The following is a 72,089-nucleotide window of genomic DNA, read 5'->3' as shown; positions in this document are numbered from 1 at the left end:
TCTTTTCACTATCAGAAGCTGAATGGTCTTTTGAAGTGGAGCTATTTGTCCTTTTTTCCTTTGACTTTGGCGGCCGTCCTCTAGGGCGGAGAACACTGGGTTCTTGAATAAAAGGAGTCACGGTCTCCACAAGCTGAGAAAGCTGATTTTGAGGACGCTCTTGCTGAACAAGATGTTCCTGTTGTTGATGTCTCTCTTCTTGATTGTTTAGCCCAGCTTCAATATTGTTGAATGATCTATGGTCGATTCGCCATTGTAAATGGATATCACTGAGATGCATAACTTGGTTTTCATCCATTCGAGATTTCATCCTATGCGCGCAAGGAAGTCCCATGGTTGTTGTGAACTGATTCATACATACCGACCATGATGGATTGGATCGAGCCAGTTGATATTGCTTGAAGAGCTCCCTCAATGCAAATATCGACACATGGGTAACAAGCTCATTAAAGAACGGTATACGCAAATCGTGTGGGATTCGAATTCTTTCCATTGAAAGCCGGGTTTTGATTTCTTGAAATTGCATCTCAGTGGCAAGACAAATCTTGTTTTTCACCACTTGAAGATCCCCGACTGAAAATTGCAGATGGCTTTTTAGCATTGAATGTGCGCCTTTTGCCCTAGAAGTGACTCGATTTCCAAAGTGAAGATGCTTCTCTGTCCATGCCTTTATAAAATACTCTTTAAAAGGAAGCCAAGTACTTGCAATGTAATTGAGAGCAACCATCTTCTCATTAAACTGGGTTTGGAATGCTCTCCATGCTTCATGATACGCTATTTCAGTTGGAGAGTTTATCAAATTAGTCCAAGAAGATAAGAATCCAGACCAATTGTCTCCATCTTTAAAGTGAGGCTTACAGTTTGATACAATATCTTTTTCAATTCGCCACACGCACAAAAGATTTGCAGTGGCTGGAAAGACAACACGCATGGCTCTCATTAAGGCCACTTCCCTATCAGATACAATCACAGCAGGTTGGGAATGGCCAGCTCCACCACCCAGCATGGCCTCAAACATTTTCAACGCCCATACATAATCTTCCTCCTCCTCCTTGCTTAAAAAAATAAAACATGAAAAGAAAGAAGTATTAAAACTTGTTACCCCAACAATATCAAGTAATGGCATCTTGTACTTGTTTGTCTTGTAACTGCAATCCATTATAAACACATTTGAGTAGCTCTTGCTCAACACAACTGAAATGGGGTGAGCAAAGAAGAGATGTGTCAACTGGCCTTCTTCATCGCATTGGAAATAGTAGAGAAAACCACAATGAGCAAGCTCATCTAACAAAGCCTGAATTGGGCTACGCCCCGATCGATTCTCACGACGAATCTTACCTTTGATATTGTAAACATCCATTGATATCGCTTTAAGATTTGGATTACTTTGCCTAAGTGTTGTAAGTATTTGGCGTGGCCTTATACCAGCTGCATTCATTTCTTTGATTCGCACAACCTCTTCCTCTGAAAACCGACGACAAAAAGGATGGGCAGAAACATCTTCTGAAGGCGGATGATTGTGATCTGCCTTCTTAACTTTGAGCACCCATATGCCCTCACTCATTCTTATACCTTGAAGTTCAAAGGGGCAACTTATAAGGCGAGTAGATGTTTTCCTTTGACGATTACTCTGTGCAGCACTAAGCCTACTTCTGTAGGTGCCTCCTCTATCACATCCAAGGATTACTCTCTTCTCTTTATCTGACCTCTTAATCGATATCATATAACCTTGTGTCATGGCAAAATCGCGGACGTGTTTGAGAAGTTCTTCTCGACTTTGAAAGAAGTTCTCTGTTGGTGGTGGGAGCATTTTAGTGCTCTTAACCTCTAATTTTGGACTGTGAGCGTCACTCTCCTCCATGGCATAGATAATCTAAACAAGAGATTAAACATAACAGAACCTTTAACTTGTTGTGGGGTGTAAAAAAATAGTCTAACGAAATAAAGGTGGAACCGAATTTATCAGAGAGGGTTGCTATTCACACCCGCTTTTTCGCATCGGACTCAATTTTCTAATATTTCCACCTAAAACATGGGCAGGATTACCAGGAACACAATACTTACCCTCGTACAAGGGTGGTGCAGATAGCACAAACACGGGTGCAAATAGCAGTCGTCCCCAATAATCTAAGCAAGTGAATAATCACAAGAGAACCGTAACTTTATGGTTATAAAAACAAGTCAATCAAAATCAAGTTCATATATAACTCGTGACATTGACTATGATCATGCCATGAAACCCCTGCTACTTAGGTGGTCACAGTAGGCCATATAAGTAGTTCAAATCCGATTTTCATGGGTTTCTTATGGTTCTAAATTTTTTTTTTATCATCACTATATTATCTTTTGTTGGATAAGAAATTAGGGCAAGCTAAACGCTCTCATGGAGAGAATTATAGCACGAAAAATGGGGAATAGAAAATTATTTAACATGGCGAGAATTCCCAAATCAAAACTGTTATTTTCTAATGAAGAGCAATTCCTTTTGGTCTTCAAGAGAGAAACAAAGAAACAAAAGACCCCCCCTTTAAGTGAGATTACAGGGGCCTGAAACACCATTCTTGCAACGGTGAAACCCCAGGCTTCAGAGCTGTAAGAATGGGGTTTAAGGACTTGATTTCAGATCCGTTAACCCAGTAGAGAGAGAGAGAGAGATAGAGAGAAGCACACCTTTTTTGTAGCTGTAAGAGGAAACAGATTTCTTTGAAGTGCTTGAAGAGGTCTGAAACCTCAAGCAAATCAATGAAAGAATGAAGCTTTGGGGTGGATCTGATTAATCTCCTCTGCTTCTGAGTGAGCGAGAGAGAGAGCGAGAGAGAGAGAGAGAGAGAGAGGGTCACCGTGCCCTAGAAACTTGAACGACCATTAATGGCTTGAGCGGAGGGGATTAGAAAACAGGAGCCCCTAAATTTATTGCCACCCACTGTTTTTTACCTGGGATTTCACGATCTTGGGAACGGTAGGGCGTTCGCCAATAATTTACGCGGCTCACCTACTATTGCCACCCACCTGAATACCCACTGTTTTTTCTATAAATTATATTGCCACCCCTTGGTTTTTTTCGATACTTGGGCAACTAATTTTTTTTTGAATTGTATAGGGCCGAGGCTCTAAACAATCAAAGAGTTCACCATCAAATAGTATCGAGAAATGTGGTTTCCATATTGGAAATTTTTGTGATAGCATTAAAATATATTTTCATCACTAATTATAAAAGTTAAGGTTTAAAAAATAGTGTAGATAGAGCATATCTATGAACACTTGAAAATTTTGAAAATTGACGATCTAAAAATACATTCCAAAGTGCATTATTTTCAAAACTTGAAAGCTATTTTTTTTTCACGTCTATGCATCTTGAGTCAAGATGATCAATTTAGGGATATTTGAGCATCAAAAACCTCTTCTAGTGAAATTTTGAGATACGTTCTAATTTGATTGTTTAGAGCCTCACACTTATATAAACTTTTTTAAAAAAATTAATGGAAATTACTCATAGGAGTTTGTCTATATGGTTTGGTTTTATTTCAAAATATCTATAAAAATATCTGTCTCTGTAAAAATATCTATAAGGCATAAGAGTTGGAAAAGTTTCAAATGGGTAAATTATTAAATAATTCTATATATAATGGGTATCTTCTATGTATATAATTCAAGCAAGAAATTTATCTCAGGCTCGGACTTTGGTTAGGAATGACCAATAAGGAGTAGCATAGTAGATTCGGAAGCACCATATCTCTATACACGTCGCAGTTGGCATATGGACGCCTCTCTAGGTGTAGAGGTAAGGTGCTATTCAAATTTTATTGTGGTATATAAATTTGATGTAAAATGTTATTAGGATTATCTCAAAATCTATTTTTATATCTAATTATCAAATTTTAAATTTAAAAAATGATTACAATCAAGTAGATCTATAAACATATGAAAATCTTGAAAATGGACATTGTAGATAATATGTTGTAAAATGCACCATTTCTTAGATTCAAAATCTTTTTATTTTTCATAGTCATACATCTTGATGTTGAGATGATCAATCAAAGGGTTTTTCAACATTAAAACTACTTTTTCCAATGGATTTTTGAGAGGCATCCGTAGTTCTACATTATAAAGTTCCATCCTTATATAAACTTTTTCCCTCTATATATACTAAGTGACTTTCAAGAAAAGGTTTGGATAGAGGTTGGTGAAACTTAAAAAGTAACTATGGTAAAACTAAAAAAAGTAGTACAAGGTAGTCTAAAAAAAAACTCCAAGCTAAATCCACCCCATGAAAAAATTAAGAGATTTTATGATCTATCAGGTATATGTTTCCTCAAATAAATGTCATATTTCATATATTTCAAATTTAAAAGTTAACTTCTATTTCTTGAATATATTCTTAGAGAAAATGGTTAGACTTTCTATAAAAATATTAAGGATTAGTAGGTCCTTGTCTTGAGGGAATAACGCTACAATTTGCTCCCACATGAGCACGTATACAACCTTTTTTGTCATTCTCATCGCAAAGATATTACATGCATTTATTTTCCCACGTCTCCTACAATCTAACAATTTATTTTTTTTCAAAAGTACTACTATTTAAAGACTAAATGACAACATAGGCTTTTATCAATTTCTTAAAAGACAACTATGAAAGAAATTTGAATTGTATAGTAAAAAAAAAAAGTCCAATTAATTTAACAATATTTTATTTTAGAGGCTACAAATTTATATAAAGAAAAAGTTTATATAAGGATGCTACATTATAATGTAGAACTACGGATGCTCTTCAAAAATCCATCGGAAAAGGTAGTTTTAATGTTGAAAAACCCTTTGATTGATCATCTCGACATCGAGATATATGACTATGAAAAATAGAAAGATTTTAAGTCTCAGAAATAGTGCATTTTACAACATATTATCTACACCGTCCATTTTCAAGATTTTTATATGTTTATAGATCTACTTGATTTGATTTGAACCATTTTTTAAATTTAAAATTTTATAATTAAATATAAATATCGATTTTGAGATAAACCTAAGAACATTTTATATCAAAATTATACACCATGATAAAATTTGAAGGTGCACTACACCTACGGATGCATCCATATGCCCACTGCACCCTTTATAGAAAAGGTTAATTCTTGAAAAATTAAGTCATAATTAGAACAATTTTATTCTATAGGCATAATTTTAAAAACTTACTTTTCAAAAAAAATTATTAATAAATCTAGACTTAAATATTATAAAAAAAATACATATATATTATTCATTAATATTAATATACAAAAAAAAAAAAAACTCAAATCTATAAGTAGCTTTAATAACAAATTGCCGCTTAGAGTTGACACCTAAATTCATGACACAAATATGAGAAGTAGTAACACTACGAACATAACACACTGCATTAGTCTAAGAAGTAGTTTACTTAAGATTAATATTTAGAAACCATTTTTAAAAATCATACTAAGTCGATTAGCTATACAATGTTAGGAGATCCCAAAAGTTTAGGCCACTACTTCATAGTGTATGGTGGTCAAAATTTACTTTAAAAGATATGCGAGTACGTGCATATATTTTTCATGCATAAAAATGGATGTCCACTCCAGAAAATTCTATTGATTTACTATGAAGAAAAACATTCATAAAAAAAATAGTGAGAGAGATTAGCAATAAATTTAAATTTATGATTATAATTAAAAGTCTATCATTGAGTAATACTATCGATTAACATAAAAATTAATCTCAAAATTTTAAGTACTTTTAATGACAAGACTCAATAAGGTAAACTTCAAGCTCTCAACCATATTATATTAGAAAATTGAAGCTTATAAGGTTTGGATATTGGTGCGGATAAAGTTTTATATATACTATGTAAATAAATATGACGGTAATATGTTAATGTATCATATGACCATATATAGATTAAATAATAGGTGCACATGATGTATGTCCCTAGACTTGTGGAGACTATGTCCTAATTACAAATAATCAATCATTTGAACACCATAAATTCTATTCCTTAAAATTAAAATGGGATTCTACTTTTGAAATTAAAATAAATATTAAGATTTTGTATTATTAAAAATAATAATTTCACCTTGAATAAAAATACTAATTAAATTTATGAATTTAATTAGTCCATGAAATTTATATTTTACTTCTTTTATAAATTATTGTTCATAGAAACCTCTTTTATTTAAATAATATTATTACTTATGAATAAAGAATTTTTCCCATTTTTTGTAATGAAAACTTGGATATATTAAACCATAGTTAAGGGTATCACTCACATCATTCTTTTGATGAAATATCTAATAAAACTGAGATATGATAAGTAGCCTACTAAGTTTAGGTGATACAATAGAAATTTACGGTAATTACTTTCTCATTAGAGATATTATCTATTATCTATATGAGATTTTCAAAAAAATAATTAAAATAGGCACATATAATGTATATGATTTTTTATTCTATTTGCATGGTCATAAAACTACTCTTAAATTAATTTTATTTATTTGGAATTACTGAATAATTTAAATTATACTGATTTTGATTGATTAAAATGGTCATAATCAATTAAAATTATTATTTTTACATATTTATTTCTACTGCATATTTTGAAAACAAGTTTTTACTCAAAAACACAAGATATAATTATTTTCTTTTGATAAAAATCTAAATTATACCTGGGTTAATAAATAGTTCTCAGATTTATAAATATAATTAAAATGTAATTTATTTAATTTAATTGAACATCCACATTGGTGTTGCAAAGGGCGGTCCCGCAATTGCAAATGGTTGTCTAGCAGTAGATGTTACTGGATTCCAGGGCTCCGACACCATGTAAAGGGCATTCCGGCAATACTCAGTTTCGGCCCGATAGCTGCCTTAGGGCAGTCTGTCACTTAAGTTTTTGTAAAAAGCAGTCAGGCAATTTGATGGTGCACTCCGGCAGTGTGCTACCGGGTCCAAAAGTCAACATCAAATCTGGCCAAAATGATTTTTGCATATGAGAAGGCATTTCTGTTTTAAAAAGTTAACTTTTTTCCTTGTGGATATTAGCATAGAAAGTTTGTTTTGAGGAAAACAGTGAAGAAAAAGTTAGGTTAGGGGTAAGTTGCATAGAAAGTATCGTCTTGGGTTTTTTTTTTTTTTTTTTTGTAATTTTTCCTAAAAGATATAATAGATAAAATCTCTATACGCCAAGAGAGGTTTTGAAATCTTGGGTCTAGAGAGAAATAAATCTAAAAATAAGGCATACAAAGATATTTTTCCAAGATGTAAATTTGGTAAGGAAATCTATACAATGAAACAATTTACTTTTGATTATTATTGACTATTGGATGTGAAATGAGTTGGATGCGGATGTGTCATTGATTGGGCACAAAGTTCAAAATAAAATTTTTTGAATGATGTGACACACTTTAGTTGATTAGATTTCATATCCAATAGCTAAAAATTATTGTGACTTTGTATAAAAAATAAATGGTCTCTTAAGGGTCGTTCGGGTACCTGAAAATATATTACAAGGAAATAGATTACTAAGAAATATGACATTTACAATGTTTGGGTACAGTTTAATAATAAGGAAATGACAATACATTACACAAGTTTTCTTTAAAAATCATGAAAATCTATTACGCATGGGGGTGGAAAATCTGTTATGCGTGTGACGAGTAATCCATTGCACGCCATCCCCTTATTTGCTGCGGAAAAAAAGATCCATCCCAAAAACAATTTTCCCTCTCTACTTCGTACATCCTCTTCTTCCTCTCAAGCTCATCTCAAAACCTAGCAGAGCATCATCACCATCTCTCTTAACAATTTATATGGGGATAAATGATAACATGGTTGTTAAATTTGGTAGCCATTAGCATGGTTGTTACATTAATTCCAATGTATTCAAGTATTTATAAAAAGAAAATTTGTTTCATGCGGGTGGAACCACATTTCTATAATATGAGGTTCCAAGGTATAAAGCATCCATTTGATGGATGTAAATAGGTGGTCCATCTAAAAACAATTGAAACTAATGGCCCAAATGTTTTCTTCATAAAATTATTATTTTTATTTCTTAAAATTTATTTATTTTTTTATATTCATGATCTCCATGTTAGAGATTACATGTCCTTAAAAATTGGGTCCAAAATCCATTTCAAAAATATATTTTTAGGAGTTGCCTCATTTCTACATGGACTCATATAATAACCGGACCATCTCTTGTGGCCCTCATCCATAACTGCTTCCTTGAAAAGGTGTTTACACTCCAATCTGCGCCGACCTATGGGATGAGATATGCTGAAACTGAGTTATTTTATAAAAAAGTAGAGAAAGTGGGGTCGCTTGAATTATGTGCCCAAAAAAATCTCAGATCTATACAGATCAAGTTTTTTTTTGAGTTTATTAGTAGCGCTAGCTTTAAATTCGTATTTTGTCCTAAAAATTGCTTTTGAATTTAATTAAATCTAATAATAAATTAATTTCTAGACAAAATAAAACAAAGTAGAGATTTAAATGAAGAAAAAAAAATTTAATTATGCAAAGAAAGAAATACTTACATCTATGGACAAGAAACCCAGAGTTTCAGGCTTAGATCGGCCACTTTTCTTAATTGCGCCACCATCTCATTTTTTAGATACCTTATGCTTACTGAAATTGGTAGATCTAAGGTTCTTTAACCTAGATCTAAGGTTTCTAAGGTAGAGGGAAAACCCGAGAATTTGAGATAGGGTCTACCTAAGCTTTTCTTGTGATTGGAGGAAAATTTCTTTAGTTTTCTAAGGGTTTTGAGATTTCCTAAGATTGATTATGAATTTTGGTATTTTCTGTTATTTTTTGAGATTTTTTAATTTTTTTAAAAATTTTCTAGGGTTTTTCCTATTTTTGGGTATTTTTTGGCTATTTTTGGGCTATTTTTCTAATTTCAAGAATTTATAAGGGATTTCTTGATCTTTTTTCTCTTCTCGTTTTGGGTTATGGTGGGGGGGGTATTTATAGGATTCAATTGGTGATTTTTCTTGATTTTTTTTGTAATTGTTCGGAATTCTTGAAGTTTTGGCCTTTTTTAATTAAGGAAAATGTGTTTACTACTTTATCAAGCCACACCCGGGCCTGCCGGGCCGTGTCACGGCTCAGTCCACTGCTCGACACTTGGGTCTCACAGGACTAAATTATTATTTGTTGGATTTTTTTTATCCGTAGGTCTGATTCAAGTGATTCTTGGACCGTTGGAAAGCTCTCGGGGTCTACTTCAAATTAGGATAGGTTTGGGTATTTTTGGGGCAATTATATTTGATCTAGGTTGCTTATGGTCTATTAGGATTTTGTAGTCATTTAGGCTCAAGATTGAGGTTTTTTAGGAGTCCCCTTAGCCAGAATTTCAAGGGGGTGTCTACAGTTGCCCCTCTTTGACATTCACCTGGGGTGCCAGGTGAATGACGAATAAGTAGACACCTATGGTACGGTGGGAAGGAAAAAATTTTCAACAGATCATTCTTTTGAATGACCAGTACCCTTTGGATAGGAGGTATGCCGATAGATGCTTTTGATCCGTAAGACATTGAACTAGCACTGCTATCTTTGAGTCAGTACGGTTGAGAGGTCTCTGACAATAGGGATCCGAAGTGACAGTCAACATCAGCCGTGGTATTTTTTAGTCGGTAACACCTCTTGTTGTAGTCACTCTAATACTACTTGGGAAGCTGCTAATGTAGTCATCTTTGACTTTAGACATTTTTTCGTGAGGTCTAGTTCTCCAATCGAATGGGATTTTGGTTTAGAAGAAATGATATGATCAACAAATTCTAGCTAATTAAACTTCTTGTTCATTTTCGATTCTGATTCTTGGGGTCCACATGTTGAGGTTTTTTGGTTTGGGAATCTATGGGTTAGTCTCTACTTTCTTAAGGGTTTGCAAGCATGATGATCCAGGATTTGGTGGCGGCGGACGCATCATATCCATGCCTCCATGAAACTCTTTCGTTTTTTTGAAAATATTTTAGAAGGTTTTGATAGATTGAATTTTGAAACAAAACAAAGTTTCGGGCTATGTTTTAACCAAAGAAATTAATGGCTTTGAAAACTCACAAAACACATAGGGGAATTTTAAAGATGGATCAGAAATTTAGAAAAACAAGCTTAGTAAACAGTTTAGGCTCATGCTACCATGGAGCTCTCTCTTCTTTTTTCTTTTTTTCCTTTTTTTTTTATTCTTCTTTTCCTTTTTTTTTTTCCGTTTTGTTTTTCTCTCTCCCCTTTTTTTCAACATAAGCTTGCCAAGTCTCTACTTGGGACTTTCAAGATGAGGAATCACCAAGTACTTCATCATCTTCCATTCTTAGCTCTTATATTACAATTGAAGGGATAATTTTTCTTGTTTTCCGAGCAAACTGGTGTCTTGAAAAATATGAGATGCTGCCCCAGAATGCTTAAAATATCTTTGGACTTTCAATTTTGTTCCTCCACTACAACTCCTTTGAAGTTTAGATAGTCGAGGCTCTTGAAGTTTACACTGACTAATGGCTTCAATTTAATTTGTTTTCTCATACGATTCTAACTTGAGAATAGAAGAATATCTAAAGATTTAAGAGAAGAGACGAAAATATAGAGATGTTCTTTTTTCTATCGCTGTGGGGTCCCTTTCAGGTGTTTAGCTCGGTAGCCCTTTTTCCAATGCTCAGAATTCCTTTTGGATTTTCGTCCCAACACATTTCTTTTTTTTTTTTCCTTTTGCCCCGGAGTTCCTTTCGGTTGTTTAGCCCAATGGCCTTTTTTCCAATACTCGAGATTCTTTTTTGTTTTATTTTATATTTTTCATCTCGACGAAATTTTTTTTTGACTTTTTTCTTTTTGAATAATATAAAGAAAGAGGAGGAGATGAAGAAGAGTTAGTGGTGTTTTTTTTTTTTTTTTGGCACTTCATCTTATAAAATAGATAAAAGCTCAATCATCATTCCTTCTTCCAACTGGCAGGGAGGTTCTAATATTGTTTATCTTTAGATTTTTCTTGCCCCTAGTTGGTATCTAATATTTCTTTAACAACAGTTGTCGAATTCTTTTAGAGTTTTTCCTCCTTGTATTGCTTCACTCGAGTCTTGATCTTCAAATTCAAAGCTTCTTGGTCCCTTGATCTCTTGTTTGGTTGGCTAAGCTCTTCTATTTGTTTGCTTGTTTTTTTTCTTGACTCCATTGATGCCATGGAGTAAGGTACCTAAGCAGAGCATGGATGGCCCGCTTAGCTTATTTGAAAGGAAGGAGTAATGTTTCGGTAATATTTTTCAGTTGCAACTTTATGTTGCACTTGGGGAGTATATCGCCTCGAGGCATGTTGCCATCGTTAGATAAGGCGTGGGCTTCACCGATTGCCTTTGCTTTATTTTCGTCATCAAGTGAGGGTACCCTTATTAAATGGTTTGATGAGGCTACCCTTGTAAGGTCTTCTTCTTGAGATCCCTTCCCTTAAGGGAATAACATGATTTGATCTTCAATGTCCGGTTCTTTATCCCATATAGAGGGGTTACTCAGAAAATCCTGTGAAAGTGACCCTGGTGGTCCCCTTAGAACTTCTAAGGGTCTGATTTGTCTTAACTCTTGCAAAGGTGTTGGATCTTCAACAATGATCAAATTTAGATCCCTCGCTTCTTTGGTGTTGATTGCTAGATCAAGCTTAGAGACAAGTGTAATTGAATGCTCTAGGCTATCCCAAATAGGTGAGTCTGGCAAAAAGTCAAGTAAAGGTAGCCAAGGTGGGCCTCTTAGGATCTTCAGAGGTTCAAGTTCTTTCATCCATTCTTGAGAGGATTGATCTTCTTTTGGGTTCACATTAGGGGATAGTTCAACTGAATCCTCTAGCCTTGACTCGTTTGTTTCTTCTTGAATTGTATTTTTGAGATTAAGGCAATTGTCACTAATGCAGTCTTGGGAATCCTCAACTTTGGGATCTCGGTTGAGCTCATTGATAACTTGAGCTTCCTGTGGGTCACTTACTGCACTTATTTGAAAGATAAAACTGATTAAGTCCTTTTCTTTTATGGTGACATGTATCATAAGGATGTCTTAAATTTTATTTAGCTCATATCTTGAACCGAGATCGAGATTTTAATTGCATAACTCTCTTTTTCTTGAGTTTCAAAATTTTGGCTACAGTTACTCTCTTCAATTTGAATTTGAGAATCTATAGCCTCAAGATTTGAGTCATCCACCCCTGCCCTGCTATCTAGGATAGGGGTGTCTTGAGCCTTCTGCAAGTTTGTTCCTTCTACTTCAATTGAAGCTTCTTGTAGGGACGTTTGCTCTTTCATTCTCTCTTGGATCATGGTCTTTGTCCTAAGGCAATCATTGGCATTTTCTTTATGAAATTCCCTAGTCACAGGGTTTTGAGTCAGCTCATACTCATCTGGTAATTTTTCTATAGGGTGGATAATTTGGTCTCTTTGTGTTTTCATATTCGAAATTTTATTGGGACTGCTGGAATTGTTTCCTTCTTTTGTGGGTTGGACTTCTCTAATTTTATAGGAGCTCCCCATGGAATAGATCCAGAACTAAGGCAATTCATAGGAAGAAATTAGGAATCTTAGATATTTGAAATCCTAAGGAAATCTATGGATTTTCAATATCAAGGAATTTTGTATGGATTCTTCAAAGTTCTTGTTTGGATAAACTATACGAAATTCATGGATTCCTTGTAATTATTACCATGTCCATTGTTTGGTAACAAATCTTGAAACAATTTCTCTCTCTAAAAATTTTATATGCTTTCTCTCTCTAAAACTCAAAATTTAGGATAGTGTATCTATAAAAATTTTGAGATACTTTCTCTCTTTGAAATTTGATATTGTTTCTCTCTCTAAAATTTAATATGCTTTGTATCCCAATTTTAAAATTTGAAATTGTCTATCAAAAAATTTTCAGATAATTTCTCTCTCTAAAATTTGTAGGTGCTTTACTCTCTCTAAAATTTAATATAGTTTATCTTTCTAAAATATAAGATACTTTCTATCTAAAACTTAAAACTTGAGATAGTTCCTCTCTTCAGTAATTTTGATATAGTTTCTCACTCTAAACATTTTTAAGTAGTTTCACTCTCTAAAATATGATATAGTTGTTCTATCAAATTTTAAGATACTTTCTCTTTCTAAAAGCTAAAATTTGAGATAATTTCTCTATAAAAATTTTGCGATAGTTTCTTTTTCTAAAAAAATTTATGCACTTTCTCTCTCTCTAAAATTTGATATAGTTATTCTCTTAAATTTTAAGCTTTCTCTCGCTAAAACTTCAAGTTTGAGATAATTTCTCTCTCTAAAATTTTGAAATAGTTTCTCTCTTTAAAATTTGAGATACTTTCTCTCCCTAAAACTTTCATGTACTTTCTCTATCTAAAATTTGGTATAGTTTATCTTTCCAAAATTTTAAAATACTCTCTCTAAAACATAAATTTTACGATAATTTCTCTCTCCAAAAAAATTTAGATAGTTTCTATCTCTAAAAGTTTTTAGGTAGTTTCTCTCTCTAAAATATGATATAATTTTTATCTTTAAAATTTTAATATATTTTCTCTCTCTAAATTCCAAATTCGAGTAGATTCTCTCTAAAACTCAAAATTCAATATAGTTTCTCTCTCTAAAAAACGAGATCTCTCTCTTTCTCTCTAAATGTTTTTTTGCCAGTTTCTCTTTCTAGAATTTATAAGAATTTATCTCTAAAAGTTTAAGAATACTTTCTCTCTCCACAATTTTAAGAATACTTCCTCTCTCTAAAATTTAATATTTGATATAATTTCTTTATCTAAAAATTAAAATAGAAGATTGTTTCTCTCTCTAAAAGTTTTGAAATAGTTTCTCTTTAAAGAATTGAGGTAGTTTCTCTCTCTCTAAAAATTTACATGTACTTTCTCTCTCTAAAATATGATAGTTTATCTATAAAACTTAAAATTTGAGATAGTTTCTCTCTCTAAAATTTTGAGATAGTTTATGTCTCTAAAATTTTAACATAGTTTCTCTCTCTAAAAGTTAAAATTTGAGATAGTTTCTCTCTCTAAAAGTTTGAGATAGTTCATCTCTCTAAAAAATGATACTCTCTCTCTCAAATTTGAACATACTTTCTCTCTCTAAAAGTTAAAATTTGAGATAGTTTCTCTCTCTGAAATTTTGAAATAGTTCATCTCTCTAAAAAAATTGGTACTTCCTCTCTCTAAAATTTTAACTTACTTTTTCTATCTAAAATTTTAACGTACTTTCTCTCTCTAAAATTTTGAGATAGTTTCTCTCTCTAAAATTTTGAGATTGTTTCTCTCTTTAAAAAAACTAGGTACTTTTTCTCTCTAAAATTTTCATACATATCAAATTCTCCCTATATTTCGGGTCAAGGGAGCCATCGAGTGAAATCCATGGGCCTTGGAAATACAAAAAAACAGATTTTGGTGTGGAAATGAAATCATAAAAAAGTAAGTCTTATTTTCATGATTTGATTTTCATAATTTTAAGTATCCTAGTCGTTAAGCAATCCAAACGGTGGATTTTTGCAAAATCCAAGATATTAGAAATCCATGCTTTAAAATCCATGTACACAAATTGGCCCTAATAACATAGTTCACTCTACTATTTCAATCTTTATTTACAAGACTGTTTCTTCCTTTGTCCTAAGGCCATATTGGATGATTTTCTGGCAGTGATTTTGACTCATCAGTCCTTATCAGGTTGATATCGGCTAGAACTTCTTCAGCCTCCCTCGTATCATCTGATATCTCCAGGTCTTTCCATAAGTTAGCCCCACCTATGTCCTTAAGCAATTATGAGGCAGGTTTTGACTCGAGATTAGCTTCACATTCTTCACTTGTCATCTCATCATGATCAAACTCTTGTTTAGTTATGATTTCATCTAGCTCTTGCCCTAAGATGGTTTTATTGGGCTCTTGCCCCAATGTGATTGGTGACCGATCTCGAACCACCCTTTCCTTTGCTCTCCCTTAACGTGAAACCATGTCAAGCATTGAATCAAAAGAGAAAGGCTGAATGCCTTCACTAAAGTAAAGTTTATACTTAAGGGAAGCATTCTCTATGGCCATACTTATCTTAGAGGCCTCAAAAAAGCGTGCAATCAATGACTTTTGATGCAAGCTTCTCTGAATCTTTGGACAAGTCTGTGAACAATTCATCATGATTTTGTTTGGTGGAGACCAAAGCTCCAAGGGTCATTGGTTTTTCTCTGGTTCTGCAATATTGCTCAACAAAACGTTGAAATAACTCATTGGTAGTTTGATTCGGATATTTTGACATCACCTCTCGAAACCACGTCAAGGGTTGTCCGAATGGGATGTATTGAAACATAGCCTTCAGACAATAGGGTTTCTCTTCAAGTGTAGAAACAGTCAATAGGTAAGCGGTGATGTGATTTTCATGATCACCTTTTCCGTTGAACTCTTTTTTGAATTGAGGGAATTCAAAACCTAAATGAAGGGATTCGACATCCCCAAGAATATCCTTGACATAAGATCATTGAAGGAGCATATTTAGAACTCCGATCTTAGCTAGGGTCTATTTAAATGTGGATAATTTGCCTTTCAGTTGGGTGAGTTCAACTGATTCAGGGGTTTTGACCTCAGAAGTCTCTTGGTTTCCCAAGACTAATGGTGCAGGAAGTGCAGTTGATATGGACTGTACTGGACTAGCTGTAGGCTGGACTTATGAAATGACTGGATCCAGATAGAGGTGGTGCAAACATAGGGGTCTGGTTGACAGGATATCCCGGGTAAGGATAGCTGGAGGCCGGTGGTGCGGTCGAAGGGTATGGAGCCTACATGTATGGCTGACTCGGTGAATAATGAGTTGGAACACAAGCTAAATAGACCACCTGCGACTGATGATAGGCTACCTGTGACTGATGGTATGGGATCGGGGCCGTCGGAAGAAGTTGTATCAGTGGGTAAACTATAAATGACTGGAGGAGGGCTAGGTCTGAACTGACTATGGGATAGACGATCTCGTGGTCGCGCTGGTTCAATGAAAGGTGAGGACGAGAAGATTGGCGGTGTTGGCTCACCGATAGGGTGAAACTCACATGACTTTGTTGTTCAGGGGCTAGAGAAGTCCTTGACTCTGACTTGACTAACTACTCGACACCCTAGCGTGGGGCCTTTGACTCAACAAGGGCAGCACGCCTCAAGAAAGCCTTAACCTCAAGTAAGCTCTTAAGATACTCGATTGGAAGGTACTCGTAGTCCATAGAATTGGATAAGGGTAAACTTTAAGTATTAGATGCATGACTTGAAGAACTCTTGGGTGGTATTCCCCTAGTTGGGTAGCATCACCCTTAGACTTGGATATTTGTGGGAGGTGCGCCCCAGATCAGGCAGCATATTCCCTATACCTAAACGTAGAAGGTGAATGTGGGTTCAACCATGGTTTTTTAATCTTGAGTTGAATGCCCTGACTGTTTTGAGTGGCTCGAGCTATGCATACTTGTTGGACTACACGACTTGGCTGGACTAGAGATGGATTAGTTAGGCTTAGCCCTAAGAGTGGGATTATGGACCATTGAAACTTGACATCAATTGACCTGAGACAGGGTAGACCAAGGGAACTGAGTAAGGTCCATCTAGTCATCCTAAGGGGTCTAGACTATGCAGTAGATATAATAACTAAGTCACCATGAACTATGAATATAATTACAAGACTATGCACAAAAATCTTTTTTTTTTTAATCCTATATTGCTATATAAGAAACAAGATAAAGATGCTTCTAAAAAGAAAAAGATTTTTTTTTCTAAAAAAGAAGAAGATAAAGTCAAGAAAATTCTAAATTACGCAAATAAGACTTAAAAGCAAAAGATAAGATAACAAAAGATGTGATCTATTTCTAATCTAAACATATAAATGCAGAGACAACCTAAACCTATATCTTTTTTTTAAAAAAAAATAAATAAATTTATTTTGTCAAAAGAGATAGTAATTTTTTTTAAAAGATGTATTCTAAAAAGATAAATATGCACTTAAAGAAGATAAATATGATCTAAAAAAGATAAAAGATAATCTAAAGATGATAAGCATGAAGAAAGAAGATCTAAAAAAAGATAATAAGGATGATATAAATGATATCAAAATAAATTTAAAGATGTTTTAAAAAACAAAGATAATAAAGATGATTTAAAAGATTAATATAAAAGAAGATCTAAAGATAAAGATGATCAAGATGGATCTAAAAGAAAGATGATCTAAAAAAAACGATGATAAATACTGATTTAAAAGATGATTAAGATTGATCTAAAAGATCCGAAATCATAAATATTGAGAGAAAAAAGATCTTAAATTTTTTATCGAGAGATAAGAGACAAGATCTAGAAGATATAATCTAATAAAATAAATCTTTTCAAATCTATCTTTTTTGTTTTTTTACTATTCTTTTTATTTTTATATTTGCTGGAAAATAAATATGAGAAAAAATAAGAAGCTTTTTTAAGTCTAAAATACGGATCTGAAGCTCAAGTTGCCCCACAGTGGACGCCAAACTATTTACGCTCCGATCAGTGTCGACCTCTGGGATGAGATCTGCTCAAATATTAACAAAAAACTAAGTCTTTTTTGGAAAAAGTAGAGATAGTGGGGTCACTTAAATTATGGGCTCAGAAAAATCCCAGATCTATATAGACCTGGTCTTTTCTGAGTCTACTGGCTGTGCCAGCTCTAAATCCATATTTTGACCTAAAAATGCTTTAAATTTAATTAAATCTAATAATAAATTAATTTCCAGAAAAAATAAAACAAAGTAGAGAATTAAATGAAAAAAAGCAAACTAAATTAAGTAAAGAAAGAAATACGTAGGACCCGAAACCCGAAGTTTCGGGCTTGGATCAAGCCGCTCTTCCGATTTACATCTCCATTTCCTTTTTTGGATGCCTTATGCTTGTTGGAATTGGAAGATCTAAGGTTCTTTGACCTAGATTTAAGATTCCTAAAGCAAAGGGAAAAACTGAGAATTTTAAGTAGGGTCTACCAAGACCTTTTTTGGGATTGGATGATAAATTCCTTAGTTTTCTTACCTTATACTTGTTGAAATTGGTAGATCTAAGGTTCTTTGACCTAGATCTAGGATTCTTAAGGCAGATAGGGTCTACCTAGGCTTTTATTGGGATTGAAGGAGAATTTATTTAGTTTTCTTAACTTATGCTTGTTGGAATGGGTAGATCTAAGGTTCTTTGACCTAGATCTAAGATTCCTAAGGCAGAGGGAAAAACAAATAATTGTAGGTAGGGTCTACCTTGGCATTTCTTGGGATTGGAGGAAAATTTTCTTAGTTTTTCAAGGGTTTTTATATCTCCTCAGGTTGAATATGAATTTTGGGATTTTCTGTTATTTTTTTAGATTTTTTTGCTAATTTCCCTATTTTTTAGGAATATAATAGGTTTTTTTCCTATTTTTTTGGCTATTTTTCTAATTTCAGGAATTTTGAAGTGATTTATTGATCTCTTTTCTCTTTTATTTTTGGGTTATAGAGGTAAGTATTTATAAGATTCAATTTGTGATTTTTTTTGATTTTTTTGGATTTTTTCCATAATATTTTGGATTTATCTTGAAGTTTTGGCCTTATTTAATTAAAGAAAACGCTTTTAATATGTCATCAGGCTGCGCTTGGCCCTGCCGGGCCGTGTCACGTCCCGGCCCGCAAACCAACACTTGGGTCCCATAAGGACTAAATTGTCATTTGTGGGATCTTTTATCTGTAGGTCCGATTTAGGTGATTTTTAAACCGTTGTAAAACTCTTGGGGTGTACTTCAAGCTGGGATAGGTTTGGGCAGTTTTAGGGTAATTTTATTAGGTCAAGGTTGCCTATAATTTACTAGGGTTTTTGTGGTCTTTTAGGTTAAGAATTGGGGTTTTTTAGGAGTCCCTTTAACCAGAATTTCGAGGGGATGTCTACAAAAGTGATTAGTTTGTATATATGTGTCTATTTTGTGATTGCTGTTAGGATTTTCTTTAGGTCTTATACAGTAATCAATCTTTTACCATGGTGAACAACAATCAAAATGTCATGAAGAATAGATGTAATAACCACATCACTTGCCGCAACTGGTAGTTCTCTAGCTGTTTCAGGTACTGTTCTAGCAACCTATGTGTATAAATCATCTACAACAAAGCGTATCTCAATTGGTATAAAGTACCATAAAACTATAATTAACTCCACTGAGTTGGACTATTGAAACCATATTAGAATGAGTAAAGGAGCTTACTCTATCTTGAGGAATATTGACATATCACTGATATAATGGAGGTTTCATTTGGTGAATGCACATTCTCAATAATAGGATTGTGTTGGAGCCATTGATGATACTCATATCCTGACAACTGTTCAGACTAGTCTCCAGAAAAAAATTTCTTAATAGGAAGCATTTTACATCACAAAATGCAATGGGCGTTTGCTTATTTAACCTTCAATTCCAATATATTCTTGCTGGAGGTGAGGGTTTTGCTGCTGGTTCTCATATTTTGCAATTATTACTCTCCTGTGATGATCCTGTTGTAGTTCCTAATGGCATTTCGACTATCTCTTTGTTACTATATTTGTTCACATAAAACTATATACAAAGTTACCAATTGATTGTAATCGCAATCAAATATTCATTTCGTAGTAAAATACTATCTTGTAGAAGATGGGTACCCTAATATCCCAGGATTTCTTGCTCTTTATCATAAGACTCGTTACCATTTGAATGATTATGGTCGTGGTAGAGAAAAACCATAGAACTAGAAGGAGTTGTTTAATAAACAACATTCCTCGCTCATAAATGCCATTGAATGTGCATTTGGAGTTATAAAGGCACATTTCCCTACCTTAAAAATGACTACTACCTATCAAATCACAACACAAGTCAAGATAGTTGTTGCAAGCTGTATTTTATACAATTTCATCATAAGTGAAGACGGTGACCTTCCTGATTATGAAGATGTAATAACTTATAGAAACCATCCACCATTAGTGGAAGTTCCAGAGTTGGAAGTATTTGAGAGGAGTCAAAGGGAGAGACATGAGTGGTCTGAGTTTAGAGATGAACCTGCGATGCAGATGTGGGCAGATTATAGGAGTCGTCATAATTGAAGCTCATAATTTTCATTTTTGTAATTGAGATGAATTCATGAGAAAAAACTTAATAGGATGTAAACTTGATTTTGTTTTATGTTTTTCTGTTAAACATTATGATACGAATATATGTTTCTTTTATACCCTATTAAATCTATACAAATTTTTATTTCGCTCATGTATAATTTAGTTTTGTAACTATATTTTTTTATTAATATATTAGATAAATGTATTCCATGTGAATTTTTTTTAATAGTTGATGTGATAGTGATATTTGATAATTCATGCTAGACATGGATGATGAAATTTATGTGACTCAACCAAATCCCGAGACAGGGGGGAAATTAAATGGACTTAAAAAATGGGGACAGTTTTGTTGGAGCTACTTGTTGAGCAATACTTGCTCATTAAGGAGCCCGAACCAACTTTTAAAAATGAGTAATGGAGTGCAATTGAGAAAAAGTTTAATGCAAATCTTCGAATGAATCTTAGAAGGGATGGTTTTAAGAATAAATTTACAACATGGTCAAAGAACTACAAGACTGTCAAGCAAATGAAAAATCAAAGTGGGTTTGGATGGAATGAAGAATCACATATGGTCATTATAGATGAATCTTTATGGGATGACAATGTAATGGTATGTGTATATTTCTCATATATCTAATTTTCTACTAGTTGAAAAATTTTAAATTAGTTATTTAAGTTATTGCATATTATATTAATCTTGTAGTTTAATCCGCTTACAAATAACTTTAAAGGGAAGACCTTTGAATATTGGAAGGAATTAAGCATAATTGTCAGCAATGATTTTGTCGAGGGTACTGGTGCCAGGACAAGAGGGACATTGATAATGATGTTGAGGAAGTTACAGAGATGGTTGTAGGCTTAGATGATGATGACGCTGTTGACAAACTAGGTGGTGATGAGGATATGCAAGAGACACCGGTCTAATCAAAGACAAATAGAATGACCACCAATCCCTTCGAGAAATCAACATCGATTTATGACATTGAGGAAGAAAAAGAAAACCATAGTTGATACTATAGAGCCAATAGTTGTAGCCGTGAAAGAAATTAGTACTGCAATTGTGGATTTGAGGAAACCGACAGCAAACCCATATATACGAGAGGTCTACAGAACTTTTAATTAGGTTCATGGCCTTGTTTGACCATCTTCATGCGAGCATATAATGAAATAATTGCAGACATAATATTAGCAAGGGATTCCTATAAATGATTGAAGAAGACTGGGTGCTTCGGATTAACATGAAGTATTTCCAACAAGTGGTACCATATAAAGTGGAGTGAAATCCATACTTTTTTATTTTGGTTCCTCTGTCTCTTTATTTGACCGAAATGGTTTTTGGAATTGGGAATTTTTGTTATCGAATTGCTACACTTACTCTGCCACACATACACACATAACCTCACTTACTCTCTCTCTGTCTTGTTGGAGTGATGAGGAACGTCTCTTATCAGTCTCTCTCTATCTCTATGATAGCATTAGTAAATCTTGTTGGAATAATGGCAATATTATTTCACGTTCTTATTTTTTCTCTTTACTGAGGGTATAACCTTAAATAGAGCAGAATAATAGACCATGATTTGTGTAGCCAACCCCAATTAATTGGAAAAAGGCTATGATGATTATGATAATTCTAAAGAGAGAATGGTGATAGCTAATACTAACATTTCACACTCTCTCTATCTTTGGAATGGTGATGATTAAGACCTTTATTTTTCTCTCTCTAGAATGGTGATGATGATAGTATTAGCAAATCTTATTGGAATGGTGTCATGATGACTTTTATTCCACATTTCAATGAAATTTTGTGATAAAAAAAAAGAAGTAGTGATAATTTATAGTCAAGTACACCATTTTATTAGAAAGTCAATAAAATTTTTCATAACAAGTCTTCGCATAAGTGGGATAGTTGCATAACATTTTATTAGAATGTCATAGAAAGTACTGATAGTTTTTTAACGAAATAATTATTGGGAGAAGAGAAATAAAATTAACCTATGTGGATATTACCTTTACATATTAAAAAATAAAGTAGTTTTAATTGATTATTTATCTTAAAAACAAAAAAACATGGTATTAAAAAAAACCACTTTACTATATACAACACTAACACAACATTTCCTAACCAAAATATTGGTAATGCATTTCCCAGATTTCTTGCCGATATAGCCAAAGAGTAGTAATGTATTTCTCAGGTTATCCATTTAGGGGTCGTTTGGATACATGGAAATCCATTACAAGGAAACATATTACAAGAAAATCTAGCATTTTTGATGTTTGGGTACACCTAAAGAGTAAGAAAATGAAAATAGATTACGCATCATTGCCCCACATATCGTGAAAACTATTACACGTGGGAAAGCTAAGAAATCAATTACGGGGCGCGACGGATAATTGTTTACACGTTATTTCCCCCAAATCCCTAACTTAGCCTCTCTTCTATGTCCCTCTTCGAGCCTCCATTTTCTGCTCTCTCTTTCTACAAGCAAGCTGTGCGGGTAAACTCTGCGAGCAAATTTGCTACCTCTCTCTCTCGGAACAACACAATTGGAGCAACCTCGAGCAAAACTACCACATTTCTCTCTTTCTTGGAGCAACCTCTCTCACCCTATTCGAAGTCAACATCTATCTCTCTTACCGTGTCTAAGTAAGAACAATTTTTTTATCTCTCTCTCTCTCTGTTAAGGGTTTTACCTATTTTTTTATGACATAAATATGCCCTAAAAAATTTACTGCTTTCATTTTTTTTAATGCCCTATAAAAGTAGGGTTTGGTGGGTAAAAGATTCATGCAACAGTAAACATTTTACAGGCCAAAGGGGTTGATTTGAGCAGGTAAGATTATGTTGATTTGGTTCATTCTTTGTTACTCTAGTTTCCATAAAATTAGTAAAGTTATAGGTTGATTTGATTCGTCCTTGTTATTTTAGTTTACATAAAATTAGTAATTATGAAAAGTTTCAGAAATCTTGATCATGGGGTTATCACACAGTAGTTACCAATATTTATTTCATAAGATGAATCATTTTTTTTTTAGGTATCTCTCTGTAGAATTTCTTCTGAGATTTTTGTATGATTCATCATTTGGGAATCTCTCTCTTGAGTTTTTCGAGCTCTTTTTCTGAATCCTGATATGAGCTCTCTCTCTCTCTCTCTACAATTTAAGAAATTTTTTTGGAGTTTAGGTTATATCTGATATGAATAACAAATGAATTATTTTGATACTCTCTGATATGAATTTCGGTGCATTCTTTTTAGAATCAAAGTAAGCTACATGCTGCTGAAATTATCTGAGTATGATACATGATGCTGCTGAAATTAAATACAGTATGATACATGCTGCTTAAATTGATTTCTCTCTCTCTATACGTTAATTAGATTTATCTGATTCTCTTTATGGATTGGTTATTGAGAAGCTGTTTTGTGTAACCTTCTTCTCTCTGGGTTCTTTTAACTTTTTCTTCCTTTATTGCAATTGTGAGACATCTTTAAGAAACTTTTAGGCATACCATGAAGCATCCTTTCGAGCTTTTTTTTGTGTGTGATTTAGTGTCAAACATTAGCAATGTATATCTTTGAGACATAGCCAAACAATAGCAACGTATTTCTCAGGTTGTATCTAAATACTACCAAACAGTAACAATCCATTTGCAAGTAATGTATTAAACAGTAATATATTTCATAGACAATATATTTACAGGTATTCAAACGATCCTGTACAAATAATGTATTAGGCAGATAATATATTTCAAAAAAAGAAAAAAATATTTGGAGACAATATCGACCCATTAGTATACAATCTCATGTAATAAACTGCCTCACACGAGCAGCCACAGTGACGATGTGGATCTCACTCGACGGCCTTTTGCAGACCAATGGTAATCGGCGCCTCGTATCTGCCATTCCAAATAAAAACGGGATAGCCACCCCTCTTAGGACGCAACACGTGGGTAAAACCGTCACTTAAATATCTCGCTCTCTTCAAGTGTCCGGTGATATCGGAATTTTGCCACATCAGACCAATAAAGCCGGAGTAAAAGCCCAAAAACTTTATCCTTGGTTGTTTCAGACATGGCTGCTTTTACGCGTGTTGCCCGAGCTTTCAAGGACAGTTCAGCTTACAGCAAGCTACTCCTGGTTTGCGCAGTGAGGTGCTCTCTCTCTCTCCAATCCTTACTCCTATTTTATTTGAAGTACCGTTTGCTTTATGGCTTTGTGATCTGTGACTGATATCTTTGGCTTGATGATGGATTCTGCATCTAATGAAAAAAAGAAATTAATGGTGCGAAGTGTTAAAGTTTAATCCATGCTCTACTCCAACAGTAGCTATTGCCATTCAAGGACGGGACATTTGCAACTAATTTTGATCAACACAGGCATAACATTTCCAGTTATTAACAAAGCAAAAGGGAGTGCAGTAACATAGTAAACGATACTTGCATGAGTTCAATTGAAAAGGATTTATGGATCTCAATGTTTTGCAGGAATGTGTTTTGATCTGGTTTTCTTACGTTTCATATGATCAAAGATGATTCAGGGCATTTTCTGAATAAATCCAAAGATAGTTGTTAAATGCTTTTGCTGATATACCTGAAGAAATAAACCTTTAATTGTTGATTCTTACTGATCTGTGATTAAACTACTCTCATTGGCTGAGTTAATGGTAATAGTAACAGTTATGGCTAGTAATTGCATATTTAACCTTCATTTTTTCCCCCTTATTATTGATCCGGCTTAAATGAGTGATCCTGGTAAACATGAGTGCGTTTCAGTGCAATGCGGTTTGTTGTTCAATAAAATAGTTGTTTAGTAAAATTCGGTAAAACTTCAAGTAGTTTAGAGACTGATGTTGTGGTCATAAGTTGATCTTAACAATTATGTTCAATGAGGAGTTGGCTTCAGTTGAATCAGATTTTTTTTGTTTTGTTTTTGTTTTTATCTTTGGTTTACCATGAAGTTGGGCTTAGCAATGATATCAAATCTTCTTAGACAATTTAAAAGGTTGTTGGTTAGGCTAATCAAAACCTGGCAGTTTTTTCAATTAGAAAGGAAATGCCTCGTAAGATGTGTTTGGGATTGTGGCCTTACACATATTCATGAACATGAGTTACAGTAGGAGCATATTTGTATGTAAAATGTGGGCTTGCGCTTTCAAGGATGCTTTCCAGCGTGTAGAATTTAGTAATTATTTCATTTCTAGGCACTACAAAACTTGGTTTTCTGATTGGAGATGAAGTCATGTTATGTAGTTGCTGGAAGGTGCCATTGTGTTTGAAATGACTTAGATGGGAAGTGGGGGTCCGGATTCTAAAAGGTCATGGTTTGGGAACTTGGAAATGTTCACATTGCAACTTTCAAAAACATATGGGTAGATATATGGAGGAAGCAGTGAGGAAAGAAATTGGAGATAATATTTTCTAAAGGTTTTTGTCAAATCGACGGAAACATATGAAATTCTTGATACAATTGCGAGGGAGAAATGGGAAGATCGGGGTGATATGGGATAGATACATGTGAAACATAGATGAAGTGCCAAAGAGACGGGTTTCCCAGAAAATTTGAAAAATTGACTGCTTCTTATTTCCAGAATGTGTTTCCAAAAATATATATATCATTCACAATAAAATTTGTCAACAATTATGCATTTGGCAATAGGAGTACTGCTTGGGTGAAGAAAATTAGGCACCATCATTCCATTTATTTAGTGGTTGGTGCAATGATTCTTGGTCTCATTGAGCAGCTGCAAAACTGTATGATACATGCAGTTTATTCTGGTGCTAGGTGCGAGACAAATTGTCTCCAATTTGTCATATCACAGATCATACTGACACATGTAAATTGGACCTAGAGCTTCTAATGACATCTTGGGAATGTTCTCTCTTGTTACATTTCTGTAGGACCTGCATTGTATATCCATTCTTCAATTGTATATACACATTCAGTAGACAAGGAGTTTGGATGAAAAAGAAAAAGCAACAAGACATGTATACATATCCTATTGCTTCTTTCTTGCTGTGTGTGTGTATTCTAGACACATAAGTAATTGTGTACTTTTTGTCCTGCTATACATAATTTCTTTATGCATTCAACTTATTTATTGGCAAGACCTGTGTGGGAATAGGAGTAATGTGGGAATGCAAATTTCCATCTGCAGTCACTAAGGAACCACTAAAAGCTGATAGATTTGGGACTGGCAATACTCTCCACACCCAAGATATAGGGTCTCCATGACTTGACATGCTGAAGATTCTGTTGTTTTGTGCCATAAGGACATCTGTAGTTTCAGGATCTGAGTTTGCTCTTATCTGATGATCAGATTTCAGTGGTCATACACAAACGTTGAAAAATTATTGGATGTACCTTTCCATTTTGAGCCTCCATATTATGTATTATGGGTTCTAAAGTTTAAACTGCATCGGGGATGCATACAAGTGAAGTACGAGAAGGTACTCCAGTTTTTTGCATGGAAGTGCTGTAAGCAAGGTTTTGAGTGCATTCCTTAACGGTAATGAATTGAAAGGTCAAATTCTTCTTAAGTCTGCTGAGGCCTTCCATAGGTTGGAGTGGGGCTGCGGGATTTCGTGGAAGCTAGACAGTGATATGGTAGTCAAGAAAGGAAAGGATGGAGGAAGGGATAAAAGGTGCTTTCTGAGTGGCTCTCAGAATTGATGTAAATATTCAAGCTTTCATGAGACACTGCGAGGGGCAAATCTTGAATGAAAGAAAGCTGGTGTGTTACCTTGGGAGAAATATGTTGCTTATAAGTTATGGCTTTTTGTTTTTGTTGCTTGCCAAGTTAAACGAAAATCTGCAGCATCAATACGGCTAGAATAGATGCATGAAATTTCTTAAAGAATCAATACTCATAATCTATCCTAAAAAATAATGAACCATAACAGAAATAAGAAAGTAAATCTATAGCGAGGACAATTTACTGAGCCAGTTGAGTATTCCACACTGGGCCATTCTTGCTAAGCATTAAATGTTGGACAAAAAGTTTAAACATGTAAGATTACAAGGAAAAGCATACTAAGCATCTCAAGGTAGTATGCATGTTAAATCTTGCTCACAACTTCCTATAAACTTGTTGACTATTTTGACATCATCCTGTTTGAGAGTAAAAAGGATTTGGTCTGGAAGCCTGTGATTTGAACAAATAACTCTATATATATGGCCATGGATGCCGAAACTACTTGACGAAATGTCTTGGTTTCCCGTACTATATTGGTTTTCTTTACTGTACATAGACTTTTTACTGTTAATATCTTGACCTCACTATGGTCTCTAGATGTGATGGACATGTGGTCAACAGTATTTTGCAGTGATATGTATTGCTGTAAAATACCTTTAGTTTACTAGCTTGTAGATTTTATTTTTGGTTATCACCTTCTAATACTGTTGTTAAGGTCAGATACTTAAAGGAAGTTAATATAACTGCTTGAAGAATGTCTTAGTTTGATTTGTATAGGAAGGGGATATCTGAGTGTAGTGTGGTTATTTCTGAATATTGATGCCTTTAAGGAAATTAATTGGATAACCTCAAAGTAATTTGTGAATACGTGTGTTGGATATGTTTTGTCATATGTCTGATACACATGTTCCAGACATGTTGAGAATTTTGACACACTCATCAAAACAGTAGACACTAATGTTTTTTTCTTTTGGGTAATGTAGTGGGGGAGAAGGCCCCCTACTTGTTTTTCATTAAATAATAATAAAAAAAAATACAATTCAAAAATTTACAACCCTTCGATGGGGCAATTGCGGGACATCGTGGAGTAAAAAAAGGGAAATAAAATCAGGCGGTCTAGTGCGCCAAACGGTGGCATCAAGAAACACTAATGTTCTGAAACAAAACAATAAACACTAATGTTTCCAAACCTTGTGCTGATGTAACTATTCATTTAATGATTTATCTTATATCTTATTGTCACCTATAGATATCCAGTACCAACATGTAGACATTTCTGACCAGCGTTTGAAAACTCGGCTGAGTCCTAGTGCACTACTCTGTCAAGTTACTCAGACTCAACCCCTTTTTCGAGACTAGTATTTCGGTCTATACTAGGGTATTATAAAAATTATATATTTTGCTTTTGTAAAATCAATATAAATTTGATGTTTTTGATGATGGTTTGTGAGTTTTTCTTGTCAAATGCCTATTTTATATTTTTTCTTTTTTTGGATTTTTCTGAATTATCCATCTTTTGGTCTAAGAAGGGTGAGGACCTTAAATTTTCTTTTAACCCGTTCGAAGCCCAAGTAAAGGAGGTGGGTTGTATTAGATAGGCAGCTAATGTAAAACATTCTCAAAACTTTCCATGAATCCGGAATCTATGTTATCTGTTTATGCTAGGGCATTCCCATAGGGCCTCATTGAGGGCATGATCCTTGATAAAGCAGAATGGCGGATCAAAATTAATATAGTCAACCCCAAATAGTTGGGAAAGGGCTCTGATGATGATCCATCTTTTTGTTGGGTGTCCTGTCCCATGAGGGAGGGGCACCGGTGATGTTCCCCATTTGTGGGTTTTCTCATTGAAAGTAAAAAGGATGACTTGTTGACCACGTGATCATCCCATGCAAATAGGATCTCACGTGATGGTTTTGGGTAGAGATATCTTCTTATCTCTTAGTTGAAAAGAGATAAATATGAACCACTTTTTAAGAGGTTATGGGAAACTCATCCCATTGGCCCATATAATGCCAATCATGTGAAGGGCTTGGATGCTCTCTTGGTTGGTTGTCTTTTCCCACCTTGAGCCATTTATTTGGGCGTGCCTCTCTTGGTGTATTTAGAAAATATAAAGAGCCTTCTCTTTATAGAGAAGAAGAAGAGAAAGAAAGTTATCATTCTCTTAGAGAGAAGAAGAAAAAAGATAGAAAGTTATTCTTTCTTCTTAGAGAGAGAAGAAGAAGAAAGAAGAGAGAGAAGGCTGTTAGAGAAAGAGTGTTTATGTGGATTTATCGTAGTGTCTCCTAAATAGAGAAAAGCCTAGAAGAGAGAGATAAATCTAGACTGAGGGAAAGCCTCTGAGAGAGAAAAGAACCTTAGAGGAAAAAATCTTGAGAGAGAAAAGCCTCTAGAAGAAATCAGAGAGCCCAAGAAAACTTGTTTCTCAGAAAAATATCGTAACTATTATTTAATAGTGGATCTGTCTCTTTCTCCTGTGGATATAGTCTAAAAAAGTGAACCACGTAAAATCTCAGTGCCAGTATGTTATTTGCTTTATTGCTTAGTTCCTACTCATACACACACACATCGGTTTTGGCATATTTTTCTGTCCCATAAATTTGGGTTCCGTTGTGTTATGCGCATTTGTGTGCATGCTCATAAATTTGGTATCAGAGCTCATTTCCCTTGAATCCTACACACCTTTAGGTCCTCCCTTTCACCGTTTTCGATATTTAGCGGTCATATGATGAGCAAGGAAGAAATCTCCTTGTAGGATTGGCTCATACTTGATTGACAAACGAATCGTTTTTGGGACACGTCGTCAGTCAGAGATTGTCAGTGAGTGGCCACTATGCAAAGATGGTTTTGTCCGACGGACCATCAGTTACCACCTTGACCAACAGTGAATTGCCACTGTGCAAAGAAGGTCTTGACCAACAGATCGTCAGTCACCACCTTGATCAACAACGAATCACTTTATTGTTGGTGAATCTATTGACTGACGATGACACGTTGACAACTGGTGAGTGCCTGACCGTCGACGGATACTTGATTGTCGACGTATACTCGACTGTCGATGAATTGACAGCCGGTGAGTGCTTGACTTTCGGTGGATACTTGACCGCCAATGAATTGATAGTTGGTGGGAGCTTGACCACCGATGAGTTGACAAACAACGGATCCTTGACTGTCACGAATACTTCATCTACAGTAGGAGCTTGACAGATAGTGAATCTCCTTGACTGCCGGTCAATAGAAAAGCGGGTGTGAAAGACAATGTTTGTGGATTAAAGTTAGATTCCAGTATCGGGAGCAGGATGATATCGCTCAATGGGAATAACTGGATCATCTGGATGCTAAAGATGGAAGATCTATTATACTATAGGGACTTGTACACACCCATTGAAGGGGTAGAACACAAGCTCGAAGGTATGATAGACGATGAGTGGAAGAGATTGGACTGAAAGGCTCTTGGAACTATCTGACAATGGTTGTAAGAAAATGTGTTCCACCATGTGTTGGTGGAGACATCCTCCAAGTCATTGTGGGATAAGCTACATGACTTTTACAAGAGGAAGACCGCCAGAAATAAAGCATTCTTAATATGAAAATTTGTGAACATGAAGTTCATGGATAGGGGATCCATTGCAGAGCACCTGAATGAGGTGCAAGGCATTGTTAACCAACTCACAACGATGAAGTTGTTCCTGGAAGGTGAGCTACAAGCTCTGTTTTTCCTCTGTTTACTACTGAATAGTTGGGAGACCCCCCTGGTAGTCTCTGTGAGTAACTCAGCACCAGATGGGTTAGTGACTATGAGTCAGGTCACTAGTAGCCTACTGAATGAGGAGACGAGTAGAAAATCCTCCAACACATCGAACTCATAAACCCTTGTCACAAATAGAGGAAGATCTAATGATAAAGCTAGATCGAAGATGAGAAATGGGATCACATGTTTTCATTATGTCAAGGAAGGGCACATCAAGAAAGAGTGCCGAAAGCTCAAGAAAGAGTGGGATGAGGACAATTCCAAGAATGATGGCAGGGAAACCACTATAGTGACTACAAATGTTGGTGCGGACGGAAACTGTGGTGATGGGTGCATCAATATTGCATCAAGTTTATGTAACTTTGATTGGGTTGTGGATATTGGAGCATCGTTTCATGTTACTCCTCATAGATGCTACTTGGCTTCTTACAAAATAGGTGATTTTGGCTCTGTAAAGATGGGAAACAACGGTTCCTCAAAGATTATGGGTAAAGGAGATGTACACATCAAGACTGATATTGGGATGACGCTTGTGCTAAAGAACCATCTACCAGATATCTGTGTGAACCTCATCTCAGGAGGGTGTTTAGATGATGTAGGGTATCACTCAGTGTTCGACAAGGGACATTGGAAGTTGACAAAGGGATCTCTTATCATAGCAAAGGGCAAGAAGTGTTGTTCACTCTACATAATATAGGTGCAAAACTCTAATGGTGAGGTTAATGCCACTATGGAAGGATTCTCATTAGACCTGCGGTATAGGCGTCTCGGTCATATGATTGAAAAAAGAATGGAAATCTCAGCAAAGAAGTAGATTCTTCTAAGTGTCAAGAATGTATTCAGATGTGTGTGGTCCTATGGAAGTGATGCATCACACTTCGTCACCTTCATCGATGATACTTCAAGAAAGGTGTGGGTATATTTAATAAAATCGAACGATCATATGTTTGAGATCTTTCAGGATTTTAGGGGTATGCTATCCACTGCCAAATTACTAAAGCCATATTGGGGTGAAGTAGTCCTCATAGTATGCTACCTAATAAACGATCCCCATCGGTAAATGAAGACTGGGGAAAAGTGAAACAAGAGGATGGGTCCCAAGAGTTTGACATGCCAGATTCGGGTGATGTGGAACAAGGGTAGCCGCTTGTTCACGAAGTACCACCTACAATTGAATTGAGAAGGTTTTCTAGGGGGCATAAACCCTCTACCGAGTACCCCTCATCGAAGTATGTCCTATACACTGAAAAGGGTAGACCAGAAAGCCACTAGGAAGTCAAGGCTGACCAACACAAAGGGATATGGGTTAAAGGTATGCAAGAAGATGAAGAATCCTTGCATAATAATGACACCTATCACTTGGTAAAGTTGCCTAAAGGCAAGAAGGAAAGGGAGTTAAGTGCCAAGAAGGGCCCTTCAACTGAAAAGAAGAAGTTAGACATGCAGAAAATAATCTATGGGTTGTTCATAGGAAGTTGGATGTATGCCATGGTGTGCATGATGTCATATATCGCACACGCAGTTGGTGTAGTGAGTAGATTTATTGTTAATCCTGGCAAGGAACACTAGGCAACAATCCATTCGATATTTAGATTTCTCTAAGGAACATTCAAAGTGTGTTTGTGCTTTGGGGGAGGTAAACTTTGTTACATGGATATACAAATGACGACATGGCTGGAGAACTAGACTTCAGGAAGTCAATCTTGGGATACCTGCTTACTTTTGCAGGGGGAGCTGTTTAATGGCAATCCGAGCTGCAGGAGGGTGAGAAACTTTTGCAGCTAGGAAAATCCATACCAACAGGTGTATGTTGGATTTGATGTTGAAGACGTTGGCCAGGGACAAGCAAGAGCTGTGCAGAAGCATGGCTGCATGAGTGTCATCTGAGTACCTGGTTGATCTGCGAAAGGAAACTTCCCTCCTGGGACTGAAGGGGGAGATTGTTGGGTGTCTCATCCATGAGGGAGGGGCACCGGTGGTATTCCCTATTTGTGGGGGCTTCTAATGGAAAGTCAAAAGGATGACTTGTTGACCAAGTGATCATCCCATGCAAAGAGGATCTTACGTGATGCTTTTGGGTAGAGATATCCTCTTATCTCTTAGTTGAAAAGAGATAGAGATGAGCCACTTTTTAGGAGATTATATAGGATAATCATCCCATTGTTCCATATAAAGCCAATCATGTGAGGGGCTTGAGTGCTCTCTTGGTTGGTTATCTCTCCCCACTTTGGGCGTACCTCTCTTGGTGTATTTGGAAAAATAGAGAGCCTTCTCATAAGAGAAGAAGAAGAGAGGGAAAGTTATCCTTCTCTTATAGAGAAGAAGAAGAGAGAAAAAATTACCCTTTCTTCTTAGAGAGATAAGAAGAAGAAAGAAGAGAGAGAAGTTTGTTAGAGGAAGAGAGAGAGTGTGTTTCGGTGGATTTATTATAGTGCCTTCTAGGGAGAGAAATACTTAAAAGAGAGATAAATCTAGACAGAGAGAGCCTCTGAGAGAAAAGAACCTCAGAGAGGGAAAACCTAGAGAGAAAAAACATGATAGTCTTATATTTTGTTGGATTTGTGAATTGAGAGACATTCAATATACTTATTCAATATGTCTGGTATTAACGTTTTCCTTAGTTGAATGCAAGCATATCTGTATTTTTCCTTTTCTTCACGAGGACATCTACTCTCTATGCTATTCTATGTTATGAACTAATGGTATCTTTTTATGGGCATGACTTTTTTGTATGGTTAAATCATTCTTGTATTGCTATTCAGTTATTCTTAGCATGGTTCTATATAAGTTTACAGTCTTACGAATGGGAAATTTTTTAATGCAGCAGCGGAGGGCTTATGGTTTATGCGGAATCAAATCCAAATAATGGTACCAATGGTATGGAAGGTTCTCAAATTGTAGAGAAAAAGAAGTTAGTAGTACTTGGATCAGGATGGGCAGGCACAAGTTTCTTAAAGAACATAGACAGTTCCTTGTATAATGTTCAAGTGGTGTCACCTCGCAATTATTTTGCGTTCACCCCGCTGCTTCCGAGTGTGACATGTGGTACTGTGGAACCACGAAGCATCATCGAGCCAATCCGTAATATTGTTAAAAAAGTGAGAACTCTTATTATCCCATATAATTTTCTCTACGAGTATATCACTTGAACCTAATTTTATTTGATGCAAATTTGATTGTCCAGTAATATGATCTCATTGTGCCAGTTTATCTTTCTACTCCATTACAAATTTGTAGAAACTTTTCTTTAAAAATAATGAATGAGAGTTTGGCTCTTATATATATCAGTTAAATAGTTTCTTGTAGTTAAGAGTGATTGAAAGGCCATCAAAGGCGATTGAAGTTTTTGGGAGGACTCTAGAAATAAGAGTTTTGAAGTGTATGTATGTAAATTTAATTTCAAGGATGGAGTGAATCCAGGTTTAGTCTTGAAACATCTCTTTCACTTGGTTTGTTCTTGAGGGTAGAGAATGTTTTCCCTTAAGGCCATAACTAATTTCACTCTTGTTTAACGCATGATCTTCTATCATTAAGCTCCCAGAAGTTACTGCTAAGTTATTTATGCTTTATGATTGCTATTCTATATTTGCAGTTCCCTTCTATTATCTTCTTTTGCATTTTCCTTATTTATCATTTATACATTCACCCCTATTTACCCACACAATTATAATTTGTTTAGAGGTGGTTTTTCTATGGTTTTCATGAGTTCCTCTATATAACCTACAAGCAGTATGAGTGTGTTGACAAGTTTCATTGTTTCATTATGACTCTTGTTTAGTTGTGTTTTGGATCACAAAAGCCCGAACAGAAATCAGAATAGAATTAGGTTTCAGCATGCCCAATGTGCTAAGACCAGGGGTCGAACACGAGCTCAGTCAGGGCATGCTGCCCCCCTGCTGACTGACCTACCACGTACAACCCGTTAAGTTCGCAAGCCCTTTGTTGCCACTAACGTTGACCTTCATAGTGAAATGGTCAGCGTAATGGTCGTAAGCGAGCCCGGTGATGTGCGGGAAGAGCGCATGAATAAGTTTGAGGATATGGTTCACACGATGATAGAAAATATCGATTGTATCGACGCTGCATGATAGTCGGCTAACCATGAGGTCAATTCCCATCACTCTGATGGTGTACCACCACGGTAGCCCCCTCCTTCTACCTCACAGGACAATTCTGTCCCCCATCCAGTCTCTCAAATAGACATTGACGCTATGGTCACCCATAGCCTAAAGAACAGGCAAATCCCGTAAATCAGACAGAAATAGTATAGAGCATGTCCATATATGCTAAGACCAGGAGTCAATGATATTTGATTGACCCTAAGTCATAAGCCTGGAAATCGATATAGAATTCTTCTAGAACCGAACATATGAATTTGTCTAAAATAAAAGCTGCATGAGGTGTTTGAATAAGTTCATAAGCCATCAAATATAATGATGAAGTGTCTAACAGCCCGGTCAATCCAGAAGCTTGATGAATCAAGTCCAGATAAATATGAAATCTTGTGGACAGTTGGGAATATATCCCATGAGCCTATGTCCATATTTCACGAAGAAATGGAAGCAAAAAGGCATAAGATCAATACTCACCATTGGTTAGATATGGCTTTGAAGGCTTGACCACTGGTCTATTCTGGAAACCCTATCAAACCATCTCAGAATGAGTTGAAACATTTGGTGCTTGTGAGATAAGGCCTTGAGTACCTACCGTCCAAATTTCATTACCATTCTAATATTTGAAATCCTATTAAACAATCTCAAATCGTGGTGAAACGTGGTGGATTTTTAATATAAAGCACTATTAGCCTTCTAGCCAAGTTTCACATCATTTAGACATTAGTTGACCCCCCATCAAGGTTCATTGGTGGTGAGAATCCTTGACCGCCAATTACCATTAATCACATGACCGATTTTCTAAGTGTTCTAGCTGATTTTTTATTATTCTATTCCAGTACTATCTATTTTTAAGGGGTAAAGTAAGTTTAGGAATGGTGTCCCAAGGATTACTGCTTGACTCAAACCTCTTACCATAATAAATGGCATTTCGAAGCAATTGCCATTATTGCATATAACAGCATTGGATAATTTATACTTAATAATCAACTTACTACCATCAGCCGTATTTAATATTTTGGTAGTTTTGTGAAAATATTTTGTAGGAACTAGTCCTTCGTTTATGCAGTTCAAATCTGCTCCAGAATCTATTAATGCAAGAGATTGAACGCTGTATTCTTTATCTACAATTATTCTGATTAACACAAACCATTTTTAAGTTATTACTCTATTTAATGTATTTACATAATTATTGTTCTGTAAACCTGTATCAGAGGTTTCAAGGATTTCATCCTTAGGTGAGTCTTCTAAAGTAATATTTTTATAGTTTTTTAATAAATTATCAAACTCTAGTTCATTGTTGGTATCTATATCTGATTCAGAAAAATCATTTGCCATTTCTAATATTCTATTTCTATTTTTCAATTGTTGGATTTCTGTTTTAACTTCATTTATTTCATGTTTTAATTCAGAAATAGTTGGTTCTTTTTCAGAATTTTTCTTATTAAGCCTTTTAAGTATTTCATTTAAACTATATTCTTCATGTGGCTTAATTATAGAAGCTGGTTTATTTTTTGATTTAGTAATATGGATGTATTGTGTTAAGGCATTCCTCTTAGCTTCTGGATCTGTTAATTTATCTATTAGGTCTATGATTAGATTTTGTTCATTAGTTAAAGTATTAACAGATTTACAGATACATTCTTCTATTTCCATGTTTGATTTTGAGTTTGATTCTGAATCCGAACTAGTAAATATGAATTCTTCATCCTCTATTGTCCCTATTAAAGAGTTTTCACTAGAAGTATCAGATTCAGATTCAGATTCTTCTTTTATATAGATAAGATTATAAATTTGTTTTCTTATATCGTCATTTAAATTTAAAGCATTTATTTTCTTTTTTATTTTACAATTATTCTTATAATGTCCAACTTTTCCACAGTTATAGCAAATGGGTATTTTTCTTTTTCCTTTTTTAATTTTAGATTTAGGCGCAAACTTTTTAATGAACTTGTCTTTAGCTTTATTTCTTTCAAATTTGGGTTTTTTATTCTTATGTTTTTTCCTATAACCTTTCTCAGTTAAAGGTATTGTATTATATCCAAATTGTTCACAGAAATCACTTAATTCTTTTGTCCCTGTCATTCTTTGTTTGTCAAGTTGTCTTTTTAGTTTTAAGTCTGTACATAAGGCTAAGCCTTCTGCACAAATTTCTGCTGATAATTCTCCTAAAGTATATAAAGAATATGCCATAACACCTCCATTTTTATTTTTTAGTCTAGTTTTTACCTTTTCTCCAAAGAGGTGTGGTAGACCTGCTATAAATTTTTCTTTCCAATGGTCAACACTATTATCTTCTCTAGATAATAGTCTAGAAAAGAAAACATCTTTATACCATTTATAGTGTGATAGTGTGGGACAGCTTAAATTAGAAAGGAGATCTTCAGATCTAGCATTTAATAATGATGTGCTTCCTACGAAGTGAAGAGTTATGGTGTATATAAGAGTATTAACAACATCACTTTCACTGTGGGGTATTTCTTGATTTTGTTTATTTTTTACTATCCATTGTTTAGTAGTATTCAATATTTGATGCTTGGTGGTTTCACTCATGTGAAAATCCGACCATCCTCTTAGCCATCCTGTAAATCCACAGACAATGGCCTTGGCAACTTCCTGATCATGATTACCTGCCAGTTTGCAGGCAGTAGCATACATAGTAATATGCTTTTATCAAGAATCTGATGGTCAGATATGCCATCAATATTCCAGTTGACAATTGTACGACCAGAGTATGATAGTGTATGAGAGATGAGATGTTCTTCAAATTGTATATCTATTGGGGTAGGTCTTGGATGATACATTCTTGTTTGTACAGTTGGTCTCCATTTTTTACCATAATCTATTATGTTTACATTATTATTTTGAAAATCTTCTTCCATATTGTTTAGCTGGCTGGTTTTAAAATCTTCTTCCATCTTGTTTATATTTTCAGTGGAAATTATTTCTTCTTGAAGGACCATAGCTTCTGATTCTATCATTTTTCCCTTTGCTTTTTTGTCTTGAATATTTAATTGTGCCAACGTTTTTACTAATTCATCTAGTAATTCTTTATTTCCTTCTTTCTTTCTCATTCCTCTTAAATGGAATCTTTCTTCATTAATCTCAGGTGGTGGTTTGAATAAAACATTCTTTTATGATTCTATTGTGATTTCATGCGGTTTCCTGATAATATTTTCTATTCTAGTAGCCTGTTTTCCTAAAGATTGTAAATATAAATTTGTATAATTATTTTGTTCTATCATATGGGGAATTATTTCTACCTTATGAGTATGTTCTGTTGGAATTATTTTAAAGGGGCAAGCCTTAGTTTCTAGGCTTCTTTATTAGGTCCTTTTATTTCTAAATTTTGTTCAGGAGGATAGATACTTTGTATTATTTTTTCTTCGCTAGTATAAAATGTTTAATATTGGGATTCTAAGGTATTAAGTTCAAAATTAGGTACATGAATATCTTTTTCTTTTAACATGGCTATCAACCATGTGAAGAACCCTATAGTTTTCTTATTCTTTTTTAAAAATTTATTATATCTCTTATGAAAAGCATCTATTAATTCTTGAGAAAATTCCTTTAAATACCAATTTCTTATTTCAGTATTTTCGTTAGATAAATAATCACTTTTTAAGAATTCTATATTAACCTTTTCTTTTTTCTGGAGGGTTAATATTTGAAAGTCAAACTCAGAACTACTAGATTCTGGTTTAAAGGGATTATGATCTAGTGGTTTATAAACAGGTCTTTGAATATTACTAGTACTCCTACTCAATCCTTGAATTATAGGTTCACTTCTTACAGAAGAGGAGGTAGAGTGCCTAGCTGGTACAGGAATTCTAGAAGAGGGTATTAAGATATTATCATCTGTTATATTTATTCTAGTTTTTCTATTTGAATTAAATTGTATTTCTATTTCACCGTCTGAATATTCAATTATCTGATATGGGTTATGACTAACAGGAGTCCTGTGAACTTGGTTTTCATTCTGAATTGACCAATTTTTTGAAAGACTTATTTGTGACCAATTTATGGATTTTGGGATAACAGTGTTTGATTTTTCTATATTGGTTTGAAAGAACATTGTTTGATCTTTAGTATCAATTTGTAGGACATTTGGGCATAATGTACTCATAACTTTATAACAAATTCTATATACTAACGCTATGTTTTGGGATCCAGGATTCATATCGAATCCTTGAGTTTTAAGATTAAGTGTTAAGACTTTGAGCAAATTAGGATCACTTAAAGATACAGAAAAATTTGGAAAGCAATTAAAATATACAGGGCTACTGCAGAGACTAGATTCAACTACTCCTAATAAGGAGTCTGCAAACTTATTATATCTACTATCCCTAAGGCATAGTAGTATTGAATTATTTAATCCAAGTCTTGTAAGGGGCTTGACTGCTATTTGTATAAGCCCTATGTGTAAGAATTTATAGTTCTTATTTTTATGAGATTGGATGATTCTATCAGATAATAGTTGAAAGTTTTCTTGTTCACTATTAACGGATAAACTCTGTACTACTGTCTTTATTGCATATCCAGTTTTAAATTCAAATGTACCTTTTTTATAAATATCTGTTATAGGTACTTTTGGTATATCCCAATTTTGTATTTATTTTTCTATATTATCAATTATTATCTCCTCTTTGTTTTTTATCCCTAGTATACTATTAGAAGGGGCTAAAGTTTTATTGGACAAAGTCTTGATAAAATTCTCCATTAGGGTTATGGATGATGACTTTAGTCAACCTATTACGTCCCTGGTACCTAAGCGGCTCTTCCTGGCCTAAAGCGGTAAAACGGATTCTGGGCGACAACGTCTCAACTCTCGGACTAACCACTTAATGAGATATTTTATCAAGTACCTTGTACTCTAAAATTTTAGTACCTTTTAACAGTTTACTTTAGATAAAAAACTGTTCTGGCTCTGATACCATTAATCACAGGACCGATTTTCTAAGTGTTCTAGCTGATTTTTTTATTATTCTATTAATCTAACTAATCCAAAATACCAACACACAATTAAACTATTAATCTAACTAATCCAAAATACAAACACACAATTAACAAGATGGATAAAGAAAAAGGAGCAATATCGAATACAAGCCAATTCGTATAGGTAAGATTTCTAACTTTTACAGACAGTAGAAACTTTATTTGCATGATATAAACATATTATTCATAAACAAGCAATTTACGGAAGCTAACTGACTTACAATTTCAAATGCAGAAGCTAGTGAATAGCTTCCATTCATCAGGACAAAAACTTGATAAGCTAGCAAAATTATAATCACACGTGGAGTGGTTTATAATACACCACCCAATATACAGGGTTGATAAAATTAATTAGTAGAAAATAGAGAAGTAAAGAGACTGGGTCTAACAGCTGTAGAGAGAAACTAGCAGAGAAGAGAAAAGCTAGCAGAGAGAAACAAAGAGTAGAATACAACTATTAAGAGGGGTAAGCTTTAGAAAGGTCACCTAAATGAGAATATTACAAACTTTACCCGGAAAGACTAAGGTAGGAGTAATACTGAGGAAGACGAACTCCTGGAATCTCTGAATGAAAGATAGAAGAGATAGAGGGCAAAGATTGAGAAAAGACTAGAGAGAAGAGAGAGAGCAGGCTTTGTTGTCTGGTTTCCGGATCCTCAACTGAGAAGAAGCTCCTCCCTTTTATAGGCAGAGCAAGGCTAGGCTTCATTATTGCATGCTGACTCACAAGGTATGTACAGGTAGTTGATGTAGGTTGCTGTCGGCCATTTGTTCAATATTGGGGAATAAAGAAGGACAGGTGGCTCTTCATGCGTTGTGGAGATTCTTTAAAGAGGACAGGTGGATGTCGGTTGAGTGTCGTTTTGCATCGGTGGAGCATAAAGGTCGACAGCTGGCGAATCTTCTACAGTGGTCGGTCAGGTAGGTGGAGCATAGCGAATCTTCTACTGTGGTTGGTTAGGTAATAAGACAATATTTTTGTCGGTGGCCTATCTCAATTGGACACCGGGTCTTATCGGGTCATATTTGCTTATCTGGTCATATTTTATCGGGTCATGGTATCTGGGAAAATTCTTCATTGTCCTCCTCTTCATTCTGAAATGAATTTGATACATCTTCTTCTTCTAGCATTTGTAACAGCTGCTTCTTCAGTTCTTCTTTAGTGGCTTGAGGGTTTTGCCTTTCATTTTGTTTACATATTCTGCGAAGCTGTTTGGATGTTCATTTGGTATTTGGTTTGGGATTTTCTTCATTTTGATTTTTTCTGGGTCAAGGGACTTAGAATCAAACACGTCCCACCATTTTATGTATACTTTCTTTCCAAGCCTGGGAATGTATTCCCAATCATTGGTTGTATTTTCTGATATTGCATATTCCCATTTTACAATCCAAGGAATTTGATATAGGGACATTAAATATAAATGATGGTCAATATTAGGATCTTTATTATTATATTCCACAAACTGTTGCTGAGAGTGCTGTAATTTAAGAGGAAGAATCTGTGAACCAGATCCCCAAATGATAAACCAATCTCGGAACCAATTTGGAAATGCCTCAAGAATTGGCATTTTGAATTGGATAAACCAAGTGTGTGAATTATAATTATTTTGGATTACAAATACTTTATGCCAAGGCCTCTTTATATTCTGAATATTTAAAATATTTGTTGGAAAATTCAGGGGCCTGTAATTTTCTACTTCTGGTAGGGTCTAAGCCCCATTCTTTGTATGATATTATTTTCCAAATTTGAAGCTTCGAATAAGCTATTATATTAGTATTTCTTTGGTAAAAGTGTACCAAAGATATTGAGCCTGTCTCAAGCAAAATGGCTTCAAACCATTTTCTTGTTTTGTTTCCATTCGAAGGATTCAGATTATCGAGTAAGTAATAATTAACAACAAGCTTGGGATCAAGAAATGCATGTTCATCTTCTATGATAGTATCTATCATAAAAGCGGTTTCTATGAACTGAGATTTTTCTGGGGAAGGAATTTTATTTGGGTCAAGAGTCATAGAATATGGACTAGGATGTTCAGGATATTTTATTATAGGCCTATTTGGGTTAGGTGAAGGAGGGTAACACATAATAGGTGAGCCAGGAGATTCTGATGGAACAATTTCCATCTTTCCTTTTCCTTTATTTTGATTATTAATATTTCTATTGTCTATTTGTGATTGCTCCTGAGTTTCTGAGCTAGCTTGGTCCCTGTCCCCCCTACAAAAATTCACGAGTTAAAAAGTCGAGGAGAAAGTTAGTAGATCCTTTAAGATGTTCTATAGTAAAATCGAAAGCAGATAAAATGGCTTGCCATCGAGCAAATATTTATTTAGAAACTAAATTTTTAACATCCTTTTGGAGAACGTCTTTAGCTGCTTTGCAGTTAGTTCTAATAAGAAATTGTTGATTTAAAAGGTCACTCTGGAATTTTGTAACACAATGAACTATAGTTAATATTTCCTTTTTAACCGTAGAATAGTTTTGCTGAGTACTATTCCATACTTTAGAAGTAATACCAATAAGCCTTTAAATAAAGTATTAAAATGGATAAGCTATCCTATACCAAATAAAAAGGATTTATTAGACAGATTAGCTAATGCATGCATTTTCTCTAAATTCGATTTAAAATCAGGTTACTGGCAAAAATACAAGTAGCTGATGAGGATAGATATAAAACTGCATTTAACGTACCTTTTGGACAATATGAATGGAATGTAATGCCATTCGGTTTGAAAAATGCTTCTTCTGAATTCCAGAACATAATGAATGATATTTTTAATCCTTACATGAAATTTATAATTGTTTACATAGATGATGTCTTAATTTTCTCTGAAGATATGCAACTACATTTTAAACATTTAAATGTTTTTATTAATATAGTCAAAACTGCAGGTCTAGTTGTATCTGCAAAAAAGATTAGTTTATGCCAAACTAAAATAAGATTCTTAGGACATAATATGCATCAAGGTAGCATTGTTCCTATTGATAGGGCAATAGAATTTGCTAATAAATTTCCTGATATCATTCTTAATAAAACAAAACTTCAACGGTTTTTAGGATGCTTGAATACTTTAATTAAAGGCTTATAGTTAATTACTAGTCTTGGAACTCCTCTTTCCTTTTCTGCTGCTTTTTCTACATAGAAAGCTGAGCAGCTCCAAGGGGATAAACTTTTTCTAATTAATTTCTTTTTTATCAAGTCATCAATTTCTTTTCTACAGATTTTCGGCAATCTAGCATTCATCTGGATTGGTCTAGCCTTAGTAGGAATAAGTGATTCCTTAAAGTCATCTTCATATGGTAATTTTACTACATGCTTCTTTCTATTCCAGAATGCATTAGGTAATTCATTACAGAGTTCCATTTCTATTTGATTTTTAATATTTTCTATTTTTTTTTATTTTCTGGTCTTAAAAGATCTTCTTCAATTTTTTTATATTTTATTTTTGTTTTAAGATAGCAAAGAAATTTTTCCTTATTATCTATTGATGTTTTTACATTATTAATTTCTTTAACTTTAGGTTTATCAATAAATTCAAATTTAACGGTGTAACCATCTATAGTAGATTCTATTCCAGTACTATCTATTTTTAAGGGGTAAAGTAAGTTTAGGAATGGTGTCCCAAGGATTACTGCTTGACTCAAACCTCTTACCATAATAAATGGCATTTCGAAGCAATTGTCATTATTGCATATAGCAGCATTGGATAATTTATACTTAATAATCAACTTACTACCATCAGCCGTATTTAATATTTGGGTAGTTTTGTGAAAATATTTTGTAGGAACTTGTCCGTCGTTTATGCAGTTCAAATCAGCTCCAGAATCTATTAATGCAAGAGATTGAACGCTGTATTCTTTATCTACAATTATTCTGATTAACACAAACCATTTTTTAGTTATTACTCTATTTAATGTATTTACATAATTATTGTCCTGTAAACCTGTATCAAAGGTTTCAGGGATTTCATCCTTAGGTGAGTCTTCTAAAGTAATATTTTTATAGTTTTTTAGTAAATTATCAAACTCTAGTTCATTGTTGGTATATATATCTGATTCAGAAAAATCATTTGCCATTTCTAATATTCTATTTCTATTTTTCAATTGTTGGATTTCTGTTTTAACTTCATGTATTTCATGTTTTAATTCAGAAATAGTTGGTTCTTTTTCGGGATTTTTCTTATTAAGCCTGTTAAGTATTTCATTTAAACTATATTCTTCATGTGGCTTAATTATAGAAGCGGGTTTATTTTTTGATTTAGTAATATGGATGTATTGTGTTAAGGCATTCCTCTTAGCTTCTAGATCTGTTAATTTATCTATTAAGTCTATGATTAGATTTTCTTCATTACAAGACCTACCAAAGAACCTGAAATTGGGGTGAAACTTGTGGGTTTTTAAGCCATTGGTATTATAATCCTACTGTCCAAATTACATAGAATTTGGACATTAATTTGACCAACTTTGGGAATCAGTGTTTGACTGCCGGTCTACCTTGAAAACATGTTCATGCTCGATCACCGGCTGTCCAGCACTGTTCATCTGCCTGAAAAATGGTCTAACTTTGAAATGAGATTTCTCTCTGATCTTGAGGAATTTTTTAGAAATTTGGTGGACATGTATTTCATGAGAGGCTTTACAATTCTAGAAAAGAATGAGGTTAATAAACTTTGATTTTAAAAGTGAATTGAGAACTAAATTCTTAGGTTGCAACAAATTGATGATATGGGCAGCAAGGTTTCAAGTATATCAAATCTCCACTATTTTGGAGGTTTTTTGATTGAAATTTGTCATTTCATTTGTATTTGGATGCTCTATCATCCTCAAACTGATTGGGGTCGAAATGCTCAAATTTTTTATGGATTTGATGATGAATTCATCAACTCTCTCATCCTTTGCTGCTAGACCGTGGTCAATCCAATAAGCATTAGTCTGAGATTTTCTCAGGAATCTGCATAATTTGAATTTGCACATGCCCAAACTTGCTTGATATCTATCCTCTTGGGTCACAATGGGAGAGAGGGCCATAACCAATGAGATTTTGGATGAGTATACCACCAAAATTAGATTGATCTTGGCTGCTATATAAAAGCAGGCTAGACCAATGGTCTAGAGGGACGATACATTTTTTGAGAGATCTTCATGAGATTTGGAGAGCAGGGACTCTACAACAGGCACCCCCCTGCACCTCCAGGGACTTTAGAGACTATTTCTTGAGAGAGAATCGAGATCAAAGCCAGATTTGAAGAAAGAACAGAAGGGAGGAGAGTAGCTCATTGCACTTTCCATAGATATAGCAAGGTATCCAGGAATTCTCATTCATTCCTAGCATAATATCTATAGTTTTTTCTTTTCATATTGAGTTTGTATATATTCGAGCCCAGATCAAGGGTTCCAGGTTGTAACAAATGATTTGGATGGGTGATGTTTTAATCAATTTTTGTCAACTTTGAAAAAAATATACCTCTGGGCGGTGTGTCGGCCTAGGTGGGTTCTGTACTGCCTAGGCGGGGTGCAGGCCCTGGGCGGCCGCCCTGGGCTGGGCGCCCGCCTAGGCGGGTTCTGTACCGCCTAGGCGGCCGATCAGGGACTTTCGCCCAGATTGGCTGCCTAGGCCTGAGCGATGTGCCCAGGCCTTCTGGACCGCCTAGGCCCTAGGCGGTCCGCTTTTTGAACCACTATTTAAAAAATTATCTAACAACGAACACAATGGAAACATTGAGATAGAAGGAACCATAGAATAAGTTTATAGATACTTTCGTAGGATTAGGATATCATAAGTGAAAAAAGCTTTGAAGAGGATGAAGATAGGAAAGTCTTTAGGACCAAATGGTATTCCGGTAAAGGTTTGGAAGTGCATGGGGGAGATTGGCATTGACTGGCCAATCAAGCTATTCAACAAGGTATTGAGAACAAAGAAAATGCCAGATAAATGGAAAAAAAGTAGTGTGGTACCTATTTACAAGAACAAAAGAAACATGCAAAATTGTGTGAACTATTGAGAGATCAAACCTATGAGCCACACTATAAAGCTGTGGGAGAGAGTGATTGAGCAACGATTAAGGCATGAAATGAGTGTGTCAGAAAACCAATTCGGTTTTATGCCAGGGAGGTCAACAAGTGATACTATTTTCCTACTTAGGCACTGATTGAGATGTTTAGGGCGAGGGTAAAAGACTTCCATATGGTGTTTATTGATCTAAATAAAGCTTATGATAGACTACCTCGAGATTTTATTTGGTGGGTGCTGGAAAAGAAAGGAGTATTCAGACACTACATCGACTTGGTGAAAGATATGTACTAGGGGACGCTAACTAGTGGAGAGCTTGAGTGAGTTTTCAGTAATAATAGGTCTATATCAGTGGTCAACATTGAGCCCATACCTCTTTGTCTTAATTATGGAAGACTTAACCAGACACCTACAAGATGAGATGCCATGGTGCATGTTGTTGGCGGATAACATAGTCTTGATCGATGACACCCGAAATGGTGTCAACACAAAGTTAGAACTTTGGTGGGATGCTCTAGAATCTAAAGGTTTTAAAATTAGCCAGACTAAGACAAAGTATATGGAATGTAAGTTTAGTAGTAATAGGAGTAGAGACGAATAAGTAATTAAGATTGGTAGCCAAGAAATACTAAAAAGATTGCACTTTCGATACCTTGGGCTTGGGTCGATAATCCAGAAAAATGGAGAGATTGAGGAATATGTCGCACATAGAATTAGAGCTAGATGGACGAAGTGAAAAGTGCAACTGAAGTTTTATACGATTGTTACATACCAATGAAGCTGAAGGGCAAGTTCTATAGGACAATTGTGAGACCACATTGCTTCATGGGGTAGAATGTTAGGTGGTCAAAAAACAACATACCCATAGAATGAGTGTATCTGAGATGAGGATGTTAAAATAGATGAGTGGCAACACAAGAAGGGATATAATTCGAAATGAAATATTCAGGAGAATTTAGGTGTGGAACCTATAGTCGATAAGATGAAAGAAACTAGACACCATGCGTGGCGCAGACTCAATACAACACTCGTTAGGAGTTGCGAGTTAGTCCAAGTAGAAGGCTCAAAAAGGGCAAGGGGTAGGCCCAAAAGGTCATGGTTGAAAGTAGTGAGAAAAGATATGGGAACTTATGGCCTCATTGAGGGTATGGCTCTTAATAGAGTAGAATGATGGACCAGGATTTGTGTAACTGACCTCAATTAGTTGGAAAACTGATCTGACGATGATGATGATGTACATGTCACCGGTATGGATCAGGCTGACAAGTTCGTGCCAGGTTTTTCATTTTATTTGCTTGCTATGTTCTTTCTCTTATTGTGTGTATATCACCCTGTCGCTCTTTATCATATTTCTGCCAATGTTTGGAATAGTATTATTCCTTCTTCATCTAGAGAAGCATGTATTCTGGTTAGCATTGACATTAATTTATTATTTACTATGTACATGTCACCGGTATGGATCAGGCTGACAAGTTTGTGGCAGGTTTTTCATTTTATTTGCTTGCTATGTTCTTTCTCTAATTGTGTGTATATCACCCTGTTGCTCTTTATCATATTTCTGCCAATGTTTGGAATAGTATTATTCCTTCTTCATCTAGAGAAGTATGTATTCTGGTTAGCATTGACATTAATTTATTATTTACTATGTACATGTCACCGGTATGGATCAGGTTGACAAGTTTGTGCCAGGTTTTTCATTTTATTTGCTTGCTATGTTCTTTCTCTAATTGTGTGTATATCACCCTGTCGCTCTTTATCATATTTCTGCCAATGTTTGGAATAGTATTATTCCTTCTTCATCTAGAGAAGCATGCATTCTGATTAGGATTAACATTAATTTATTATTTACTATGTACAGAAAAAAGGAGAAATCCGATTCTCTGAAGCAGAGTGTATCAAGATTGATGCAGCTAACAATAAGGTTCATTGTCGCTCTAATCATGACATAAATGTGGAAGGGAAGGAGGAGTTTCTATTGGATTATGATTACCTGTTTATAGCATTGGGAGCCCAAGCCAATACATTTAACACGCCGGGTGTGATGGAGCATTGCCATTTCTTGAAGGTATTACATATCCAGGTCAAATATTAATTCTGCTAGATTATTGTTCATTCTGAGCACTTAAAATATGTTGCGACTGTTGGATATTTGAGATGTGATAGAACTTTAGCATTACGATCTTTATGGTATCATAGACATGACACAGGTTTCCTTCTCTGCTGCCTATTCACATTTTGTTACAGGAAATAGAGGATGCACGAAGAATTCGTAGGAGTGTAATTGATTGCTTTGAGAGAGCTAGCCTGCCAAATTTATCTGAAGACGAGAAGAGAGTGATCCTTCACTTCGTAGTTGTAGGTGGAGGTCCAACAGGTGTTGAATTTGCAGCAGAGTTGCATGACTTTATTTGTGAAGATCTGGTCAAGTTATATCCTTCTCTACATAAACTTGTAAAAATTACAGTCATCCAGTCAGGGGACCATATTTTGAATATGTAAGAGATATTTTCTTATATTTAATGCCTCATACATCTCTATACCTATGTGTTTGTGAATCTGTGTTTGTAATTTTACCATGTAGACTAATTAACTTGATCAATTGACTTATGAATTGAAGTGTTAGTATTATTAAAATTTATGACTAGGCTCTGGCCTTGCGCATTGTAATCTGGTACTTTGTTTGGAGCTAGGGTCACTTATCCCTAAAAGGAGACTCAACTGGTGTCATCTACCTATGGTGCCTAACCTCCATTTTGATGAAATATATAAGCTATGATCTAATATTAGTGTGACCTATGGGTGCACATGGAAGGAATCCAATGAGCTAGCTGACTTTTTGGCTTGATAATAGGGGCTCCGATACTATGTCTTCATTACTTGGACTACCAACTTATATTGGATAATTCCCACTTCTCTTTTTTTTTCGAAAATGTGGAGAATTCCCACTTCTTCTGCCCCAATTTTGAAGATTCCCTTCTTACCCTAAATTTGAATCTTCATTCTTTTCCTTTTTAAACACATGGTTTTTAAACAGCGTTCAATGAGATATGGTCAATTATAAAAAGAAAAATTGTCATGTACCAACTCTAAAATTTATCTTACTAATTTATTTAAGGGTGCAGTTTGTATAAGGTGCCCACTTTATACTATACAAATAAGGTTCACCTCTAAATTGTGCTGGAAGATGTAGGTCCGGTGTCAGAAACCTTAAGATGGCTTGAAAATCTATGTTCAACCCTAATTATGAAATTTAAAATTCCAAAAACGGTGGAGATCGAGCATATATATAGCTGTAACAATCCTAAACTTTCAAAAAAAAAATAAAAATAAAAAAAATAAAAAATAAATAAATAAATAAAAATAAACTTTTAATACATGATGATTCGTTTGAACATGATGGTGTTTAGGGACCATCTCTACTTTTCAAAGCTTTTCGTTTAAAAGCTTTGTGTTTCCTTGCTCTTGCCACGTCCACTAAAGGACGTGGGCTTTAGGTGTTTAAAGCGTAAACTAACGCTCACACCTGTAACGTAATAAAAGCTTGAGGTGTTTAAAGTGTAAACTAACGTTCACACTTGTAACGTAATAAAAGAATAAAATAATATGTTAGTAGAATTTAAATTCAGAGAGGTGAAGACTCCTACCTTAGAAAACTTTTTAGATTTTTTCTCTGGTCGAAACACAGTGAACTCCTCTCTCGAGCCGAATTTTTATCGGAAGCTCCCTCTCAAATATTTGTGAGTAAGTGACATCGTCTTCCTGAAAAATAGTCTATTTTTAATAAATAGTGATATTTCCGTCTAGGATCTTTATTTTATCAGTTTTATGTGTAAGTGACCTCATTGTCTCGAAAAATAATCCATTCTTTTTAAAAATAAAATGAAATAATTATTTCTGCTTATTATCATGAATTTTAGGCCCGATAAATTTTATGCGCACGTGACCTCATTTTCTTGAAAAATAATCTTTTTAATAAAAATTGTGATATTTTATCTATGTTAGAAATTTTGAATGCTGTAAATTAGAAAAATAAATTTATTTATTTTTCTTATCTATTGTTAGAAATAAATGTGATATTTCTGCTTTTAGTAAAATTGTGATATTTCTTTCTACTGTTTTGAATATTTAGACATTGTAAAATTCATGTGCAAATGACTGCCTTATTATTTAAAAATTGACATTTTTGCAATTGATTATAGTATTGTTGTGAAATGTTTATTTGTGGATTGATATCCCATAAATTGTGATAATTCCGTATTCTTGAATTTCTATAAGAGTTTTTCTATACATATTAAATTGGCAATTATGCTAGAATGCCTTTACAAACTGCTACCTTTCTAAATTTAAGCGCAAAATATTTGATTGGTTATTTTTGAAATGTTATAGAGTGACTGTTATTAATGGTTTAAGTGAAATTCATATTAATGATTTCAGTGATATGTTGAGTACATGATATTGCTGCTTTCGATTGTTTAAAGAGATTTAGAAATAATTTAAGTATGCAAGTGGACTCAGCCGGTTTGCCGGTGAGGTATAAGTGGACCTATCTGGGACGTCGGTAGGGATTAAGTGGACTCATCCGGTACGCCGGTGAAGTATAAGTGGACCTGCAGGGATTAAGTGGACCTATCTGGGACGCCGATAGGGATTAAGTGGACCCATTAGAACGCTGATGGGGTATATAGGTGACCCACTTGGGACGCCAGTAGGGTATTTTGTGAAATCCTTTGAATTATGCACTGCTGTTAAAAGTGTTATAAGCATTTCAATTACTTGGATTATACTTAATTATGCATTTATTGAAAGTGAAACTGTTGATGCATTTCTGTTAATAGATCTCATTTGGAAAATATTAATATCTTTCAATCATGATTATTTTTAGGATTATGATGATCACTTACTGAGTAGCCAAACTCATCAAACTATAATAAACATTTTTCAGGATAACTGCGGTTTCATTTGAGTGCTCGTCAGGATCAACTTTGGGAAGATATTGAAGTTGTGCTTAAACTTTCTTTTGTTACTTTTTAAAAATTCGCCATTGTAAATTTGTCTTAAAAAGAGATGTATATATATGTTTTGACTGCCACATCTTAGGAATATCAGTATTGTAAATTCTTGGGGTGTGACAATAGCACTTGAAAATCTTGAAAATAGATGGTCCGAAAAACTTGTTATATCATCATCATCATCATCATAGTCTTTTCCCAATTAATTGTTACAAGATGTATTATTTTTAAAACTTGAAATTTTTTTTTTCTTTCTATCTATACATCTCGCGAGGTCAAGATAATCAATTGGAAGTTTTTCCAACTTCAAAACACTCTTTTCGATTGGATTTTTGATGTGCACTATTCTTCTATAACATATAGTTGCAAACTCATATAAACTTTTTCTTTTATTTAAATGCCGTTATGAAATCTTAATTTCTAAAGATTTTATTAAAATTTCTACATTTCCTCTTCTTCACTAATTTTCGTGTTTTTCCCATTTATTTTCTGTACTTTATGATGACTGCATAGCGTTACTGGTCTTACTGGCACAAATTGGTGGCTGAACCAGGAATGACTAGACCATCCACATTCAAGGACCAAAAAAAAAAATAGGAGACTAGACCATCCACTTTCTGAATTTGACTTCCAGTCTGGTTCACCTACTAATAAAGACCTTTTCTTATATACACTAATGCCCTTTCCAAAATTCCAATTATTTTTTATTTCATGGTCGAATGAGTTCAAACTTCTTCGGCTTAAAATTCATCTGTGAAAGTGATTGTTTTGTAGGTTTGATAGCAGGATCAGTTCATTTGCAGAACAGAAGTTCCAGAGAGATGGTGTTGAAGTAAAAACAGGATATCGAGTGGTAAATGTTTCTGACAAGTACATTACTATGAAGAGTAAAGCAAATCAAGAAACCTCATCACTACCATACGGAATGATTGTCTGGTCTACTGGGATTGGGACTCGCCCTGTTGTAATGGATTTCATGAAACAAATTGGGCAGGTTCATTTCTTGGACCTTCTTTTGCCCATTGTTATCCTCAATGTAGATTATTATTTATTATGATTTTTATATGTTCCTTCCTTTTGTGGATATCAACCATGCTATGATGTTGTCTCCGTTTATATTTAGTAAAGGTTGCTGCTCATCATTCCAGCTGTTGAGTAGTGTCTAGTTGAAATTACTGTTTTTCTTTGTCCATTTTTATTTGGTTTGTATGCAGACTGATCGGCGTGTTTTAGCAACGAATGAGTGGCTGAGGGTTGAGGGATGTGATAATGTATATGCACTTGGGGATTGTGCCACAATAAATCAACGTAAAATCATGGTAACATTCTGCCTTTGGCTGGTCACCTACCATTTTATCTGATATGTCATACAGCTAAATTCTCACATCTTAATAGGAAAAAGGATCTGAGTTATGCAATATTAAGCAAAAGGCTAGTCGTCTAACAACCCATCTTAATCCATTTAGACATTGCCAATAGAAAAAAGAAAGTTGTTGCATAGAACTATGCTGCATGATACTTCATTTTGTAATGTTGTTATGCATTTGCACATGATAATTTACTACTCTGTTTGATGATAAAAGGTTGAGTGGACTATTGTTTCAGATTGAACATATATGTCCCCATTGATGAAATGTTTAATCTTGGATGAGACTTTTGACTTCAGTGATTGGATATTATCTCTTTCCATTCATGTCCTTAAAGTGGCCAATTAAGGTGCCGGTGCCCTTCACAAAGGGAAAGTGAAGTGAGATGCTCATTTTGGGTTTTATATCCCACTCCGGACACTTATATTGGTATACGTTTCCTTTTGGTTGCATTTATGATGCACTTTGATGTGTGCCTTTTACTATTTTTTACTTGTATTGGTATACATTTCCTTTTGTTTGCATTTCTGATGCACTTTGGTATGAATCTTTTATTATTTTCATGAAATTTGACTCTCAAGGATATATCTTTTTTGGGGATGTGGGTGGGAGGTCTTGTCCCATTTGATCAATGCCTCTTATAGGCCTTGGGGTCTTTGAGGAACAAAGTATCTCTTGATTCTTTCAATTTACTTTCTATCTAGACAACACAAGTACCTAAAAATTCAAGGAGGAGTTAATAAGTCTCTCACTACAGTGATTGGCCTTTATGAGTTGACAGTTGTCTGTCCTGACAAATTTTCAGTTCAATCAGTGGGTTGTGAATTTTGGTCAAATAAAACAATGGCTTCTCATAAATCAGGGTACTTTCTGATAACAGCAAACTTACATAAATAAGATGAATAAACAATTGGAATTCAGTCTTTTAGCTTAGTGGTTGGGGCATAACGTCTATATGACACAAACATCCAGGGTAACTAGTGCCTTAGGTCTTAAAAATTTAAATAAAAGAAATAAAATGAAAATTAGAAAATATTTTGTAGGTCGTCTCCTCCTCAGAATTGTTACGTTGTCGTATGTGATATAATATACATATTCAATTTTACTGCTTCTTGATGCAGTAAATTTTGCAGTTTTAGAATGTGCATTTCTATATTGGCAGTTTGAAATAAAATGCTTTATTTGGAAGCGCCTTGCTGTTAAAGTTTTTCAAACTTCATATGTGGCTTTCACTCTGTGTATCTACTACTAATGCTTACACTTATCCATAGACTGATTCCCAACTTCTTTAGGAAGATATTTCAGATATATTTAAGATTGCAGACAAGGATAATTCTGGTACTTTAACAGTTCAAGAAATCCAAAATATCATAGATGATATCCGTGTGAGGTATCCTCAAGTGGAAGTTTACCTGAAGAGGAAACATTTGCGGAATGTTATGGATTTGTTGCAAGGTTCCCTAGAAAGTGCTCAAGGTAAAACTAAAGAACTGCACATAGAAGAGTTCAAGGCAGCATTTGAACATGTTGATTCACAAATGAAGAGTTTGCCAGCAACAGCACAGGTGCAACTAAGTTCAGTTCATAGCAGTAGACCTTGTTATTTTTACACCCTATCGATCCTTAGGAAAAGTTGATTATCGATTTTGTAGGTTTTGATTGAAGGATTTTGGGTGCAATGTCATCACATTGTTTAACTTTTCTCCGCTATGTTTTAGGTTGCTGCTCAGCAAGGTGTGTATCTTGCCCGATGCTTTAACTGTATGCACGATTGTGAGGTTGAACCTGAAGGTCCTCTTCGAATGAAGGGATCAGGTCGACATCGATTTCGTCCATTTGAGTATGGTTCTACCATTTTCTTTGTTGGTTTCTATTGCCATTTCAAAGCATTTATGTGCTAATTGAGATGCAAATTCAAATTTATCGATTGGCCCTGTTCTTTGAATTCATTGGGGACATGCATAACGTTTGCACTTTCCAGTTTACTTCTGATGAAAACATTCATTCATGCTTATCTATGAAAGCTTAGAATATGTCACTTATGATAGTTTATGGCTGCAAGTTTGCACACAAGTAGTAGTGATAAATGTGTTTGATTCTAGATAAAGAATGTGAAATTGTCAAATTCTAGGATAGACTAATTTTTATTCTAAAGCACATTGTCGTGTTTTAGTAACACTGATAATGATTTATATGCTGGCTGAGACATGGATCCAGATTTAAGAATCTTCTTTGCTTTGGTCGGGGACATGGATGACATTTGCGTGTTCCAGTTTACTTCGTCTAATTCATGGATGAGAGTCTATGGGAATTGAGAGTATATTGCTCACTCATATTTTATGGCTACAAATTTACAAACAAATAGTAGTAATAAATGTGTTCTATTCTATTTAAAGACATTGAAACTTGGGTCAAATTCAGTGACAAACTAATGTTTATCCTGAAGCACATTGTCTTGTGTTTTTTCACCCTATTAATTATTTCATGTTTCATCATGTTGCAATTTTTTATGTTCTTCTTGGAATTCTATTTATATATATTGTTGATAATCATGCTCATACATGGCGTCTTGGTGAGAATGTAACCTCAGTGTCCATAAAACAATGCAAATGTTTGAAATCCATCATTTGAAGCGTCATTACATGGACGCTGACACGATATTCAATTCCACCGGCATTGAGGAATATTATAAATTTCAGCACACCTTTTTCTACCTTCTGATAATTTGAGTACATCAGGTATAAGCATTTTGGACAATTTGCTCCACTTGGAGGAGAGCAAACTGCTGCAGAACTTCCTGGAGATTGGATTTCTATAGGCCATAGTACTCAATGGCTTTGGTATTCTGTATATGCGAGGTAATTCATGCTTCGTTCTCTTCATCTTGTCCTAGTCTGTCTTTCGTCTTTTTATTGATACGTCTAGCAATTGGAGGTAAAAGTTGAAGACGCCTATAAAATACATTTTATAAGACACATTACACCCATCCATTTTTCATATGACCAAATAATTCTACATCCAAGTGGCCCTTGGTTCCTACAATCCTACTGTCAGAGAGTAAATTTCCAGTAATCCTTTTTCAAAATTCAGTTGAATAATGAATTCTTCCAAAATACTTTACTCGTTAAACATATCTCACACATTCTTATCTGCGGGAAGTTTTCGCAGCGACTATCGTATTTAAAGCCTAGTGGGAAAAATACTATTGACTTCAAAAACTTCAAAGTCTTCAACGATCACAATTTTAATAGAGTTTAGTTGCATGCTGTAAGGCCCAAATAAGAAGACCAATCCTCTCAATGTTCAAGTCCCTCCCAACATTATCTCTCCTGTTCGAATTTGTCCAAAGTTTGTCTTCCATGAGACACAGGCCGAAAGGTAATAGATGGCCTGCTCTGAAGATGCTGCCCAAGTGATTATATGGTCTCGATTCATGGCCAACACCATCTCACGTATAATATTGAATAGTATTAATTACTAATCTCTAAAGTACAATGTCTTGAGGGTCCTTTTCGAACATTCTGTTCAGCTATCATAAACAAAGGAAAACTTTATGAAACATCCTGGGTTGTTATTCTGATACTTAGTTTGTCTCTTGACCATGAAGCAAGCAAGTCAGCTGGCGTACAAGAGTTTTGGTGATGTTCGACTGGACAAAACGATTCACTTTCGGTAGGGACTCCAGTCGCCTTTGAACCAAGAGCTCATGTTTGCTCGATTCCCTCTCTAAATATTCACCAGGGTGTGTCTAAAAAACAGGTTTGATGTTTCCTATCTCATGATTAGAACATGTACCAGATACAGATAGAAAACTGTTGTTGCTTGTATATGATTTGCATTTAGCTTTGTTGCTTCTATATGAATACCATAGTCCCAACTTCTAAAATTCAGGACTTGGGCTGTCGGGCTGAACTTGACATATTTGTATATGTAGATCCATCAATAGAATTGCAAATTCTTATTGATTACAGTTCCTAATTTCTATTCTACATAGTCTCTTTCTTGGTTACTAGTACATGCAAACCATGATGCTATCTATTTTACATGAAGTATTGGTTATTAGGAATGGGTTCAAGGCTACGTGGTCAGGGTGGTGGGCTGTCTTGGAGTTCCATTCTTACGACTAGGAGATCCTTTGTAACTGAGTGGCCCCCAAAAAAAAATCATTATTATATTATGGTGATTTGCAAATAACTTTGAAATACACAAACATTTCACAAACCCATGTATCCCTTCATTGTACGTTGTTAGCAACCAATGATTTTGTTTTACCTGAAAACAATATTTTCAGCATCTACCAAATTTAATTTGATCTATCCAATGTTTGGTTACTTGGATCGGGCTCGGGACTCGGCTCCTGGCTGATTTGATTAGCTCGGGACCAATGATTTTGTTTTACCTGAAAACAATATTTTTAGCATCTGCCAAATTTAATTTGATATCCAATGTTTGGTTACTTGAATCAGGTTCGGGACTCGCCTTCTGGCTGATTTGATTAGCGCGGGAGAGTTTGGGTAGACTTGCCTGAGCCTTGTACGAGCCCAGAAAAGGGCTAAAAATTCAAAACAAAATATAAAAATTTGATAAATAAAGGGGTAAAAGTGAAGGAAGTTGTAGAGGGCATTAAAACTACACAAAACATGGAAATGATTACATAAAGGGAAAAGTTTATATAAGGTTGCATCCTTAAAATGTAGAATCACAGATGCACCTCAAAACTCCATCAAAAAAAGTTGTTTTAATGTTGAAAAAAGCTCTAATTGGTCATCTCAACATCGCAATGTATGAATATAGAAAAAAAAAGATTTTGAGTCCCAAAAATAGTGCGTTTTGCAATACATTATTTAGACTGTCCATTTTCAAGATTTTTACATGTTTATAAGTCTATTTGATTTTAACCATTTTTTAACTTTTAAATTTTATAATTAGATATAAAAATAGATTTTGCGATAATCCTAATCATGTTTTTCACCAAAATTACATGTTATGATACAATTTGGAGGTGTGCTTTAATTGGATTGTTTAAGGTTGCAACCTTATAGAAACCACACCCTTAAAATATGGAAAAATGTAATTTATAGCATGAAACAATTTAGAATATAAAAAAAGGAAAACAGGAAAACAGGAAAACAGAGATCGAAATAAGAAAAAATTCACAAATTCTAAGAAAAAATGTAGAATGTACATGAAACATTTATACAGCATTGATTAGTGCTTTAATATTATTAATTTTATAGGAATAATAAAATTTATGTAATCGCGAGTTAGTACATACAGACGTTCGCTGGCAGCTTGCCAAGGCCGAGTCTTGGACCACTAGATCAATCCGTCCCTTAACATGGGGAATGCATTGGGTATTTCCAAAAGCTGATTCAACCAACTTTGACTTGACACTCAAATTTGAGAAATCAATATGAAATACCCATGCCCCATTTTTGTATGCGACACTTCTTAATATCACCGAAATTTGAGCTCAACTTCAAATTCTCTTGAAAAAAATATTTTAGAGAAAGTTTCTCTCTAAAATTTTAAATTTCAAAATTTTAGAGAGAGAAACTATTTTAAATCTATGAAGGTATTTTTTGTCTAAAACAACTACTCTCTTACTTAGAGGGTGGACGTAAAAATAAATAGTATTGTGTTAATAGTGTAGTTTAAAAAGTATTGGGATGGGATCATGTTTAAAAGATATCATCTTGGGGTATATGTAATTATCCCTTCATTTTATTTGTTTTGGTTGTTCATACATTTCAACTTCAGCAGGATCTTTGATAATTAAATATCAGATATAGGGCCTTCTCTCCCACTGACTTACCCAAAAAAATACCAGGATCTTTGGTAATGTGCAATGGTATATAGCTCGTTCGCTTGAATATCGTTTTACTTCATTGGAGAATGATGAGAGAGAAAATGACGAACTAAATATAACCATTTTTTAAGGTGAAAATTAGATACAACTACTGCTTATTATTAGTTATTACATTGAGAACAAAGAAAATGTCATATAAATGGTGAAAAAGTACTATGGTGCAATATGATTAACTTGCAATAAGAAACGATAACCTATTAACAAGAACAAATGAGATATACAAATTTGTACGAAGTATTGAGGGACTAAATTATGAGCTATACTATGAAGCTATATGACAGAGTGGTTAAGCAACGACTAAGGTGTAAAACGAGTGTATCAGAACAACAATTTGGTTTTATGCTAGGGATGTCAACTATCAAAGCCATTTTCCTATTTAGGCAACTGATTGATAAATTTAGGGCGAAGCGAAAAGACCTCTAAATGGCTTTTATTGATTTAGAAAAAACATACAATGATGTACCTAGATATTTAATTTTTTGGGTGTTAGAAAAGAAAAGAGTCACTAGACGTAATTTTGACATAGTGAGAGATATGTATGAGCAAGCAATAACTAGTGTGTGGACAACTAGCAGAGAGACAATGAGTTATTAGTGGCAATGGGCCTACATCAGGGTCAGCTGAAGACACCTATAAAATTAGGTACCGTAGTATATATTGTTTGTGAATGACATAGTTTTGATCATTAAAACTAGAGATGGAATTAATACAAAGTTAGAACGGTGGAAGGATGCTGTAGAATCTAAATGTTTTAAAATTAGCCGGGCTAAAACAAAATATATGGAATACAAGTTTAGTAATAATAGGAGTAGAAACAAGGAAGTAGTTAAGATTGATTATCAAGAAATACTTAAAAGAAATTGTTTTTGATACCTGGAGTCGATAATCCAGAAGAACAGAGCGAGGGAGGAAGATATCGCACATAGAATTTGAGCTTAGTGGGCGAAGTGGAGATTTGCATCTGGAGTTTTATATGATCGTCACATATCATTGAGATTGAATGAGAAATTCTATACGATGGTTGTAAGACTAGTTATGCTTTATGGGACAAAATGTTGGGCGTTCAAGAAATAATATATCCATTGGATGAGCATAGCTACTAAGAGTATTTTGAGATGGATAAGTGGTAAGAAAAGAAAGAATAAAATTCGGAATGAATATGTATGAGGGAACTTAGATGTGGCTTCAATAGGTGATACGATCAAGAAAAGTAGAATTAGGTGGGTTGGTCATGTGCAGCATAGACCTAATACAATACTTGTTAAGAGGTGTGATTTGGTTCAACTAGAAGTTCTAAAAGGATAAAGGGAAGGCTTAAAAGGACAAGAATGGAAGTAATAAGAAAAGATATCGTGACTTATGGTTTTATTGAGGGCATGACCCTTGATATAGAAAAATGGAGGAACATGATTCATGTAGTTAACCCAAAATAATTAGGATAAGATTTAGATGATGATGAAGTTCCTCACTGACATCCTAACCTACTAATTATCATTAAGACCATCTTTTGTATCATCGAAATCAATGACTATTTTTGTTTAATATTTAGCAAATAAATACAAAGAGAATACAAAACTAGAATTTTAGTTTTGTTAGATCTGCCTTCCCTGTTCCATGGGATATCTTCGAAAAAACTGAGTTCTTAAGAAGTAACATATGATATCCATGTTGTCACATATTATAATATACATGAAATTGTTCTTTCTTATTTTTTTTGTTAGGTTACTTAGGATACGAACCTCAAGATAGTATGTTTTGAGGACCAAAACCAAACATTTTTTAATATATTATGAAGCCTGATTAAAAAAGTAATAGCAAATAATCGTTAATGTTAATATGCATTGCTGCCCGTCTCTTCTAACTTGTAAAATGATGATGTGATGCCAAATGTTGAGCTGCCCTGCGTTTGTTAACTACCAACTTCCTTTAAAATTGCTGACTGGGGATTTGAAAAGCATCGTAATTAACAAGGTTGCTCAAGAGTCACCGCATGGGATTGTATGAAAATTGAAAACTACGGTGATTAGTGATATTGGTAAGCAACCCCCATCGTGGAAACCCTAATCCAACTAATGAGCTAGTATAAAAGCTCATTTACCAAGTCGGAAGATGTCATTTTCAATAATGATGGCTAGTCTTATAGAGCCACACTAAAGTTTCTTTTATCTTAATAAGATCCAGTTAGTCTCATTGTCAATGTAGAGTCTAATATCTCGCGACAACTAGGATAGATCTTTCAATTATTAAGTTCTTTAGAAGTATTATCGGTTGTTATTTCCTTCACAAGACAAGGTCTGTATCTCTATTTGGAACTACTTACATTATTTTTGGAGCTTCAAATTAATGAGTATAATGCAGTAATGTAATTATAGTGATTTTCGATGGTTTTAGATATTAAATCTATTGAAACTCAGGGGTAAATCGTGTATTCGGGGATAAGGGTGGCTGTGGGTTGGGTCTAGTCCTGGTCAACTGTATCTAGACCCAGACCTGGCCTCGGATCCAGCTTGGATTAGTGTTGAGTCCAAGTGACTTGAAGCCGGACTAGGACCGGCTCCAAATCATTTGGACCTAGACTTGACCAGAACTGGGTTAGAAGCAAAAAAAGACCCAATAAGTTTATTTTATATATTATTTAGTATATAATTTATAATGGGTTAATTCGGGTAGGGTTGACCCTGACCCAGACTAGACCAACCCTACACTTACCTGACCCAACTCGATAGGGTCCATGCCAGACCCGGACCCAATCCCGACCTAGGTCGGGTCCAAGTTAGTTGAACCCTAACTCGACCCACCGTATCTAAAACATGAACCCGAACCCGGACAAGATTCGGGTCGACTCTACGGGTCGATCCTACCCTAAAGCCAAAGTACACGCTCTATCTGTCCTATCGGGTAGGTAAGCTGGGTTTGATGAGGAACACTCGACCTTTCCGGGCACACCAATCAGGTATTTTCTTGACATGCAGTGGAGGCTACCAGTTACGTTGATCTCACCTCTCGAAAAGGAGAGGGGCAGTACCACATTATCCACATGTTAATTAGGTACACCATTTGCACATAAATACTTTTTGTCGTTCTCTGTCTCTCATATCTCTCTTTCGTGTTTCTCTGTTCAAGGATACTGGCAACAATACTGCATCGTCCGGTGGACCATCTTCACAAGAAGGCATTAGCCACTCCCTTTCTCTCTCTTTAACATGTACAGTCTAAGTTTGCAATATCAAAATGTAGAATTAAAGTGCATCTTAAAAATCTATTGGAAAAGGCTGTTTTAATATTGAAAGGCCTGATTATTTTTACATCGAGATGTATGAAAATGAAAAAGAAATAATATTGAGTTTTAAAAATAGTACATCTTGCAAGCATTTTTTAGACCGTCCGTTTTCAATATTTTCATATCTATTTGATTTAAACTATTTTTTGGAGTGTAAAGTTTTATAATTAAAGATAAAAATAAATTTTCAGGATATCTTAAAACTTTGACACCAAAATTATATGTTATAATAAAATTTGGAGATGCACAGCACACCCCATATACAATCCACATATTTACCCGCATATATGATTAATAGACAGGAACAAGCATTTGTATGGTTTTTGTGCCACCTTACCAAGCCAATACCCAATAAAAACTAAGAGGGTTCATCGGATGCTCCTCTGAGCACCATAAAAGGCCCCTGTGCTTCCACACATAGGATGTCCCTATATCCTTCCAATAATCCAGACAACCAAGACCGGACATTTTTGTTTTTATTCTTAGTGATAGTCATGTACTGAAATAAAGTTTAGGCTGTACAGACGGATAGTTATAATTTAGGCAAATTTATTAAAATGCCTGAGATATACATTATGACAATTCTAAGTTATGATCCTGTTTATTTTGATGAATACTTCGAAACTAAATCAAACAATGTGGGTAAAATGTTAAAATTTTCATCCTTCCCAGTAATTTGTAAATGTCAGGTAGTTTATTACACACTCCTGCATAACTAGATTACAAGCAAGCGATACACCAAGATTACCTAGTTGCCTTGGTGCGGTGCTGCTGATTTTGAAAGGATTAGATGGTTTACTCAATCCATGTTGAGACTCAATGATTTTATTTTAGCTAATGAACTAATAGACCTAAATATAGCTGGCATCACATTCATAGTCTGAAAATTCACACAGCTAATGTCAAAGATGGAAAGATTTTGTGTCACCCTCATGGGTGTTAGGATTTAAAGACCCTCTTAGATGTAGAAACACGAATCCCAAAAGTTGGATTCTATGAAGATCGTGTACTTATCCAACTAGAAACAAAAATAAGAGAGAGCATGAGCCATAATACGATAAATAAAGCATGAAACACATATACCACAAGAATATAAAGGTTTACGTGGTTCACCCCAAAAGGGTTACATCCATAGGCACGACAAATTGAAATCCACCATACCAATGAAAGTTACATCATAGATTTTGCACTAGAGAATTACCTTTCTAACCCCCGACAAAACCTAGTCGAACAAACCTGTTTAAACCCACTCTCCTGATCAACACCACCGGCAAATCTCTCATCTATTCCACAGCTAAACTACTCTCCAGGAAGAGACCCATCTCTATTCTACAGCTAAACCGCTGTCCAAGAAGAGACTTTTGAGAGGAACTGAGACTTTTCCTCATTACTTTCCTTCATTAAAAGGGAAACTATCCAAAATCTTCATGGAAGCCGCTTCTGTACAAGAAATCAACCTCTCTCTCTAGAGGAAGCCACCTTTCCTATATGGTGACCCACATAGGGCACACAAATTATCTGCCATATATATATATATAGATATAAGTTTATGAATCTACATCAAATAGGAAACTTCCAATATAAGTTATATAACTAAGAGATATATCACAAGAGTATTAATCTTTTTGGATTTCTATTTGCTTTAGAAAACTTATCAATATCAATCTCAATCTTGCAAAATATGAGATTTCTTTATGTGAGTGATTTTTAGATATCATCATATCCAACAATGGGAACCAATGTTTTCAAAGGCTATGGTTAAGGCATTACTGCGATTAGCATTCGGCCACATATCCCTTATTTTGGTCACAAGGGGTGATTGTTTTCAGTTTATGTGGATGGAGAAAAAGCCTATATGTGTTGAAGTAAGATCTGCTTAGAATAACACGAAAATTTAGGGTTGGAGGGGCTTTATAATTGCAAAGAAACTTCGAATTCTTAAAGAAAGGTTGAAGGATTGGAGTAAGTCAAGATTTGGTAATATTTCACAGAAAATCTGTCAGGCTACGAAGAACTTATAGAGCCTAAACCAAAAGAACAAACTCACGTGAAGAAAGCACTTGAGAGAGAACCTCAAATTAGAAGACTTGGAAGCTGTGGCTTCCACTTTTTGTGGAAGATGGGCCCTTCCACCTCTCTAACATGCACTTAGAGTTGAAATTTTTGCTTCCCAAGGTCAAGCTAAATGGGTGGGTGAAAGAAGGGGACAATAATACGAAATACTTTCATGTTATTGATAATTCAAGAGTCTATATTATAGCTAATTCTAGAAGAAGATCTACTGTGGTCATGGTAATGTAAAAGATTATTGATATAGAGGGTAAAGCCAAGTCTATAGTTCAGTACTTTAGAGAGATATTTTGCTCAGAGTTTTTTATTTTTTATTTTTTATTTTTATTTTATAAATAATTTTAAAATAAAATTTGGGCCATGCATAGATCTGATAAGGGCCCATATGATGATGATAATGATGATAATAATAATAATAATAATAATTATAATAATAATAATAATAATAATAATAATAATAATAATAATAATAATAATAATAATAATAATAATATTTTCATTATCATAATACCCTTGAAAATTGTAAGGGGATTTTGGTCATTTGTTTTTACAAAAAATATTTATTTTTTATTTTTCCCAGGTTCACCCTAATTTTGTGATGATACGCACAAAATTTCATCCAAAAATATTTTGTCGAAAAAAATAAAAAATAAAACAATATTTGACGTGACATTGGGGTATGAGGAATCGTAGCCATTCGATTCAGATTGAACGGCTACGAAGTGGGGTCAATTATAACTTATATATTGTTGGGGCCACATGAAAACATTTCCCTTTTTATTTACCCACAAAAAAAGGAAGAGCTCCCTATTTATATTTGTAAATGAATAAAGACCATCTATTTATGGCTTGTAATATTAAATTAAAAATATTTAATTAGAAAGTCTAGCAAGCCCAGTGGAATTGTCCCAAATATTGTTTGAAAAACTGGCCGATCTAACGGGTAATCGCCCAGTTAGATCGGAACCGGCCTCTTGCTAGTTCGGATTTTTGGCGGTTTGACGAAAGGGCTGTATTTTTTAAAAATAAAAATTCAAAAAAATATCTATAAATTTCAAAAATAAAAAATTTGATCTGTAATACATTTTTAAAATATTTTTACATTATGGTAAATATTAAAATTTATTTTGATCATTAATACTCACTTCTAAAATCCATTTTTCATTAATCTTCAACTTCATTTGAATGCGTTTTGCTTTAGTCATTATTTATAGGAAAAAGTTTATATAAGGTTGCAACCTCACATCTACAGCTACGGATGCACCTCAAAAATCTATCAGAAAAGATAGTTTTAACGTTGAAAAAGCCTTTGATTGATCATCGAGATGCATGACCATGAAAAATAAAAAGATTTTAAGTCTTAAAAATAGTGCATTTTACAACATATTATCTACACCGTCCATTTTGAAGATTTTCATATGTTTATAGATCTACTTGATTTTAATCATTTGTGAAATATAAAATTTTATAATTAGATATAAAAATAGATTTTGAAATAATCCTAAGAACATTTTACATCAAAATTATATACCAAGATGAAATTTGAAGGTGGGCCTTACCTCTCTAGCTTCGGATGCATCGTTATGCCGAGCATACCCTTATTTATATGTTTTTTTTTATTTGAACAGTTTTTTTTTTATATTTTTTTATTTTTATAACAAATTTTTTACCACCCTGAACATGTCCAGCTAGAACGGTTGAATCGACCTATTCGTTAATTAGATCGGTTAAACTGCTTCTGACCTGACCTTGTCCGGTTAACCGTGTTTTACTAACATCGGTCCCAAATGTGAAGAAAACAAGACCGTTCGGACACCTTGCGAAAAAGAGGTGCGTTGCTATTATTGTGTAAAGTGTGGACAGTTTTGGTCATTATGGCGTGTTGTGAGCATACAAAAAATTCACATGAACAATAATTGCAGGTCCCAAATTTTGGAAAATCCCACCATATATTCCTCCCTACCTCAGCTTCTCTATCTGTTTGTGACAGAAACCCATCCGACCCTCTCGCTAAAAAATAACCATCCCTTCTTCTCAGCTGTCTCAAAACACCCAAGAGTTATTTTCTGTGTTCAAAAAATCGAGATATTCGGGCGGGCTCTGGTCGAGGCGATTTACTGGGACGGATCCATGGCTAGCGCAGAGAGCTCCGATGGTTGGAGCGACTCTGAATCAGGAGAAAACCCAAGTCCAATCCAGAGAGAGAAAAAGAGTTATTTGTGTGAAAGAGGGTGGATCCTAGGAAGAGTGTTCGACCCTCGAAGCAAAATCATTCAGGAATGGAACAGGGTCTTCCTCTTAGTCTGTGCTGCTGGGCTCGCAGTCGACCCCCTCTTTTTGTACGCTCTCTCTATAAGCGACACCTGTCTCTGCCTCTTCATCGACGGCTGGTTTGCACTGACGGTGACGGCCCTGCGTTGCATGACTGATTTGATGCACCTGTGTAACATGTGGGTTCAGTTGAAGACGTGCTATGTAACAAAGCACTCTGTAGGGGTGGGGGGTGGAACCCTACAAACTCATCCTAGGGCAGTTGCCCTCCATTATTTGACCTCTAAGAAGGGCTTCCTGTTTGACCTCTTTGTTATACTTCCCATTCAACAAGTGAGACCCCTCTCTCTCTCTCTCTCTCTCTCAATCAATTACAAATCCAATAATTCAAAAAAACTCTTTCTCAGCTTCCCTCTGTACTGACCTGTTTGTGTTTTTTATTTTTATTTTTTTGATAAGTAAATTTTAAGGTAATGATGCATCGTGATGCATTGCCTACCCTCTATCGTATCCATCTTTAACACTGTGGGGTTCGTGCTGTTGTTTTTTTTTTTTCTTCTTTTTAAATGAATGTTAACACTTGGGGGGCTCTATGCTCAATCACTAAGTCGTTGTTTAAAATATAAACAGAAGACTAATAAGATGCACCTTCAAATAGTGCTGAAAGATGTTTTGAAACAATGGCTGGAAAATTTATTTATAAAATTGAAAGCTTAAAAATTAGTGTAGAATGAGCATATTTATAAACATTTGAAAGACTTGAGAATTGACCGTCAGAAAATTCATTACAGTATGTCCAAGATTTGAAATCCATTTATTCTCATGTCTATTCAAGGTGGAGATGATTAATTGGAGGATTTTTTTAGCATCCAAACAACTTTTTTTAGTAAATTTTTTTAGGTGGGTCTTAATTTGATTGTTTAGAGCCTAACTCTTATATAATTTTTTTTTTATATGTAAGTGAAATGTTCTTCATATCTCTCTAAAAGCAAATTTACAGTGACACTCAGAACCCGTTCATTTATTTTATTTTATTTTATTTTTGCAGATGGTTTTATGGGTTGTTGCACCAAATTTGATAAGGCTAGGCTCCACCACCACAGTGATGACAGTGTTTCTGATAATGTTTCTTTTCCAATATCTCCCCAAATTATACCACGCAATCTCTCTCTTACGAAGGATGCAGAACCTGTCCGGCTACATTTTTGGAACAATTTGGTGGGGTTTTGCCCTCAATATGATTGCATACTTCGTGGCTGCTCATGTGAGTAAGTTCTTGCCTTTTTATTATTGTTAACAGTCATTTACGTACGGATTTTCAAACTTTTTTTTAATACAAATTGCTTCATCTTGAGGTGAAAATTATAGAGAAGGCCACTCCCGGGCCTTATTTGTAATTTCTACCAGTAAACAAAGCATTTTGTATTTTTTTTAAAAAAAATTAAAAACAGTATGTAATGGAAAATTGTTTCATGCGGGCTGGACCGTATTTCTACAATGTGTGCATCTTAATGATGGATGCAAGTAGGTGTTCCATCTAAAAACAATAGAAACTAATGGTCCAAATGTTTTTTTGCTGGAATTATTATTTTTAATTTTTAAAATTTATTTATTTTTCATACTCACGATCTCCATGTTAGATATTTACATGTCCTTAAAATTTAAGTCTTAAAATCCACCTCATAAATAGATTTATTAAGAGGCTCGCATTTCTACATGTGAAGGATTGGCCACATAGAAACGGGGTCCATATGTAAATTACTCTTATTGTTATGGAAAATTATTTCATGCAGGCTGGACCACATTTCTACTTATGCGGTCCAGAAAGTGTAAAGCATCAATCTTAAAGATAGATGCAAGCATCTAAAAACAATGGAAACCAACGGTCCAAATGTTTTTTTACTAGAAATATTATTTTTAGTTTTTAAATTTTAGTTATTTATTCATATTCATGATCTCTATGTTAGAGATTACATGTCCTTAAAAATTGAGTCTTAAAATCCATTTTAAAGATAGGCAGATTTATTAAGAAGCCCACATTTATGCATATGTGGGCTTCGCCGCATAAAAACTTGATCCTATTGTTATTTTATCTGACCTTTTTATTATGAAAAATTGTTTCATGTGGGCATTTCTTCATATGCCATCCAAAAAGTATAAAGCATCCATCTTAAAGTAGTTGTTCCATCTAAAAGCAATAGAAACTAACCGTTCAAATCTTTTTTTTATTAAAATTAAGATTTTTAGTTTTTAAAATTTATTAAAATTTTCATATTCATGATCTCTATGTTAGAGATTCATGTGCTTAAAAATTAAGTTTTAAAATCCATTTTAAAAAATAGATTTATTAAGAAGCCCGAATTTCTACGTAGGCGGGCTTGGCCGCATACAAACCGGGTCCTTTTATTATTTCACCGCACGGTTATTTCCTTGCAAATAATTGCTTGTAGGTTGGACGTCACAGCAAGTACATGTGTCCTGTTCTTTTCTTTTTCACTAGATGTCGAGCCAAGGGATCGATCGCCCTCATCTTCTCTCTCTACCGTGGCTTAGGACGGGTCTTGTGTCAATGTGTTGGAACTTTGAACCTTCATGTGATGACTCATGTTCTCAATCTCTTTTCATTTGTCCTATCGGTCTTTCAAAGTAAAATGGTAAATTTTGTTGTGAAGCTTTTTTTTATTTTTTGTCTTTGGTTTTTTTGTCTAATTTAAACCAGTGTTCAACGGATCGGGCCTAGTCGGTCCTGCTCCCATCCGATTAGGCCGACTGGTTCCGATTAAATCCGCTGATTAGTGTCCCCATTTTTTTGAAAAAATGCATTTTGATAAAAAAAATCTTAAAAAACTCAAAAAATCTTTAAAAAATGTAAAAAATGTTTAAAATTTATATGTATTTTTTTTTATAGTCACATGAAAAGTAAAAAAATAAATATTATAAACATAATTGAGTTACGGAGAAAATGATTACGCATTGAAACAATACTTTTTCAATGTTCAATATATATTAAATTGTATATTATATATAATATGTAATCAATATATACTATATAATATATTACATTAATAAAAATATATATATAAATATAATATGATATAATATTATAAAATATTATAATATTTTAACTCAAGACCATGTTTTTTTTTTGGGTATTTTGAAATTCAATTAAAAATGTAGGTAAAATATAAAATTATTCGTCTCTTTGTGAAAAATTTGATAAATTTCTATTGTTCTCTGATATTTGTGCCTATGTGCCCCTTTGGGGGGTAGGGGTTGATGGTGTAGGTATTAGATTCAAGTTCAAATCAGATGAGCAATGAAAAATTTATCCTCTTAGTTGAGGGACCTTCGGGCTTGGCACCCTGTCAGGCATAACCACCTGTAGTGCGTTTGAGTCTACTCGCCTAAGGCGGCAAACCATGCAGTTAGCAAATAAAAAAATTATAATAATACTGTATAAAGTTTTTAGTAGAGAAATAGAAGAAGAAAAATTGTTTCATGCAGGCCGGACAGCATTTCTACAATATGCGGTCCATAAGTATAAAGCATCCATCTTAAAAATGGATGCAAATAGGTTATCCATCTTAAAACAAAAGTAACTAATGGTCGAAATATTTTTTTTAATATAATTATTATTTCTAATTTTTAAATTATTATTTAATTTTTTCTTATTCATGATCTCTATGTTAAAAATTATATATTCTCTAAAAAATAGGATCAATTTATATTTAGAAAACATATTTATTGTCAAGCCCGCATTTCTATAGCATGTTGGCTGGCCGCATAGAAAACGTGTCCATAGAAGAATAGGGAAAAAAAAGAAAAGGAGAAATATATTAAAAATGTTATAAGGATAGCTTTGCAGACTCTGCAATGTGACAATGCACTTATCGGCCGATTTTTAAAACAAATCGCTTATTAGTGCACTAATTGGCCGATTAGTGCATTGAAAAAAATTCCTACATACATGACCGTTGGAATCGAGCTAGATAGGGATCGGTCAGTGGCCGATCCCGAGTTAGTCGGCCAATTTTTTAAAAATCGGCCAATCTTGTAAACACTGAGCATGACTTGCTTAACATTCCACTTCCCGACAACTGTTTGTTTTCAGAGAACATTTTCCTTCTTGCAAACAAACAAGGCCGAATAGTTTGTTTTGATGCTGGATAATCCTCGAATTGATCATATTGACCTTGGGATGTACGAATCAGTGTTTGCAAACTCGGCCAGTCCAACTTGGAGCCGGTCGGTCAAACCGTAACCGGGCACTTGTCGATCCGATTTTGACAGCCTGGTTGAGTCTTTTAAAAAACATTAAAAGAAATAACAGAAAATCCCAAAAAATAAAGATTTTGTTTGTAATATATTTTTTAATTTTTTTTTTATCATTTTAACTTATTTTTATATTTTCCCATTTTTAAATTATTTTTCAAAAATACTCTAGGCATAAATCAATTTTTTTAAATCCAATTTTTTCACTAATTTTCAACTTCATTTGGATGTGCTTTGTTTAATCATACTTTAAACACACTTTTCACACTTTTTTTGTATTTTTTGTAAGAATTTATGGACTAGTCAACTGTTTTTCCCGATTAGGCTGGTTAAACCAGTCGGTTTATCAGTTATTTCGAACCAGCCATTGGCTGGTTTCTGAGGCCGGTTCAATTTTTCAAAGGCTGGTATGAATAGGGGAAGAATATGATTTCAATTCTTACTAATTGCACGTCTTATAATAAATTATTTGGATAATTATCATCATCCAAGTCTTACCCCAATTATTTGGGGTCGGTTATATGAATCATGTTCCTTTATTTTTATATAATATAAGTTCATTATTCATGATATGATGTGACAAATTATTTAGAGCGCCCATTTTTTAAATATTCTATTGTTTATACTTTATAGATGTGCTTAATCTGTACTATTTTTGGAGTCAGTTTCATAATAAGGGTTGGACATGATTTTTTCAAGCCATCTTCCAATGAAGTTTGGAAGTGTGACTTATTTTGATTATTTAAGGTTACCACCTTATACATACCACACCCCTTAATATTTTGCTTATTTTTTATAGGAAAATGACCTTTACCCATCTTCCCAAAAGTTCCATCCCTATTAGCCTTTTGGGTTCACCAAAATCCCCTGTACCCCCGCAAATTTAAAATTTTGAGAGTGTTAGCCCTCTAATTGTTTTTTTTTTTATTTTTTATTTTTATTTTAAATTTGATTTTTTTATTTTATAAAATTCCAAACCCATATATTAGTCAACCATTTTTTTTTTTTGTGACTTGATACACAAATTTTATTGATGATATTAATTTATAATTATTATAATTAATTAATAATTATAATAATAACAATAATAACAACAATAATATATTAATGATTAAATATTTCATAAGTAATTTGATAAAAAAATTTAATAAATAAATAATAATAACCATTAACAATAGTAACAAATATATTGATTAATCACTTTTCAAGTTCAAACGATATTGATATAATTGTAAAATACATCATAATGTTAAATAAAATTTTTCTTTTTTTTCATGTCTAGATTTATAGAGTGGGATTCATGGAGGTAAGATCGGTTTTAGGCAATAGAAGAGAAAGCGAAGGGAAAATTTTGTAAAACAAAGAGATCAAGTTTGTAAATAAAACAAAGAAAAATATAATTATGGAACTAATGGTCCCAAAGTTTAAAACTTGAAGGGGTTCAAGGGATTTTGGTTAACCCAAAGGGTTAATAGGAATGGAAATTTCAGGGGGAGACATTTTCTTCTTTTTTTTTATTTGGTTTCAAAAGCCCATTAAAATACACTCTCTTGAGTTGGAATAGTTGAAAAGGGCTGGCTAATACGTTAAATACTTGATAAGCTGGATGTATTTTGATAAATTTTCCAGCCAAAAGTTTTGGCCAAGGATAAAACAAATCCTTCTATATGTATCTTAATGATATTGCTTAACGTATTTTCTATTGATAAAAAATGCTATTATTTACAAATTTGGCGAAAGATTGTTCAAGTTTGATAAATTAGAAAGGTCCCATACTGTAGAGGAAACTTTTAAATAGTTTTACAAGGTATCTATTGATGTTGAGGTAGTGTGAGAGGAGTGAAAACCACAGGCTTGTTTTTTGCGTGCATCGTTCCTGCAATAAGTTTTTTTTTGCGTCCATCATCCCACAGGCCATAACAAAACAACTAATGAAGGAATGGATGATGATGATTATATATTGTCACCCTTTGATATATTTATATACAAGTACTTTTTTTCTTATGTTTAAAATACTCTCATATCTTTTTTATTTTACAATCAAATCCGATCTTTAAAACATAAATTGTATTTTAATTTTATCTAAGCTCCAATTTGCGATGTACATATTTTTCACTATCATACACCTACAAAAAATATTTAAAAAATACTTTAAAAACAAATAAATTATGAAATTACCCCTAGATAGTATAGTTGTATTTTATTTATTTTATTTTAAATATTTTGTATAGATGTATGATGTCAGAAATTATAGACATACCAAATTTGAGCTTAATATAATATATTGAAAATGAGAAAATATTAAAATACACTTT

At 34.3% G+C, this 72,089-nt stretch overlaps 3 protein-coding genes across 9 annotated transcripts in view; 2 read left to right on the top strand and 1 right to left on the bottom strand.

Annotated features, from left to right (window-relative positions):
* Window positions 1–3,342, bottom strand: part of LOC18431647 (PKS-NRPS hybrid synthetase cheA) — a 3,638-nt gene extending 296 nt beyond the window's left edge. The window contains exons 1-2 of the mRNA XM_006841763.4: window positions 2,671–3,342; window positions 1–1,873 (exon numbers count right to left, since the gene is read on the bottom strand). The exon at window positions 1–1,873 is cut by the window's left edge and continues 296 nt beyond it. Of these exons, the coding sequence (XP_006841826.2) occupies window positions 1–1,861 (1,861 nt within the window). The 5' untranslated portion in view covers window positions 1,862–1,873; window positions 2,671–3,342. The remainder of the gene's footprint in view (window positions 1,874–2,670) is intronic.
* A 20,786-nt stretch (window positions 3,343–24,128) lies between these two features.
* On the top strand, window positions 24,129–55,975 carry LOC18431648 (external alternative NAD(P)H-ubiquinone oxidoreductase B1, mitochondrial). 4 transcript variants are annotated; one of them, XR_016049473.1, is made up of 10 exons: window positions 24,129–24,227; window positions 33,349–33,619; window positions 47,495–47,701; window positions 47,881–48,131; window positions 51,420–51,639; window positions 51,860–51,964; window positions 53,309–53,577; window positions 53,731–53,852; window positions 54,751–54,870; window positions 55,620–55,975. XR_016049473.1 is itself a non-coding variant. In XM_020665537.2 (10 exons), the coding sequence occupies exons 1-10, from the start codon at window positions 24,148–24,150 to the stop codon at window positions 55,705–55,707; spliced, it is 1,737 nt and encodes a 578-aa protein (XP_020521196.2). In that variant the 5' UTR covers window positions 24,129–24,147; the 3' UTR covers window positions 55,708–55,975. The 4 variants fall into 4 exon arrangements, 2 of the variants coding, with proteins under 2 accessions (XP_020521196.2, XP_006841827.3); XR_016049472.1 differs by having other exon boundaries at window positions 33,346–33,619; XM_020665537.2 differs by having other exon boundaries at window positions 53,305–53,577.
* A 9,317-nt stretch (window positions 55,976–65,292) lies between these two features.
* The window catches only part of CNGC4 (cyclic nucleotide-gated cation channel 4), a 17,010-nt gene continuing 10,213 nt past the window's right edge, over window positions 65,293–72,089 (top strand). For 2 of the 4 annotated variants that reach the window (XM_011624045.3, XM_011624044.3), the window contains exons 1-2: window positions 65,293–65,835; window positions 66,551–66,766. In XM_011624045.3, coding sequence (XP_011622347.1) covers window positions 65,362–65,835; window positions 66,551–66,766 — 690 coding nt within the window. In that variant the 5' untranslated portion in view covers window positions 65,293–65,361. Of the gene's footprint in view, window positions 65,836–66,550; window positions 66,771–72,089 lie in introns of all 4 variants that reach the window. The other 2 variants (XM_088858381.1, XM_088858380.1) reach the window with 1 other exon arrangement.

This window comes from Amborella trichopoda, chromosome 2 (assembly GCF_054954075.1).
Source record: "Amborella trichopoda isolate Santa Cruz 75 chromosome 2, AtrichopodaSantaCruz75HAP2 v2.0, whole genome shotgun sequence".
Lineage (NCBI taxonomy): Eukaryota > Viridiplantae > Streptophyta > Magnoliopsida > Amborellales > Amborellaceae > Amborella > Amborella trichopoda.
Note: the sequence above shows the minus strand (reverse complement) of the source record. Positions and strands in the feature narration are given on the sequence as shown.

Excerpts from the sequence above, each read along its gene's own strand:
- LOC18431648 (XM_006841764.4), top strand. The coding sequence starts at position 24,148 with ATGGCTGCTTTTACGCGTGTTGCCCGAGCTTTCAAGGACAGTTCAGCT. Across the intron at positions 51,965-53,304 it reads TAAATCAACGTAAAATCATG|GAAGATATTTCAGATATATT; the intron begins GTAACATTCTGC and ends CAACTTCTTTAG. Across the intron at positions 54,871-55,619 it reads TGGTATTCTGTATATGCGAG|CAAGCAAGTCAGCTGGCGTA; the intron begins GTAATTCATGCT and ends TTGACCATGAAG.